This window comes from Ovis aries, unplaced genomic scaffold (genome assembly GCF_016772045.2).
Source record: "Ovis aries strain OAR_USU_Benz2616 breed Rambouillet unplaced genomic scaffold, ARS-UI_Ramb_v3.0 scaffold_83, whole genome shotgun sequence".
In the NCBI taxonomy this organism is placed as follows: domain Eukaryota; kingdom Metazoa; phylum Chordata; class Mammalia; order Artiodactyla; family Bovidae; genus Ovis; species Ovis aries.
Window position 1 is genome coordinate 1,502,832 of NW_024599826.1, and position 72,089 is coordinate 1,574,920.

Sequence of the window (72,089 nt, forward strand, 5' to 3'; positions counted from 1 at the left end):
GTGCCAATTTCAGTACTTATTATAAAGTTAGATTCAAAATGATTTTTGAATTGAATAAAATCCAATTCTATACAATATTTTAGGCTATCAATAAGGGAAATAGAATTTAATCAAGAAAATTAATGGACTTTTTAAATACAGGAGGTCAGAGCACACCACATTAATCAAAGGAAAGAACATTATCTATCAAGGTTCTTACTGTTGCTGACATTAATATTTTAAAAAACCAAGGAATTACTTGTACTTATACACAAGAGACATAATAAAAAGCTTTCTTTAAAACATAATAGAAGGTCATAATAGGCATTTATGTTACATTTATTGCTCCATGTTCAGAGTTCTTATCTTCTCTAAGCATTGTTAAACCAAAGTGTCAAAATCATATGCTACCTGAATTAAAGAGCTATTTTTTATGAAATAAACTTTTCTTTTCATTAAGAACTACTGTCTGCATTGCCTGGGAAAAGGATTTTGAGGGATACAGATATATGAAAAGGGTAAAATGAGTCATGCTCGTGAAAAAAATAGCATGGCTTTCCAACTTGATTTATAGACTCAATGTAACCCTAATTAAAATTTTAGCTAGTTATTTTGTGGATATTGACAATCTGCTTCTAAAGTTTACATGGAGAGGAAAAAAAAAAAAAAAAAACCTTCCAGAATTGCCCCAGGATAGCCAACACAATATTGAAGGAGAAGAACAAAGTTGGAGGACTGATACTACCCAATTTCAAGACCTACTGTGAAACCGCAGTAATCAAGACAGTATGATATTGGACAAAGCATAAACAAATAGATCAGTGGAAAAGAATAAGGAGCCCACGGATAGACCCCATAAATATAACCAACTGATACTAGACAAAGGAGCAAGAGCAATACAAGGGAGCAAAGGCAGTATTTTCAACAAATGGGGCTAGAACAACTGGACATGCACATGCAGAATAAATCAATAAATCTAGAGAGAGAATTTACAACCATCATCAAATTAACTGAAAATAGAGCACAGACCTAAATGTAAAATGTAAAGCAAGAAAACTAAACGATAAGCATAAGAGAAAACCTAAATAACTTTGGATATGACAATGCCTTTTTAGATACAACACAAAGACATGATCCATGAAAAAAATTAAAAATAAGCAGAACTTAAGTAAAACTTAACACTTCTGAAAAGGCAATATCAAGAGAGCAAGCCATATACTGGAAGAAAGTATTTACAAAAGACATATCTGATAAAGGACTATTATCCAAATTATATTATAAAGAACACTTAAAACTCAACACTAAGAAAAAAATTCAAATAAAATGGATCAAAAGCCCTAACACTAACCTCACCAAAGAAGATATATAAGTAGCAAACATATGAGAAGAGGTTCCACAGCATATATTATCTGTGAAATACAAATTAAAACAATGATGATATACCCCTGTGCACCTATTAGAATACCCCAAATCCATTACCACTAACAATATCAAACCTGACCCAACATTTAGGGAAAAGGGTATGGTCATTCTTCAATTCCTCCTTCATCTTTTCTCACTGCCCACAACGTCACAGCTGAAAAAGGGGGAAAGAATTTGTTTTGTTGGTTGTTTTGTGTTTTTTCTTTCTGTTAACTCACCTCCCTAGTTAACACTAACTGGCCATCAATGCTGGTGTGTGTAGGTATTCACGCTGGATCCTTTCACAGTCATTAGGTGGGTTCTTTGTGGGGTCTCTGTGGACCTCTGACCTAGATATCTATTTTACAGACTACTTCGTGTCTCATCTGAATTATTTGCAAGGGCATATTCAGGATGTCTCTGGCCTAACTAGTTTTCACGATGCTCACTTATCCTATGGAAAATGTCCTGCTGTTTACCATTCTAATCTGCAGTGGCACAGACAGACTCAACAGTGCTGACAATTAAGGCTACCTCCAGACGTCTCTACCTAAAGAATTCTCTAAATTGGATTCTCCGGGTACTTATATGTGTCCCCTAATCCAAAGAGCATACATTAACCTCTCTCTAGACAAATTTCCAATCATGTCCCAAAGAGAAGAACTACAGGGCTCTATTCATTAGCATCAAGCTATATAGTGAGAGGTCAGTCCTCCACTTTTTGTAGCTATTTACAAGTTCTCTGAGTGGAATTCTTGAAAGACTCCTTACTTAGCTTTGGAAGAATATAAATATAAAGGACATTCTCTATCCCATTAATATCTTCAAATTCCTAATTGCCTCATATAATCTAATGGGGAAACTGTGGATGAAATTCATAGAAGTCTTATATACTAGTAAATTATGTAAGGTGTTATCTGAAAAATATGTATTATCTTTTTAATGTGGTGGTACACTAATGAGGTGTACATTAGTGGAGGTACACTAATATTACTTTGAGTTTTAAACTTGAAATTTCACCTAAAATTCTGCATTCAAGAAAATCTGCATTCTACAGTTTATTTTTTGTTGTTTATGAATAAGAACATCAAGGATTAGATTTAATGATTGAAACCATAATGTAGACAAAAAATGGATACTTTATGATAAGGTTAACTTGATACAATTACAAAATATACATACTGCACTCCTGGTGTTAATTTCCAACTCTTTCACACTGAGAACAAACACAAATATATCCAAGTATAGTTAAGGGAACTGTCTCAATCCAGGTCTTTATCTTCTTTGGTAGCTACTATTTTGTACTCTAAATCATCACACAATGCACTCTATTTCCTCAAAAGAATTGCTTCTACTTAGTAACCAGAGAATGATAGTACTAATGAAAAATTATCACATCTAATTATTCTTGAATCAAGCTGTCTCTGTATCAAATATAAATTATGTTGTTTTTCTCTAGTGCACCTAATATATTCCATATTCAATCAAAAAAAGAAAAAAAGACAACCCACTGTCAATTTGTCTGGCTTTCTTATTACCCTGGTCTGAGAATGGTATTTCTTTCTTATTTGACTCTTTTCCTCCAAAACATTTACTACAGATCTTCTCAGCACTGTATCTTTCTGTATTGTCTGAGTTTGAGGCATGGTCCTAGTTAATTTGTGCTGCTATAAGAAAGATACCATGGACTGAGTGGCTCATAAACAACAGAAATTTAATTTTCAAAATTCTAGAGGCTGGCTGAGACTTTTAAGATCAAGGCACCAGCACATTCAGTGTCTGGTGAGAGGCTGCTTCCTGCCTCACAGATCGCTATCTTCTTGTTCCTGCACACATGGCAGAAAGGGAAGGGCGCGCTCCAGTGTCTCTTTTATAATGGCACTAATCCCATTCAGGAGAGCTCTACCCTCATGACCTAAAATCTTACTATAGGCCCTCCACATCCAAATACCATCAAAATGAGGGGTTAGGATTTCAATACATGAATTTTAGGATGACACAAACATTCAGTCTATGGAAGGTGTCTTTCACTCTGATTTTTGGTAGGAAAATAGTTTCCATCTGGGGGCTTCCCAGGTGGCACTAGTGGTAAAGAATCCTGCAGGAGACAAAGGAAACACAGGTTCAATCCCTGGGTTGGGAAGATCCCCTGGAGGAGGAAATGAAACTTCAGTATTCTTGCCAGGAGAATTCTGTGGACAGAGGAGTCTGGTGGGCTACAGTCCATGGAGTTGCAAAGAGCTGGCCACACCTGAGCATCCTAGCACACACAGATTCCATTTAGACCTTACTTGAAAACATCTCCCCATCTCTGGAGAAATTATTTCCTTTCTGTCACTCTTTAAGAATTTCTTTTCAATACCTCCTCCTTAAATGGATCATTTTTCTTCATCCATCTGAGTTTTCCTAACTCATAAAGCCATGCTTATTATTTTAACTACTCAAGAACTTTATAATATAATTCAGTTTATAAGATATAAAAGCATGTGGAGTTTGTGGTAGATTGCATAAATTGGAATAATTTGCCACCCTTTCCTACAGATACATTCTTTTGCAAAAGATTTTGAAGCTCTCTTCATTAAAAGGTGGTACCCATTTCTCTAATCCTTGCATCTGGCTAGGCTTGTCACTTGTTTTGGACATTAGAATTCTGCAAAAATGATGTTGTGCCAGCTCTGAGTCTAGGAACCATAAGGCTACGCATACAACCGCATTCTTTCTTAAAAAGCCTCTGTACAGGTTAATCTGTTTTGTGATGAGACATGATAGTACAGTCAGCTCCACAGGCCCAGATGACAGCAAGGCAATTAGAAGGTAAACGAGATCATCTTACACCCATGAGCCCAGCAGTAGTCTGGCAGTTGACTACTGAAAAATGATTAAAATTTGATGAGACCAGAAGACCCCAGATTAGGAAAAAGCTCAAGCTGCCAAATCATAGAATCTTGAGCAAAATAAACCATTGTTCATTTTAAGATACTAATTTTTGATTTGCGCCATGCTGTGTTTAGTTGCTCAGTTGTGTCCAGCTCTTAGCAACCCCATGGACTGCAGCCCACCAGGCTCTTCTGTCCATGGGGATTCTCCAGGCAAGAATACTGGAGTGGGTTGTCATGCCCTCCTCCAGGGGATTTTCCCAACCCAGCAATCAAACCCAGGTCTCCTGTATTGCAGGCAGATTCTTTACTGACTAAGCCACCAGGGAAACTCCAACAACATTCAAATAACCCATAGGAAGGCAGGAAAATTAAAACAAAGAAAGCAAAATGCTAACAACTAAAAAATATATAAAATAAAATAGAACAAATAGAGAAATCAGAAATAGGCCCACAGAAATATACATAACTGATTTTTTTTACAAAGGTACAAGAGCAATTCAATGGAAAAATGGTAGCCTTTTCAGTGAATGATGCTAGAACAATTAAATACCTACAGTAGGAAAAAAGATATCTACATGTTTCACTATAATTAATTTAAAATGAATCATGGGATTAAATGTAAAAGGTATAATTATACAACATTTTTTTAATCACAGAAAGTCCTTGGAATCTGAGGTAAGGAAAGGAATTCTTAGACTTGACACCAAAATTACAAATCATAAAAGAAAAAACTATCAACTGGATTCATCAAAATTATCATCTTTTGTTCCAAGAAATACTAAGCTTAGAGGATGAAAAGACAAATAACAATAGGAGAAATATTTGCAAAATGTTACCACTGAAAGAGATTGGGTAAAGGGCACACGAGGCCTCTCTGAATTATTTCTCACAGTTGAATGTCATCTACAATTAGCTCAAGAGAAAAGTTGCAATTTTTTAAAAGTTATGGAAGTATTAGAAATTGCAATATAGATATATAATCAGGAAAACTCTATATAACAGGAATATCCATTGTTATGGCAACCAGTTGATTTTGTGGCTCCTTTTAAGACCCCCATGCTTTCTATATCTGAACCTGCTTCTTTCATAGAAAGAGCTCGATCAACTAAAGCTGTCCTTCTCAAACTCCTGCAAACTATATGCTCTGCCACCTCTGTCCTCTTTGTCTGCATGAGTTGCTGAAGATAATTAGAAACTTCAGTGGCCTCTGTGAGAAAACTAATACCGCCTCAAACTAGTTCTCCAGGAACATTCCCTTCCTGTTGCTTCCGCTCCTCCTCCTTTTGTTGATCAACTTTTATCTTCCCTTCATCTCTGAATCTGTAGATTTGTCCCCCGGTCTGAGATGTGCTTCAGGAGCCCAGAGGGAAAAAGAGGGGTAAAGTTAAGGAAGCATTCAGAGAAGTAGGATTTGATCTGCCTTTTGAAGAAAGGAAACCTGCGAGGAGAACTGCCTGAACCAACATGGAGAGTCAATCTTATTGGAGAAGAGAATTTGTATAAGAAGGTAGATTAATTAATTTAATTTCTTCTTCCTGTCCCTGTATCTCTTTTATATATGAAGCCTCATCTTTCGTCATATCTTTTCTTTGTACCTCAAACTCCCTCATATATTTCTCTCATCTTCCCATCCCCATCCCCTCTGACAACCACCTGTTTGCTCTTCTCCTTTTTGTATATTCTTGCCTCTTTCGTTGTAGATTACTTGACCATATAAATGTAGGTTCATTCTTGGGCTTTCTATTCTGTTGCATTGATCTATGTTTCTGCTTTTGTGTCAGTACCATGCTATTTTTTTTGTTATTACTTTAGCTTTGCAGTAAAATTTGAAATCAGGGAGCAGGATAATTACATCTTTGTTCTTTCTGAAGACTGTTTTGGCTATTTGAGGTCTTTTGTGTTCCCATACAAATTTTAGAATTATTTGTTATAGTTCTATAGGAAATGTCATTAGTATTTTGATAGAGATTGTACTGAATCTGTAGATTGCCTTGGGTAAACTTAACAAGATAATTTTTCCAATCCATGAGCATGGTATTTATCTTTCCATTTGTTTGTGTCATCTTCAATTTCTTTCATCAGCGTCTTATAGTTTTCTGAGTACAAGTCTTTTACCTTCTGAGTCAGATATACTTCTAGGTACTTATTGTAAGAGCTTAGATATGTGATATATTACATTCTTTAATTTCTCTGCTTATGATATAATCAATTGTTCACTCTTATTGATAAGATCATCTGTGTAATTGTCCTCTCTTAAAACAAAAGTAAATACTGTATAGGCGCAGAGGGAACATATTTTTTCAATAATATATTCAGCAAGTGCAATGTAAATCAAGATTCACAGCAAGAGGAAAAATATCTGTAAACATCAGAGTAAAAATGATTATTTATGAAGAATTACCAAGTAATTCATGACATTTCCCTTTAAGTTTCCAAAAATTAGAGTATTTAAATTTCACTAAGAAAGTTAAATAAGACGCAAAATGTGAAATAAAAATATCCTGAACCCAACCAGTTAGGAGGCAGTTCAATTTAATGAAGAAGCGTGTGTTTTTAGAAAAAAATAATTAAACAAGTTTTCCCCTTTAAGTTCTTACACAAATTATTTAACTACTGACCTCAAGTTTTCTAATCTACAACATGGGGATAACTTCTTCCTGGGTTTAGGGAAGAATAAAAATATGTGCACAAAGCTGCTAGTACATAGTAATTGCCCAATAAATAAATTTCCTTTTCCCTAAAATGCCCTAAAGTTATGGTGAATATGTAACCTAATTTGACAAATATTTATTTGACCATGAATATATGTAAAGCAATGCATTCAATGTTTTTCATATTATAAGGATTAAACTGCTATAAATCATGCCTTTAAGATTTTTGCATTGAGATAAAGATGGCACATTTATAGTTCTGCGATTTCATATAAAAGTTCAAACAAGTTCTAGAAGTTGACTCATTCTGCCACTATCAGCCTTTTTATAGCTTCCGGGCTTGTATTATAGAGATGAGAAAAACAAACAACATTTCTCAGACTCAGCTTCAGCGACAGTTACAGTACAGCAGATGACTTAAGTTTCTACCAATAATTCACACACCACCATCATTTGGATGCAAAAATTACCAAGCTGAAGTAATTAGTATTTGCTGATAATCATGATTGGAGAAGGAAATGGCAACCCACTCCAGGACTCTTGCCTGGAAAATTCCATGGATGGAGGAACCTCGTAGGCTACAGTCCACGGGGTCGCAAACAGTCAGATCATGGTAAGGCTCTTTAGATACTGAAAGACATCTAGTATATCTGGGATGACTACAGTTGAGTCCTAGAATCTATTTATCCTATCATAGATGAGGTTGGAAGTGACTGCAGCCACAGTCGAGTATTGTTCTTGACTTCCCTATTTCCAGCTGCTTATTTTTCTTGGCCCATTTTAGGATTCTGTAAGCTATTTAACATCCTTTAATATGAGATCTAATGTTGTCTGTCATCCACAGGTAAGAAGCCTGACAAATACAAAAACAGTGTGTTTTATTGTTCCTTGCCTTTACTTAAAGCTGTTAGGTAATTACACATGTGCTATGGACATTCAGAGGAAGCCAGTATGAATTACTGTGCAATTTCACGTTCCCTTGTTTTCTAGATTCAGTATATTCTCCATGATATGGAATGTGGAGAGACTAAATTAGGTACAAAGGTACAATTGCCAAACAATATTCAGTGGTAAAAAGCAGAAAATGGTCCTATGGAACATTTTCAGAGTACGAGCGGGAAGAGAATATTATCACTGGAAGAGCTTTGAAGTACACTCCTCTTAATGCTGAGACTCAGAACCAGGGTTATGACTGAGAAATTCAAAGATAAACAGAAAAAGATGTAGAAGAAGTAGAAAAGCATATCCAAACCTGATTTCAAACATTAGCTGCACCACACTTACTATCTGGTCATCCTTAGGAAAGACAGCTTGCCTTTCTGGACCTCAGTTTCATCATCTTTAAAACTAAGATAATGATGATGGTAATAAGGCCTATATTTGATTAAATGTAATAATATATATAAAGTATTTTTTACAAAGGCTGCCAAGTTTTATCATCTCATTATTATTCTTATGACCACAAATTTTTAATAACTATTGCTATTCAAGGTACACAGATAGGTATAAAAACTGAAATTATTTTCCATCACAGGTACTTTTTTTTTAACTATAAATTGCTATTTATTTATTTATTTGTTATTTTTACATGCTTTATTTTTTAAATTTTTTTAAATTGGAAGCTAATTACTTTACAATTTTGTGGTTGTTTTTGCCATACATTGACATGAATCAGTCATGGGTGTACATGTGCCCCCCTGTCCCAAACCTCCCAACCACCGTCCTGCCCATCCTATCCCTCTGGGTTGTCCCAGTGCACAAACTTTGAATGCCCTGTTTCATGCAGGAAATGGAAGCTAATTACAATATTGTAGTGGTTTTGGCCATACATTCACATGAATCACCCATGGGTATACATGTATCCCCATCCTGAACCCCCCTCCTTCTTCCCTCCCCATCCCATCCCTCAGGGTCATCCGAATGCACCAGCCCAGAGCACCCTGTCTCATGCACTGAACCTGGATTGGTGCTCTATTTCACATATGATAATATACTTGTTTCAATGCTATTCTCTCAAATCATCCCACCCTCACCTTCTCCCACAGAGCCCAAAAGTCTGTTCTTTACATCTGTGTCTCTTTTGCTATCTCGAATATAGGGTCATCATTACCATCTTTCTAAATTCAATATATATGCATTAATATACTGTATTGGTGTTTTTCTTTCTGACTTACTTTACTCTGTATAATAGGCTCCAGTTTCATCCACCTCACTACAACTGATTCAAATGTATTATTTTTCAAGTTGAGTAATATTCCATTGTCTATATATACAGCAGCTTTCTTATCCATTCAGCTGCTGATGGACATCTAGGTTGCTTCCATGCCCTAGCAATTGCAAACAGTGCTGCAGTGAACACTGGGGTACATGTGTCTCTTTCAGTTCTGGTTTCCTCAGTGTATATGCCCAGCATGGGGATTGCTGAGTTGTATGACAATTCTATTTCCAGTTTTTTAAGGAATCTCCATGCTTAGTGGCTGTACTAGTTTGCATTCCCACCAACAGTGTAAGAGGGTTCCCTTTTCTCCACACCAGCATTTATTGTTTGTAGGCTTTTTGATGGCAGCCATTCTGACCAGTATGAGATGGTACCTTATTGTGGTTTTGATTTGCATTTCTCTGATAATGAGTGATGTTGGGCATCTTTTCATGTGTTTGTTAGCCATCTGGATGCCTTCTTTGGAGAAATGTCTATTTAGTTCTTTGGCATATTTTTTGATTGGGCCATTATTTTTCTGGTATTGCTCTGCATGAGCTGCTTGTATATTTTTGAGATTAATTCTTTGTCAGTTGCTTTGTTTGCTATTATTTTCTCCCATTCTGAAGGCTGTATTTTCATCTTGCTTATAGTTTCCTTTATTGTGCAAAAGCTTTTAAGTTTAAGTAGGTCCCATTTGTTTATTTTTGCTTTTATTTCTATTACTCTGGGAAGTGGGTCATAGAGGATCTTGCTGTGATTTATGACAGAGAGTGTTCTGCCTATGTTTTCCTCTAGGAGTTTTATAGTTTCTGGTCCTTTATTTAGATATTTACTCCACTTTGAGTTTATTTTTGTGTATGGTGTTAGGAAGTGTTCTAGTTTCTTTCTATTACAGCTGGTTGACCTTTCCCAGCACCACTTGTTAAACAGATTGCTTTTTCTCCATTGTATATTCTTGCCTCCTTTGTCAAAGGTAAGGTGTCCATATGTGCATGGATTTATCTCTGGGCTTTCTACTTTGTTTCACTCATCTGTATTTCTGTTTTTCCAGCGCCATATTGTCTTAGTGACTGTAGCTTTGTAGTATAGCCTGAAGTCAGACAGGTTGATTTCTCCAGTTCCATTCTTCTTTCTCAAGATTGCTTTGGCTATTTGAGGTATTTTTGTGTTTCCATACAAATTGTGAAATTATTTATTTTAGTTCTGTGCAAAATATTGTTGGTAGCTTGGCAAGGATTGCACTGAATCTATAGGTTGCTTTGAGAGGTATACTCATTTTCACTATATTGATTCTTCTGATCCATGAACCTGGTATATTTCTCCATCTATCTGCATCATCTTTGATTTCTTTCATCCGTGTTTTATAGTTTTCTATATATATGTTTTCTGTTTCTTTAGGTAAATTTATTCCTAAGTATTTTATTTTTTTCATTGCAATGGTGAATGGGATTGTTTCCTTAATTTCTCTGTTTTTTCATTATTAGTGTATAGGAATGCAAAGGATTTCTGTTTATTAATTTTATATCCTGAAACTTTACTATATTCATTAATTATATCTAGTAATTTTCTGGTGGTGTCTTTAGGGTTTTCTATGTAGAGGATCATGTCATTTTCAAACTTCAAGAAAAGTTTTACTTCTTCTTTTCCAAACTGGATTCCTTTTATTTTTTTCTTCTCTGATTGCTGTGGCTAAAACTTCCAAACCTATGTTGAATAGTATGGTAAGAGTAGGCGGCCTTGTCTTGTTCCTGACTTTAGAGGAAATGCTTTCAATTTTCTGCCATTGAGGATGATGTTTGCTGTGGACTTATCATATATGGCTTTTATTGTGTTGAGGTATGTTCCTTCTATGCCTGCTTTCTGGAAAGTCTTTGCTATAAATGGGTGTTGAATTTTATCAAAGGCTTTCTCTGTATCTATTGAGATAATCATAAACCAACTTTTCTATTTACTAGCTGTGTGCTTTGTGGCAAGTTAATTTCTGTGGTTCAATTGCCTATAAAGTGGGAATAATGATAATACCAATGTAAAGTCTATAGTGAGAAAACACAAATAAAAATACCAGCACACAGTTCCAACTCAACAGCATTAGCTATTAAGATCATTTCATGATCTTCCGTACAACAGACATATACATTATCTCCTCAGTTGTCTTAACTTGTGAAGTGGATATTATTGTCCTTGTTTACTAATTATCAGAAACAGACTTTCAGCAAGTATAAATTATTTGCACAGGGTCACTCATTCAGTAAGAGGGAATATATGATTTAAATCCAGTTCTCTAAATCCTCTTTGCACTCTAACCCAATGCAAATAATTATAATACTTTTAGATGGGATAAATACAGACCTGATTTTCTGCCTAGAAATCAAAGTTAATAGGCTCAACCTAAAATATTTTTAAAATCTAACTTTTTTGAATTATCCACTGCCCAAGAGTCTAATCACACCATCTTTACCTCACATTTTCCTTAGAAATCTCATTTAATCTTTATTACAGCTCTTTGAGTTAGGTGCAATTGGTATTATTTTACAGATAAGATAATGCAGTTTTATAAGGGATTATCTACAATCACATAGCAGGCAATGATGGAGTAAGAATATGCATGTTTGCAAAGCTAACATTCTTTCCAATCCACAGTGACACTTCAAGAGAGAAGCTGATAACTTATATACAGAGAATGGTGTAACAGAAGGCTATCAAGGTGGGATGGGCTTCTCAGGTGGCGCTAGTGGTAAAAAACCTGCCTGCCAATGCAGGAGACATAAGAGATGTGGTTTCGACCCCTGGGTTGGGAAGATACCCTGGAGGAGGCAATGGAAACCCACTGCAGTATTCTCGCCTGGAAAATCCCATGGACAGAGGAGCCTGGCAGGCTGCAGTCCATAGGGTCACAAGGAGTCAGACATGACTGAAGCAACAGACAGCACATCAAGGTGGGAAACCAACAAAGAGTCTACAGTGTGAAAACTCAGTTTGGCAATAAGCCAGAAACCCAGAGTTTTAAAAGATTAACTTCCTTGTACAACAGAACCCCAGACAACATGGTAAAGCAATTATGCTCCAATTAAAAAAACAAAGTAGCACTTGTACAGAAACAAGTTCTTAATAAGTCAGCAGGCTTTTCAATGTGATAGAGATTCCTGAGACTCCTCCTTGCCTAAAGCCAAAACTGTCCCTAGAAGCTTGGGAAAACTTTTAAAAGGGTTGTAGATAATGGTTCAAAATGTTGTGGGAGTGTAGAGAGGCACACAGTTGTATCAGATCATCGGCAGGTCATTTGTGGACTCACAGCTTCTTCCAATTCTGTTATTCCAATTGTTTTAGTATTCCTAATTCCCTAGGGATTGGGGAAGTGGCCTGCAATATACCCATTACTACATCAAGTGTTGCCAGGGAGACATACATAGAATAAAAACTGAGGACATTCATAGAATAAAATAGAGCCTCTGTTCCATGGAATGTTAAACCCAATGTGAGAAAAAGACTACACATATGAAATGATCAGACATGAAAAATATAGTTAAGGTACAAAAGTTTATAGAACAGATTATAAGCCTCTGGAGAACCAGATCAACAACCAACCAGATTGTTCTATAACTGCTAGGCATGTTGAAAGGTTTTAAACAAATGATTGAGAAAATCATATTAATATTTCAAATAATTAAAACCAACTTTAACTTAAAAGTTATGTAGTTTGTTTTAAAGTTGAGTTCAAATATTATGATGACATTTTTGGCTTTGATGTGACCGTCCATTTTAAAACAGAAAAAGAACATAAACCTTTGAAATAAAATTCAATATTTCTCATTATTATTACTATTAAGTTTTCACTTTTCACTTATTTTCTTTGCAGTCACGAGGGTATGCTAAGCTGCTTCAGTCCTGTCCAACTCTTTGTGACCCCATGGACTGAAGCCCACCAGGCTCCTCTGTCCGTGGGATTCTCGAGGCAAGAATACTGGAGTGGGTTGCCTTGCCCTTTTTCCAGGAGATCTTCCTGACCCAGGGATCAAACCCACATCTCATGTCTCTTGCATTGGCAGGCAGGTTTTAAAGATGATGCTATTAATTAGTTTTCAAAACACTTTCATACATTAACTTAATGCTTTTTTTTTTACTAAAACCTTGAACTTGGGTAAGATACCCAACCTTGAGAATCCCTTGGGCTGCAAGGAGATCCAACCAGTCCATCCTAAAGGAAATCAGTCTTGAATATTCATTGGAAGGACTGATGCTGAAGCTGAAACTTTAATACTTTGGCCACCTGATGAGAAGAACTGACTCATTGGAAAAGACCCTGATGCTGGGAAAGATTGAAGGCAGGAGGAGAAGGGGACAACAGAGGATGAGATTGTTGGATGGCATCATTGACTTAATGGACATGAGTGCTGGTGATGGACAGGGAAGCCTGGCATGCAGCAGTCCATGGGGTCGCAAAGAGTCAGACATGACTAAGCAACTAAACTGAGTGACCCAACCCCTCAGGATTAGGTTGCCTATCATACTCTGAACAAAAGGGGTTAACAATAAAAGGTAGACATTATTGTGGATATTAACTATGTCATACAGAATAAAGTTCTCATCTCTCACATGGTAAGTAAACAATAGCTGACTCTAAATCTGAATTCTCAGTACTCCATTGTTGGAGCTGAGGCTTTAATTGGCTCAGTCTCCTGACTTCTTTTCCAGAACCCCTTTCTCTACAGCACACTTGTCTGACAGTCATATACCAAGAAAGAACTGCTCCTCAAACAGCTGCTCAGCATAAGTCGGGATGCCCCAGTGCAAGTGTAAAGAAGGAACAGGCAAAAAATGCTTAAAACTCTTTTCTGACTTTCAGACTCAGGTGGGATATTAAACTATTTTACTTTGCATTTATTTGATTGCTAAGATAGTTGGTCATTTTTCAAAAAGTTACTAATCATTTGTACTTCCTATTTGGGGGATTATTGGGGTTAGCTTTTTAGTTGTGAAGGGAGCACCATAATTTAATAACAGTACTAAACAGAAGCGCTTCAAGGAACGTCATAAAAATAAATTCATGAAAGATGCTTGGGATTTGAACATGCACAGAAGACAGTGCAAAATATAGTTTTATTTTTCCTTTCCTATTCTTTGCTTTCATCATATCTGACTTGCATAGTTTCCTTATTTCCACTTCTCTTTTTTTCCACAGGTAACTAGCCTGTCTTCTATTTGTAGGCTAATATTTTTTGGACTTTATTAAGATGCATTGTAATTGCAGTCTCCTTAATTGCTGCCTAATTGGTTCCTTCCTCCCCTTGGTGTATTTTTCATGCATTATTAAATTCCAACTGGCTTTCCGGAACTCATTTCGCATTCCTTCCAGACAGCTCTTCCAAAGTGAAGCTGTGTGTCTCTTCATCTCTTGGTCACCCAGGAAAGAGCACTGGGGGAATTGAGAGCATCACTGGAAACTGCATGCTTCCTGCTATAACAATGACAGCAAGAGCATCTGATATCCCAGTCCTTCACTGCCAGTCACAAGTACCCTAACCAGTAGCAACTCATTCAGCCAGTTTCTTAAAGCAGGTGCAATTATTCCCATTCATCAAAAGAGGCATCTAAGGATCAAGGAGGTTAAATATCTTTCCCAGAGTCAAAAAGCTGTTTGGGGACTCACACCTATGTCTCCAAAGTCCTGTGCTCATCCCACCATCACCAGCTGTTTGTATACAAAACCAAGTGGCAGGCCTATACCCAATGAACCTCATCAGCTCCTCTACATATTGCTCAAGAACTATTTTTCTTTTCTATCTATGAAGTCTTTCAACAGGGAAAATGGATCATAGAAAGATGAAGTCATTTGAAGTCAGAAGGTCTGATTTTTAGTCTAACCAGCTGCAAAAGCTACTAAACACAGTTGCTCTTCAGTTCCCCCGTCTGTAAAGCTACTTCTTGGATTTATTATGTCTCCAATGTGTGTGAGTTGTATTTATAAAAACAGTACTGCTATATGACTTATAAGGGTCAGTGCTAATCTGGGTTTTATTAATCTCCAAGTATCTTAAAATAGAGTGCCAGCAGACTCTTTAAAGACGTAATGCCTGAAGTTTTTCAGCTGGAACCGCCATCTTCCAGTAATTCACCAAAATGACCAACACAAAGGGAAAGAGGAGGGGCACCCACTACATGTTCCCTAGGCCTTTTAGAAAACATGGAGCTGTTCCTTTGGCCACATACATGCAAACCTACAAGAAGGGTGATATTGTAGATATCAAGGGAATGGGTACTGTTCAAAAAGGAATGCCCCACAAATGTTATCATGGCAAACCTGGGAGAGTCGACAGTGTTACCCAGCATGCTGTTGGCATCATTGTAAACAAACAAGTTAAGGGCAAGATGCTTGCCAAAAGAATTAATGTGCCTATCAAGCATATTAAGCACTCTAAGAGCCAAGATAGCTTCCTGAAATGTGTGAAGGAAGATGATCAGAAATAGAAGAAAGCCAAAGAGAAAGGGACTTGGGTTCAGCTGAAGCGCCAGCCTGCTCCACCCAGAGAAGCACACTTCGTGAGGACCAATGGAAAGGAACCCGAACTGTTGGAGCCCATGCCCTGTGAATGCATAGCATGATGGGTGCAAAAATAAAGACCTGGACTATACAAATGTTTCTCTTAATTGAGCAGAGGTGTTCTGTCCAAGTTCAGTGGGTGATGTCTTTCCAAATTTAGTGTTTTTCTTCCTGAAAAATATAAGATAGTTTGTTGTTCAGTATGCTCCACTTTTTAATAAACTGCCAGATATTATTTATAAAAAAAAGACTTAATACCTGAAATACTTTCCCCCAAAAATGGTAGAATTAATAAACTAATAAGAATCTCAAACCAGCCAATATACAATCAAGATCCATTCTGGAACTCTGGGGAATTTCAAATTCTAAGGCCACTTATTGTTTACTGTACTCATATATATACAGGGGGTTGCTAGGTGGCCCAGTGGTAAGGAATCTGCATTCCAACGCAGGAGACCCGGTTCAATCCCGGTAGGGAAGATCCCCTGGAGAAAGAAATGGCAACCCACTCCAGTATTCTGCCTGAGAAATCCCAAGGACAGACGAGCCTGGCAGGCTACATTCCATGGAGTCACAAAAAAGTTTGACATGACTTAGTGACTAAACAACAACAATTCATATATACATTAGTATATATTACATGAATAAGTCCAAAATGTCACTAAACTTGTAGTTCATAATTAACAATGGAATTTTAAAACTGCTTCAAAACAAATCTGAATCTATTAGGAATTCTTAGTTTTGCCAAGTCATGAATTTGAATTGCACATCTGCTCACCCAACTGTCAGAACAAATTACTTAGGTGGTATGTCTAACCCCATCCTCATCTAAAATCAACTTTTTTGCATATGTAAATAAGAGCTTCTTTATAAAGAAAACCACATTCTAAACTGGTATTGAAAAATTTACAATTATCTAAGAATATATCTGGTGCAAATGTAGAGTTCCACTTATTGAGTAAATTTTACCACTGCCTTTTGCATGAAATGGAATAGAAAAGAAATAGGAAGCTATACCAAGACTAACAAATATGGAGGATCCATACAGATATGCTACAAAATTTCTTATTAGGAAGGTTAGTGGTAGTGATAGTAAGAATAACGATCCCCCTAGAAGAAAGAAAAATATATTAGAGGTTCGAATGTAAATATGCCTCTTAGTATTGAAATTCATTCAATTATCTACCACCTTCCATGCTTCTCCATGTCTCTTGTTGATAAGATTCTCTCTCTCTACATTCTCCATTTATTTCTCTAAATACCATTTTTTCACTGTTTAAAAAAATGTTCTGAATTCATCCTTCGTTACAGGCATTATACCTATTTCACCATTAACTTCCTAGTTAACCTTCTGGATCCAGCTAATCTGAGTACTTAAACTTTGTGTTCTCCAGAGAAAATGACTGAATCAATTCCTATCAAACCAACATGGGCTTAAGAGGGATTTGGTACACTCCTGATTACCCATGGCCATTTCCAGATCATTGTTATTCCACCTTTCAATCAAACTCATGGTCATTTGAAACTAATGACACCTCCCCTCATCCTACACTCACCATCAACTTACACTATCTTAAGAATTCCTTAATTCGATGAAGTCTCTAGATTATTTGGTGCAGTTTTTTCTTTCTACCCTAATTAGTGCTTTCATCCTTGGAGATAAAATTAAAGTAACTGGGTCAAAAAAGCTTCAGCTTTACCCTTAAGCCTCCTTCATCCCTATATATTCATCTCTTCTGAACTTCAGCTGCTAATGCAGAGGGACATGCAATAAATAATATCATCTGTAGATCTGTTCCATCTTAGAAGCCAAACTGTTTTGTTACTGTGAAGTAACTGTGAGAATGACTTCCTAGCCTCCCATCTCTCTCACCCTCATTTCCTTTCCCCTACACTTTCAAAGGATGAGATCTGATAGACAGCGTGCCTGAAAAACTATGTTTGGAGGTTCGTAACATGGCAGAAAGTGAAGAGGAACTAAAAAGCCTCTTGATGAAAGTGAAAGAGGAAAGCGAAAAAATTGGCTTAAAGCTCAACATTCAGAAAATGAAGATCATGCCATCCGGTGCCATCACTTCATGGGAAACAGATGGGGAAACAGTGGAAACAGTGTCAGACTTTATTTGGCAGGGGGGGGGGGCTCCAAAATCACTGCAGATGGTGACTGCAGCCATGAAATTAAAAGATGCTTACTCCTTGGAAGAAAAGTTATGAGCAACCTAGATAGCATATTCAAAAGCAGAGACATTATTTTGCTGACTAAGGTCCATCTAGTCAAGGCTATGGTTTTTCCAGTGGTCATGTATGGATGTGAGAGTTGGACTGTGAAGAAGGCTGAGCACCGAAGAATTGATGCTTTTGAACTGTGGTGTTGGAGAAGACTCTTGAGAGTCCCTTGGACTGCAAGGAGACCCAACCAGTCTATTCTGAAGGAGATCAGCCCTGGGATTTCTTTGGAATGATGCTAAAGCTGAAACTCCAGTACTTTGGCCAACTCATGCGAACAGTTGACTCATTGGAAAAGACTCTGATGCTGGGAGGGATTGGGGGCAGGAAGAGAAGGGGATGACAGAGGATGAGATGGCTGGATGGCATCACCGACTCGATGGACATTGAGTTTGAGTGAACTCCAGGAGTTGGTGATGGACAGGGAGGCCTGGCGTGCTGCGATTCATGGGGTCGCAAAGAGTCAGACACGACTGAGTGACTGAGATGAACTGAACTGAACACTGTACAGGAGGCAGTGATCAAAACCGTCTCCAAGAAAAAGAAATGCAAAAAAGCAAAATGGTTATCTGAGGAGGCTGACAAATAGCTGAAAAAAGAAAAGCCTTCCTTAGTAATCAATGCAAAGAAATAGAGGAAAACAATAAAATGGGAAAGACTAGAGATCTCCTCAAAAAAATTAGAGGTACCAAGGGAATATTTCATGCAAAGATGGGCACAATAAAGGACAGAAATGGTATGTACCTAACAGAAGCAGAAGATATTAAGAAGAGGTGGTAAGAACACACAGAAGAACTATATTAAAAAGATCTTAACCAGATAACCATGATCGTCTCATCACTCACCTTGGCCAGATAGCCTGGAGTTCAAAGTCAAGTGGGCCTTAGGAAGCATCACTATGAACAAACCTAGTGGAGGTGATGGAATTCCAGCTGAGCTACTTCAAATCCTAAAAGATGATGCTGTGAAAGTGCTGCACTCAATATGCCAGCAAATTTTTAAAACTCAGCAATGGCCATAGGACTGGTAAAAGTTAGTTTTCATTCCAATCCCAAAGAAAGGCAATGCCAAAAAAATATTCAAACTACCACACAATTGCACTCATTTTACATGCTAGGAAGGTCATGCTCAAAATCTTCCAAGCTAGGCTTCAACAGTATGTGAACTGAGAACTTCAGGTGTAAAAGCTGGATTTAGAAAAGGCACAGGCGCCAGAGATCAAACTGCCAACATCTGTTGGATCACAGAAAAAGCAAGGGGATTCCAGGAAAACATCAACTTCAGCTTCACTGACTATGCTAAAGCCTTTGACTGCATGGATCACAACAAACTGTGGAAAACTCTTAGAGAGACTGGAATACCAGACCACCTTACCTGCCTCCTGAGAAACTTGTATGCAGGTCAAGAAGCAACAGTTAGAACAGACATGGAACAACAGACTGGTTCCAAATTGGGAAAGGAGTACCTCAAGGCTGTATATTGTCACTCTGCTTATTAATTTTATGCAGTGTACATCATGCAAAATGCTGGACTGGATGAAGCACAAGCTGGAATCAAGACTGCCAGGAGAAATATCAATAACCTCAGATATGTAGATGACACCACCTTTATGGCAGGAAGTGAAGAACTAAAGTCTCTTGATGAAAGTGAAAGAGGACAGTGAAAAAGTTGGCTTAATGGGCAACATTCAGAAACCTAAGATCATGGCATCTGGTCCCATCACTTCATGACAAATCAATGGGGAAACAATGGAAACAGTGTCAGACTTTATTTGCGGGGGGGGGGGGGTGCTCCAAAATCACTGCAGATGGTGACTGCAGCCATGAAATTAAAAGACACTTACTCCTTGGAAGGAAAGTTATGACCAACCTAGATAGCATATTAAAAAGCAGAGACATTACTTTGCCAACAAAGGTTCATCTAGTCAAGGCTATGGTTTTCCAGTGGTCATGTATGGATGTGAGAGTTGGACTGTGAAGAAAGCTGAGTGCCGAAGAATTGATGCTTTTGAACTGTGGTGTTGGAGAAGACTCTTGAGAGTCCCTTGGACTGCAAGGATATCCAACTATTCCATCCTAAAGGAGATCAGTCCTGGGTGTTCATTGGAAGGACCGATGTTGAAGCTGAAACTCCAATTCTTTGGCCATCTGATGAGAAGAGCTGGCTCATTTGAAAAGACCCTGATGCTGAAAAAGACAGAAGGCAGGAGGAGAAGGGGACAACAGAGGATGAGATGGTTGGATGGCATCACCAACTCAATGGACATGAGTTTGGGTAAACTCTGGGAGTTGGTGATGGACAAGGAAGCCTGGCGTGCTTCAGTCCATGGGTTCACAAAGAGTCAGACACGACTGAGCGTTTGAACTGAACTGAAGACTAATTATTTGGCTCCAGCTTTGTGACTGTGATCTATGCATTATAACATTTCCTTTACATATTGGTTTTAATACTCATTGATAATCTTTGCATAAAATTGGTCTTTCCATTGGGGATTTCAAATGGCAATTTTCTCAATCATTTATTAGCAATAGTTCTACAAATTAGAATATTTTCTTTTCACTTTTCATTGCTCTATATTCCATTGGAAATAGTTTTTAATACAGTTAGTTAGGGACCTGCTAAATGTAGCTAGGGGTGATACAGAGGAATCACTTGTACCACTTACATAATGGTCTTTCCTAGTCTCCCAGTTCAAAGAGTAGTATTTATGCACAAAATCATAACTCCTAGTCCTTTCTCTGTGTCTTTACTCATGCTGGAACCCCTTCTATTGCTTTCTTTCTGTGCCCAGGTGTTATAAGATCTTATGAGAATGTGAATATGTTCCCTCAGAGTGGGGAGTAATGTAATCTGTTATGATTATCAGTGATTAGTATTTTATCATTCATTGGCAAGTAAACAGCAAGCCTTAGTTGATCAAAGTGTACAAAATGGTTAAGTTTTGACCAGAAGGAGAGAGACCATTCTGAATAACTAAAATTATAGTCAGGGTAATCACTGCAATAATAACCTTAAGATAACATTTACAAACTATGTCTATGTTCCAGATTCTGGTATAAGCACATTACAGACTTTAATTTATTGGGTTGGCCAAAAATGTGTTCAGTTAGCGAACACATTGTTCAATAAAGCTCTTGGTAAAAATGAATAATGTGTCTTTTATTTTTACTTAAAACCTAATGAACTTTCGGTCAACTCAATATTTAATCACAAAGACTCTGTGAAGTAAGTTTGATTATAATCCACAATGAAGGATGAAGACAGAGGTCCTATAACAAGCCGTAGAACTGGAAAGACGCAGACAATGGGGAGCTCTGAGCATTCAGCCACAGTCTAGGAACCCAATACCTAATCATCTAATAAAAGAAGGAACCTGAAGGCAGTAAAGATGAAAGTAACTTCTCTTTCAGCTAAATTTAACTTTTTGCCAATTTAACAAACCTGCCACTAAAGCCTAGACTGTTAGCTGAAAGAAGACTGGACAATTTGTCTCCTCAAGAGACCTCTAATAAACTGAGGTTCAGGGAGGGGACATTACTTGTCACTGAGAGCTGGATCAGTGCCAGGACCAGGACACAGCTGCAGTGAGTCCCCAGGCTTTGTACTCTGTACTTGCTACATTCTTGTACCCACTTTCCCAACTTTTGACATGTAATTTCACTGTCACGCTTCTGCAGTTCTTGTAATTAAGATTATAATTCCAATGACCAGTGTAGTATGGTAGGAAGAACAAGTCATTTAAGGCTAAGCAGACTCATATAAGTCTAAGCAGATTCATATCATAAAGCTAAGCAGACTCATGGAGAATGGCACGGCAGTCCACTCCAGTATTCTTGCCTGGAGAAACCCAAGGACAGAGGGGCCTTGTGGGCTATGGTCAATGGGGCTGCAAAGAGTCAGACATGACTGAAGCAACTTAGCACACAGACTCATATTTATCTGCCAGACACACAACCTTTTTGGATGTCCCTTTTCTCATCCAGACATAATGAGTTCCATCGGATTGTTATGAGATTTTAAGGTATCAATATGGCTAGCCCTATCCCTTCAAATCTCAAGTTTTTCAATGACATGAAAATTTTAACAACATATCCTCCAGATAATACCTAAAGTGAAGAAGAGACAGACCTGAAGCATGATACTTATTCTCTCCTGATCCCCACTTAATATCTGTTGCATCTGGGAAGACGTATGTTCCTGTCATTACCTGTATCTTATTATCCAGACTCATCTTTCGAAACGTCTTGGTGTTTATCTACCAGGAGAATTCCTTAATGCATGATACATTAATTGATGTCAAATCTGCCATCCTAGTTTTGATCTCTAAATTGCTCCTTTATTTTCTTTGGAAGAGTTTAAGAACAGTAACAAAAAGTATTCTTCCTCAATTCAATTTTGTCATGAAATAAAGTTCCACACAAAATTCTAATGTGCTGAGGAAGATGATTTGACTTAAGGAACCGAACTAGCTTCCTCTCTGCCCAGTGCTTAGATCTGAAGCAGCCCCCAACCCTGTGCCAGGCACTCATGACAGGTACCATATCACAAATCACTTGTGAACCAGTTCATCACTTTTGTTCCACTCACTTCAGCCTGTTCTCCTTCTCCAAGCTTTGGCTCTGTTTGTTCTCCTTACACTCAGCACAATCTCCCCAACTACATGTGGCCTTGCCTTCTTCTTGCCCACATTACACGTTCTGCCTTGAATGGTGGTATAGTGCCTTTGCCTGGACACTTCAACTGAAGCAGGAAAAATAATGCATTTATGTAAAATTCAACATAGATGAACTGAATTTCTTGGAGATCATTGTCCATGATACCTAGTTACAGACCCCAGTTATATTTCATTTATGCTCCTCTCTCAATTTGGAATGCCCTTCCTTTCTTTTTATTTACCTCACCAAAACTATTCATCACTGAAGATTAGGATGAATAATATCTTCTACAAAACCTTCCCCAAATTTCCCTACTCCTACAGACTGTATTAGGTAACCCACCTTTATACTTCATTAACATCATGTTCATAATTATATTATGGAATGTAACATAATTCATTGCAATTATGTTTTCATATAATTAACATAAGAGTCATCACATTTCTTACACTTGACTGTGAACTCATTCAGGATAGAGACTTATTCTTTTTCACACCCTTCCATTTCTACTACCTTACCCAGCACAAAGCAAATACTCAATTTATCAACTTGACTCAACTCTGATGAAAGGTTCATATGGAGAACTGGGACAGTAGAAAGGAGGTACATAAATACACCAAATGGAAACAGAGATTTCCAAACTACACAAAAATCTTACTTGATTGAAAAGTAAAACTTAAGAGAATCCTGGACATGTCTCATTTTCTTCATCTGTGAAACAGTTCTAGTGATGCATACCTTATACCCATGTTAATGACATTAAGTAAAACATAAGAAAACAGAGTATGTGGCACAGAGCAGGTGCTCTGTGGTAGGAAATAATTGTGAACTGTCATTCAAGCTAGAATTTCTCCTATAATTTGTATTAAAACAGAAAAAATAGAAAACAAAAGTCAATATCTTTAAAATATACAAAAGTGTTATGAGGCTATTGTATTTCCCTTTTACAGCTTTACTGGGGTATAACTGATATACAACATTATATAAGTTTAAGATATACATGATGATTTGATACATGGATATGTTGCAAAATGATTTACACACTACAGTTACTTAACACCTCCATTACTTTGCATAATTACCACGTGTGTGTGTGTGGGGGGGGGGTGTTGAAAACATTAAAGATCTACTCCCTTTTTATGGTTGAATAATATTCTGTTGTGTGTATGTATGTGTATATTACATTTTCTATATTCCTTCATCCATCAATGGACATTGAGGTTGTTTTTAACTTTTGACTATTGTGAATAATGCTGCAGTGAACATGGGTGTGCAGCTATCTTTTCAAGATCCTGATTTCACGTCCTTTGGATATTCACCCAGAAGTGGAATTGCTAGATTATATGATAGCTCTATTTTTAGCTTTTGAGAAACCCTCATACCGTTTGAAAGTTGATATTTCTTGATCACAAGTTTATTTAACATATTTTGATCACCTATTTTGTGATCAACCATTTCTATGGGTGAAACTACTACACAAATCACATGATCTAATCTGTATCCCCTCTATGAACTCCTATCCTGAGCTCCAGAATCATTCATTTATTTCCTTCCAGATATCTAAAGGCAACTTAAACCATGACTAAGAGGAAATATATCATTTTCTCTAAACTATTTCCTCCTCTAGTATTCATCTCAGTAGTAACATCAATAAATCACCGAGACCCAGACTCTTCTCATATATATCCTTTGTGTCCAATTATCTCTTAGATCTTACCTTTTTAATATTCATTAATTCCAACAAATAATTAAATTCTTGTGCAAAGAACTATATTAGGCATTAAGCCTACAGTCGTGGTCAAATAAATAAATCTTACTCTAACAGATTTTACCTTCTGGAATCTTGATAGGTGAATAAATGCATGCATATATATGCATATATACTGTCAGGGGATGAATGGTAATGAAGAAAAATAAATTAAGATTAAAGGATGGAGAAAATTGGAGAGAGTTGCTGTTTGAGCAAAGTGGCCGAAGAATGGCTCTGTGCTAAAATAACATTTGAGTGCTGTGCGCTATTAGCAGCTGGTGTCTGACTCTCTGTGACCCCATGGACTATAGCCAGCCAGGTTCCTCTGTTCCTGGGGATTCTCCAGGCAAGATTCTCCAGGGAAAGAATACTGGAGCGGGTTTCCATGCCCTCCTCCAGTGGATCTTTCCAACCCAGGGACCGAACCCAGGTCGCTCGCATTACAGGCAGATTCTTTACCATCCGACCCAACCAAGGAAGCCCAAGAATACCGGAGTTGGTAGCCTATTCCTTCTCCAGGAATCTTCTTGACCTAGGAATCGAACTGGGGTCTCCTGCATTGCAGGTGGATTCTTATCAGCTGAGCTCCCAGGGAAGACCTAACATTTGATAGGGACCTAAATGAATTGAGAAGGAAAGCCAGCATGGCTAGAACAAGTGGGTTAAAGGGAAATGGCACTCGATGAAATCAGAGGGGTGATGGTGACTAGATTATGGGAGCTTTATGAACCACGGTCAAGACTTAGAAACTTTTGTGACATTGCTGGCAGCAAGTATCCTGAGCTGACTTAAATTTTTAGAAGAATCTCTCCTGTTCTAACCTCTTTTTTGAGGCTAACTTCTATATCAAATATCCAACCTGAGAGTGAGCATCTTCACTTGAATATCTAAATAGTAATAACACACTTAACTCTTGATTTCCTATACTCCAAACTTTTTTCTTCTTCATTATTCTCTATTTCACACAAAAGCATATGGTTAATCAACACTCAACCCAGAAATCATCCTGAATCCCTATATTCTTCTCCCCCCCAACCCAGTATCAGCAAATCATGTTAATGCCACCTCCAAGATGAATCATAAATCTGAATATCTCTACTGCTTTCCTAGGTTTAAAGTCACCACAATTGCCAAAACTACCGCCTGTTACTACAGCCTCTTATCTCCCTGCTTTCTTGCCCACTTACCATCATTCTCCACACAAGAATTATTATCTTTATAAAATGTATATTGGATCACATCATGCCCTTGCTTAAAACTGTCTGGTAAGGTTTTTTGTTGAACTTAAAACCAAACTTCTCTTTGACTAACCAGGTCCTATATGACTCAATTTCAAAAAGCCCCTTTCAAATAAGGCGCTGCTATAACAAGTACTTAACAATTTGGTAGTGGTTTGGGGCTTCCTGGGTGGCTCAGATGGTAAAGAAGCCACCCACAGTGCAGAAGACCTGGGTTTGATCCCTGGGTTGGGAAGATCCCCTGAACAAGGGCATGAAAACCCACTCCAGTATTCTTGCCTGGAGAATCCCCATGGACAGAGGAGCCTGGCCTGTTATAGTCCATGGGGTAGCAAAGAGTCAGACACAACTGAGAGACTAAGTGCAGGGCATGTTTGGAATTGAGCAATGGGCAAATGGTGGGAAAATTTGGAGGAGTAAAACAGAATAAGTCTAGATTGCCCTGAATAGATTGTTGGTAGAAACACCGATTTAAAAGACTATGGCGATGAGGGCTCAGAAAAAATGAGGATAGACCATAAAGCCTGTTGAGTCTTAGGGAATAACAAAATAATCATAAATAGACTGTTCATAGATATATGAACTCTATTGCTAAGGACTTGCTAGGGACTCAGAAGGAAACTAGGGACACGTTATTAGAAATTGGAGGAAAAGGATCCTTGTTATCAACTGACAAAAAAAAAAAAACCCTCAGTATTTTCTACAGTTATGTGGAAAGCAGAACTTATAAGCTTATGGGCTGGTTCTGAGTTTCAGAGCACTGAGAGGAGAGCACTTCAAGGCTCTTCCAGTGATAATATTCACTTTCTGCTTGGACTCTGAATATGTCCCACAGGACCATTTTCTGCTTTTTACCACTGAATATTGTTTGGCAGCTGTACCTTGGTCCCTAATTCAGTCTCTCCACATTCCATATCAGGGAGAATATACTGAATCTAGAAAACAAGGGCAAGTGGAATTGCACAGTAATTTGTATTGGCTTCCTCTGAATGTCCACAGCACATGTATAATTACCTAAGAGCTTAAGTAAAGGCAAGAAATAGTAAAACACGCCTTTCTTGTATTTGTCAGACTTCTTACCTGTGGATAACAGACAACACTAGATCTCATATTAAAGGAGCTAAATAGCTTACAGAATCCTAAAATGGGTTGAACAAGGAATACACTTTGATATTTAGCTGATGAGGTTTCACAGCAAATTGGTGAAGATGCAGCGGCAAGTTGCAGCCTGGTTTCTTCTTGCCACCCAATGTAAAATGTGAAGTGAAAGGTATAAACTAAGAGAAAGAGTGCTGCGCAAAAATGAACCAGCTCCAGGTGACCTGAAAAATTCTCAGCCTATCCAGATTTCAAAAGATGCCAAAATTAGTAGACTCACTGTCAGGGAAACATGCTTTGGGGAGAAAATCAAGGATGTGTCTGGATATTTTGCTAGTTTGGTGGTTTGGAATCCTCAAAGGCCAGAGTATTCGATCACACAGAGGGCTCTTTAAAGAAATTAAGCATGTGACTCATGGATCTTCTCAGCATCTAATAAGCAGCTATGAAGAAACATAAGACTATTCAGGAAATACTTATGGAAGAGCCTCTTGTCTAATGAAATAAATCCCTGAGCCATACATGAGAGAACTACAAGGCTTTCAAGAGTATTCTACCAGCAGAAATAGTGCCATCTTAGACTAAAAGGACAGAGAAGAATGAATTGAAAAAAGGTTGTTAGATTCTCTACAAACATAAAACAAGCTGATGAAACTACTCAAGTGCAAACATTTTCTACCTTTTGTGAAAAAAGGATTACTTAGAGGGTAGAGCCAGCAGCCCAGAAGACAAAACTGCCAAGTCCAGAGAATAGACCTGTGGGGCAAGAGTTTGTGGTAAAATTTAGTACAGCAGCAACAGGAATCTAATACCGAATCAAATTGAACTTGAAATTATATGCATTCATTTGTCTTGCATCAGATTTCTTCTTCTCTTAGAAAGTAAGTTCCATGAGAATCAAAGACCTTGCATGTCTTATTCATTGTTATATCTCCAGGACCTAGAACAATGTTTACTATAGTATATAATGATAAATATCTGTCAAATAAATGAATTATATATTAACAAGTTGCATATTAATCATGTAGCTAAAGATCCATGCAATTCCCAGATCTCATACTAAGCATATTTCCTCATTTTTATAAAGTATAGCAAAGGGTACCACTAATATAGGCATACATATGAACCCAAATAATTTAAGAGAAATAAGTCATGTGAAGGTGTTAATATTTAATCATGAAAAAGGACAAGTGTACTTGTGATATACTTTACAATAATCTGGACACACTAGTGTGCCACAACACCAAATTTTAGTGAGATCTAAATTTCACATCTGAGATGATGTCAAAAGTCATGGGCTTTCTGTAGTCATTAACTATCCTTGAACCAACTATCTCAACAGAAAGAAAAAGGTTTTTGATACAACTCTGCTTTCACTCAAAAATCCCAATGGCATTTACTGTTGAGCTGTGGCCTTCCTTGAAGATTTTATCAGAGGAAGGTTTAAAGGTTGGTGTGTCGCGTTGTAAAAGAACCCAGAGATAATCTGGAAGTTAGATCATTTTAAAACTGTATAACTTCCACACAATGTAATTAAACTGGGTTCTCCTAAACCCAATTTTATTTTCCAAATCCAGTAGACCAGTTTCCTTCTGTAGACCATTTTTGAAATCTGCTGCTACAGTTTTATTCACTGAAATCATATCAGCTGAGACCAAAACCAAGCCGAAGAGTCATGTATATATTTTTTCTATAAACGCTGGTTTATATAAATGGGCTCAAAATACACCTGAGACAAAGGTTGAGTCTCAAATGTCATGTTCACCCCTGGAGAAAATCATTTGACTGTGAAAAATAATCTAACTGAATATTCCATTAATATATGGTGTACATGGGACAATTTACTAAGTAGGTTGAGAAAGGTGAATTTTAATAAGGAACTGGTTTTGATTTCTGATTGTATTTTAGATCACTCAGATTTCTTTACCAGGAACAGAAAAAAAAATGATCAGAAATAAGCATTAGTACGTATTTAGAAAGGTTTCTTACTAGCATTCTCAGGTACTTCCATACTAATTCTTATGGTTACTGTTCCTATTCTTTAAAAAGTGCTCATTGAGTACCTATCAAGTATCCTGGACTTAGAAATTCCAGATTAAAATCCAAGAAGACTAGGCTTTCTTCATCCTTTCTCTCTCAATGGCATTACTGTATTTAGCACTAAATCCTCACTAAAATTCCAGTGGAAAGAAAAAGGAGTTCATCTCAGACATAGATTTAAATTACAGACAATATAACAATGGTTCTTGTGTTGATTATCTATGGTTATGTGACAAACCGCTTCCACATTTAAAACAGTAAACATTTCTTTTCTGTGGTTCAGAGATCCAGATGTGGCTTAAATGAGCACTCTGACTCATGGTCTCTCATAAGACTGCAGTCAACTTGTTCATCACTTGTTCACAACTTGCTCACCTAAGTAGAGCAAGCCCAAGCCCCCTTGGCAGGTATAAGTCTGCAATAGCTATTGACTGGAGAAATCAGTTCCATACCACAAAAGCTTCTCTACAAGACAACTCACAACAGAAGCTGTTTCCCTCAAGAGTAAAGAGGCGAAAGAAAAACATGACATGTACAATGAAAATCATGGTCTTTTTGTACCTTGATGTCTGAGGTGACATCCTATCACTTTCACATTATTCTGTGTATTAGAATAGGTCCAGTCCACACTCAGAGTCATGAATAATAAGAGGCAGGAATCACTGGAGAGTGCTACGGAGGCTACCCACACATTCCTGCTCAGAGATTTGAGATTCTCATATTATGATGGTTCATTTTACGTGTCAACTTGATTCAATGATAGTGACTAGCTGTCAAACACTAGTCTAGAGGTTGCTGTAAAGGTGCTTTTAAAATGTCATTAACATTTACAATTTTTTACTTTAAGTAAAGCAGATTACCACCACCAACCACCCCACCCCACCCCTGCATAAGATATATAGGCCTCATCCAATCTGCTGATGGCCTCAAGAGCAAAGATCGAGAAAAAAGGACTTGTGCTACCAGCCTGCACCATAGAAACCCTGCCTAAATTTCCAGCTTTCAGACTCAAAATTGTAATATCAAGTCTCACCTGAATCATCAGGCTGTTGTTGCCTTGCCCTACAGATTTTTGACTTACGAGACTCCATGATTATGGTAACTAACTTACTAAAAATATCTTTCTTTATCATCTCCTCAATCCTTCTCTGTCTCTCCATCTTCCTCTCTATTTCCCGAGTATATAGACACAAAGGTCATACATATATTCATATAGATATGTACACATATATATACATCCCATTGGTTCTGTTTCTCTGTAGGGCCATGACTAATACATATGCAATATGAAAATACTAGCACCTCATCCAATTATTACTCAAGATTCTTGTGAAGTTGAAACATAGTAATATAGTATTAAAAGAATATTGACTTTGGATTCAGTGACACAGACCTGTGCTCAAAATCCAGCTCTCTACATAAACGTCTTTTGACCTTACACAAACTATGTATTCTTCCTGAATTTATATAATGCCCTGAAATAAAGATAATGTTATTTATACTGTAGAATCAAAATGAAATCATACAGGGAAAAGACAGCTTGAATATAAGTCACATGACCAAAATTAGTTATAAGCATTTTGTATTACCAAATGTAAACTCCATAACTAATATTTTAATATAACTACTGTTACTATTATCATCACAGTTTGCCATACTCAAATAGTAAAGACACCATGTGGATAAAAGAAGTTAACATCAGTTCTCTTTTCACTGTTTATGAGTTTCCTACAAACTGGAAACAAAGAAACAAAAACATAACAGCAAATAGGGCATTTACAGGTAGAAGGAATAAATCACAGTTTAAAACAGTCAATTAATCAGCTCATTTTCCTTGAAATCAATATGTTCTCACATTTGCCAGTGTGTTAATTATTGTGGCAGGGTTTTTCAACGTTGCTTAGTAAATTTAGCCACATTTCAGCCCAGATGTGTCTTTGCCATAATATGTTTTCTATGTAAATACTGACAATATTTCTTCGGGGACTTTTGGCTGTGTAATGTTTCTGTTCAGTTTAACAGAGTATTTGGTCATTTTCCAGAGTGGATGTAAGCATTAGCTTGTAATTTATGACATGGTGTTATAAAAATCATAGATTGGGCAGAGAAGTGAGATGAAAAGTTCTTCACTTAGCCTATTTAACAATGGTGAACATTCTACTTGGAGAATATATTCATGATCCTGCCCTAATGAGTATAGACTCCAAGTCTTCTATTTGGTATCTGTTGTCCATTAATACACATGATTCTTTATACTGTCCTCAGCATTTCTGGCAGTATACATGGATGGAAGATCAATGCAGTATTGCATGGTGCAAACTGCAGCGTGTTGAGGCTCAAACAAGGATTGCACTTGTTTTCTGCTTGTAACCATGTGACTTTGAAGAAGTCATTTAACCTCTCAGAGTTTTAGTTTTCTCATCTATATAGTGAACTAGTCGGAAGACAATTCTTCCATGAGCCTAACTAAGGATATTATAAAACTTCGAATTCTTCCCTTTGGGTAAAATGGTAATTTTGTTTACATTCCAAAACAAATGATATTACTCCTTGCTTCACTTATCTGTAAGTCAATAATCACTCTAAGCTGAACAACAAATGGTTAGTTGTTGTTTATTTTTTAAACCAAATTGGACTCTAGCAAAGCTCCAAGGAAATGAAAAACTAGACAGTTAAATGTAAATATAAAGGATGAATCAGGAAAATGCCAAATAAATTAACAGGTAATACAGTTCAACAATAAAGTATATATTTATCAATAATTATTTTATTATTATCATTAATAGTTGATTCATCTCAAGACTAAAATAATTTAACTAAGGTATCTTCATTTGCTCTTCATCTCCCCTTATGGCAGTGAGTTTTTTTTTATTTTTATTGAAGTATAGTTTATGTACAATATTATACATGTTTCAGGTGAACAACATAGTGATTCACAATTTTTAGAAGCCACATTCCATTTTTAGTTATTATAAAATGTTTGCTATATCCCCTATGCTGTACAATATGTCCTTGTAACTTATTTATTTTATACATAGTAGTTTGTGTCTCTCCGTCTCAGACCCCTATCTTGGCCCTGCCCTCTTTCCTCCTCCCACTGGATATATGAAATGACTGGATGAAAACAAATGAGAGAAGAGAATCTTCAGTCCCACACTCAAGAACTGGAACTAAACAGAACCCTGTTTGAGGATTGTCTTTCTTCTGCATCAGCTGTCCTAGAGACCAGAGCATGGCTAGAAGGCAGCTGCTACGACAACATCAGGTGTGCAGGAGACAAAGGACTTAGCTCAAGCATACAGTCTTGAAATACAATCTGACAATGTGAAGTGTGCAATAAAAATCCATATGAACACATTAAAAATGCTGTATTGGAATGATTTCCAAAACATGTTTCATAACCAACTACTCTAGTTTTAAGAACTAGAAAAAAAGACAAAAATGTATTAGAAAGTCTTAGTCCCATTGAGCTTCTCAGGGCATCAGTTGAACATAATCCACAGCAGCTTAAAAAATCTCCTGCAACACTGAGATTTTTTTCCTGCCTTCTCACATACTACCCCTAGACATAGTATGTGTCTTCTTTCCCTAGATGAAGAAATCATTTTCAATATTATGATGCAGAGTATCCATCATGAAAAAGGATTAAAGTTCATCACAGGTGTATCCAGGGATATCTCCAAAAACACTGGTAATATAACCAGGTAGAATCTAATCACTTGCTGGACCACTGAAAGGTTAATATACACCTTGAAGTTTGCAAAGAGGGAGAGGGGAAGGGAGGGAGGAAAAAGAGGAAGAACAATAGAGGAAGGGAAGGGAGGAAGAAACGGAGTGGGAAGGAAGAAAAGGAGGGGTGGAAGGGAGAAAAAGGAAGAAAATGCCAGTTGTATTTTCTGTATTTCTTGTCTTCCATGCAGTCAGCACAAATGGGCAGTAAGCCCATAGGACCTTGAATATTCATTCTGTTTTAGACACCAGACTGTGTCACCGAGTCAAGTCAGTTCTATTGTTGACATTCAACCTCATAAATCACGAATGGCCAAACAAGAGGAGAGAGCCTTGGATGTCTCCCGGCTTAGGTATGCTCTGTAATAGAGATCCCCAGAGAGTCCTGATTTGAGACTGTACTTTTCTTCTCAATTATAAAGTGAGACTGTTCTCTATTTGGCTCTGGTTTTTCTGGTGTATACTTGTTTGGCAGGAAACTAAAATGGGAGGCAGTAAGAGGCACAGAATTTTGGTACCAAACCTTCATCTGCTGCTGCTGCTAAGTCACTTCAGTCGTGTCTGACTCTGTGCAACCCCATAGACAGCAGCCCATCAGGTTACCCTGTCCCTGGGATTTTCCAGGCAAGAACACTGGAGTGGGTTGCCATTTCCTTCTCCAATGCATGAAAGTGAAAAGTGAAAGTCAAGTCGCTCAGTTGTGCCCCACTCTTAGTGACCCCATGGACAGTAGCCTACCAGGCTCCTCCGTCCGTGGGATTTTCCAGGCAAGAGTACCGGAGTAGGGTGCCAGTGCTTTCTCCAAATTGTCATCCTGTACCTTTAAAATATCACTTACTCATACTTCCATAGTACTGTCAAAAGACACTCATTATATATCTTTTTTAACCTTGTATTATAGATGTTTATAAAAGAGACTTTATCTAAATACTAAGGTTGTTTCTTGCCATTATACTGGGCTTCAGTGAGCCCTACAACTAGATGTTAACATTTAAAAATGAGTTAATTACAATTAACTATATTTCTTGAATATGCCCAATTCTCTGTACAACTCATTTACATTATTTACAGTAAACAGTGTTTCTAGGATGTTATTCAACCTTGTAGGCAGAATGGTGCTTCTGACTCAATCCTTTTGCTTACATTCTTCAAAATAATAGGTAAAGCAGTTGTCTCTTAATTTTAAATGCAAAATATAAACAACAACAATATTATACTAATTTGTTTCATGTTTTAGAGTAGTCATTCCCAATCACCAGGCAAAAGACAAATGACTATCTTTATCAAATTTTCAAATGGGGAACACGTGTATACCCATGGCAGATTCATGTCAATGCATGGCAAAAGCAATACAATATTGTAAAGTAATTAACCTCCAATTAAAATAAATAAATTTATATTTTAAAAATAAATTTATATTAAAAAACAAAATAAAAAAATACTGAAAACTGAATTTTCAAATATTCAACTTATTGAAGGAGAAAAAAATAAAACCGAGCAAGGTGGTTTCCATTTTGGGTTAGGATGCAGAAGATTGAGAGACCTTTTCTCATATCATAATAATAAGGAAACACTGAATAAGATGGAAAAAAATCAGTGTTTGTTTTTATTATTCCATTAGAGACAGGATGATGTTTAAAAGTATAAATGGGAACATGTGTATACCCATGGCAGATTCATGTTGATGTATGGCAAAACCAATACAATATTGTAAAGTAAAAATAATAATAATAATATAATAAAATTTTTTTAAAGTATAAATGAACTAAATTCCAGAAAGGTATAATCCCTTTCAAGGAAACTCTTTGCACTGTATACAGGGAACTTTGCTGATATAAGGAGAAACAAGCAAACTTTTAATGGCAATGCATGGGTCAGCATGTTATATATGAAATCTAAGGAGTTCCAGATTCAAAAACTCTATACATGATTACAAATTATTTCCCAAGGGGCCATGACCAAATGTATGGTGGCATATCACACACTAAGAAAGAGAAGAAGGGAGAAGGAGAAAGAGAGAAATCTCCCAAGGCTCAGATATCCATGAGCAAAGTTAAAGAGCAAAGCGCTCTTCAGCAGCCAACAGAGCAAGCAGGTGAACTGTACAGCAGACAGAACCACAATCCTCCTGCTGTTTCTATCCCCAGCCCTGCTAATATGGGAATCCTGAAAATGCCTCCAAAACAATTATAATCAGTAGTGAACTGAAGCGTATTAACACTGGAACTCATCCCAGACTCCACTCAGTATTAGATCAGATCAAAGAAATTAGCCCCTTAACCTAGCAGCCTCAGAGAGAAAAGAGAAATCCTTTTTATGGAAGTAAATATTAGATACTTCCATCTCTATCATTTATTTTTAAATGATGTCTGGCATACAATTAGAATAATGAGACATAAAAAGAAGGAAAATGTGACCCAAAATCAGTAAAATACTGAGTAGATGCATAATCCCAGATGAAACATATATTGAAATTAGCAGAAAAGGACTTAAAAATCAGTATTATAGATACATTAACAGATTTACCAAGAGGTGGACCAAAATATTTGAATACATAAGGAATTTCACCAGAGAAATACTAACTTTAAAATAAAACAAAAATTTTGATAAATGCAAGAAAACTAGAATTTGAAACACCTGGGACTTGCTATAAGAAAAATTAAAAACAGCCCATATCCTAGGCAGATTAACATGAAATCCCACTTTAAGAGCCTATTTACCTCAGTTTACATACACAGTACATAACATACGGTTATCAACAAAAAATTACAAAGCATCCATAAACACATGACACAAAGCAAACATCAGAACTAGAATCAAAAATAGGACACACATGTTGAGAAAATCAGGCAGGGAATTTTAACTATGATAAATATATTAGAAGGTCAAATGTAAAAGGGAGAAAACACACAAGTCTAGATAGGTGATGCAATTAGAGAAATTAGAACTATAAGAAAGAACCAACAAGATATTCAACAAATCAAAACCAGTGCAACAGACGTGAAGAATGCCTTTCATGATCTTATCAGTACACTGGATAAGACAGAAGAAAGAGTGAGTGAGCATGAAGACAGGCCAATGGAAACTTCTCCAACAGACGCACAGAGAGAATGGATTAAAGAAAAATAAAAAAAAAAGGATATTCAAAACTCATGAGACAGCTTCAAGTAGTTTATATATAATTGGAATACCAGAAGGGCAAGAGATAAAGCAGAATCCTTTTTGCAGAAAAAATTACTGATAATTTGGAAAGCATTGAGACATTCTATGACAGATTCAGGAAGCTCAGAAAACGCTAAGCATAAAAGAATGCCAGTGAAAACTATATTTAGTCATATCATATTCCAACTGCAGAAAACCAAAAATAATGAGAAAATATTGAAAGAAAGCAGGGAGAGGACCAGAAAAACTACTTATAGAGGAACAATAAAAAGGATTACAGTAGAATTCTCACAAGGAACCATTCAAGCAAGAGGAGATAAGTGAAACATTGAAGGTGGTATAAAAAAAAATTTCAATCTAGAATTCAATATCCAAAGCTTAATCTTCAAATTGAAAGAGAATGGCTTTCTCAGGCAAAAAAATTAGGAAATCCATCACCAGAATGCCTGTTGCATGAGAAGTGTTAAACAGAGTACTTCAGAGAAAAGGAAAATAAAATAGACCATAATTTAAGGTCCATATAAAGAAAGAAAAGAATCAAGGAATAAATGTAAAATAAAGTATTTTATTTTCCCTTTCTTAACTTACAGTTAACAGTTAAAACTAAAAACAATAACAATGAATTACTCAGTAATTCACAAATAAGTGAAATGAATGACAGTATTGTCATAAACCATGAGAAGGAGGAATTCAGAACTCATTGCACAAATTACTTTCACTACTATTCACATGATATGGTATGATGTTATTTAAAGCCAAGCCAGGCTTCAGCAGTACGTGAACCGTGAACTTCCAGATGTTCAAGCTGGTTTTAGAAAAGGCAGAGGAACCAGAGATCAAATTGCCAACATCTGCTGGATCATCAAAAAAGCAAGAGTTCCAGAAAAACATCTATTTTTGCTTTATTGACTATGCCAAAGCCTTTGACTGTTTGGATCACAATAAACTGTGGAAAATTCTGAAAGAGATGGGAATACCAGACCACCTGACCTGCCTCTTGAGAAACCTATATGCAGGTCAGGAAGCAACAGTTAGAACTGGACATGGAACAACAGACTGGTTCCAAATAGGAAAAGGAGTACGTCAAGGCTGTATATTGTCACCCTGCTTATTTAACTTACATGCAGAGTACATCATGAGAAACGCTGGGCTGGAGGAAGCATAAGCTGGAATCAAGATTGCTGGAGGAAATATCAATAACCTCAGATATGCAGATGACACCATCCTCATGGCAGAAAGTGAAGAGGAACTAAAAAGCCTCTTGATGAAAGTAAAAGAGAAGAGTGAAAAAGTTGGCTTAAAGCTCAACATTCAGAAAACAAAGATCATGGCATCTGGTCCCATCACTTCATGAGAAATAGATGGGGAAACAGGGGAAACAGTGTCAGACTTTATTTTTAGGGGCTCCAAAATCACTGCAGATGGTGAAATTAAAATCACTGCAGCCATGAAATTAAAAGATGCTTACTCCTTGGAAGGAAAGTTATGACCAACCTAGATAGTATATTCAAAAGCAGAGACATTACTTTGCCAACAAAGATCCATCTAGTCAAGGCTATGGATTTCCAGTGGTCATGTACGGGTGTGAGACTTGGACTGTGAAGAAAGCTGAGTGCCAAAGAATTGATGCTTTTGAACTGTGGTGTTGGAGAAGACTCTTGAGAGTCCCTTGCACTGCAAAGAGATCCAAAAAGTCCATTCTAAAAGAGATCAGCCCTGGGTGTTCTTTGGAAGGAATGATGCTAAAGCTGAAACTCCAGTACTTTGGCCACCTCATGCGAAGAGTTGACTCATTGGAAAAGACTCTGATGGCTGGGAGGGATTGGGGGCAGGAGGAGAAGGGGATGACAGAGGATGAGATGGCTGAATGGCATCACCAACTCGATGGACGTGAGTTTGAGTGACCTCCGGGAGTTGGTGATGGACAGGGAGGCCTGACGTGCTGTGATTCATGGGGTCGCAAAGAGTCAGACACGACTGAGCAACTGAACTGAACTGAACTGAACTGAAAGGTAAACTTACATTAGTTAAAAATGTATATTGCAAACTCTATAGCAAATACCAAGAAAAAGACTTTTAAAAAGAATAATTCATATACTAAGAGAAGAGAGAAAATGAAATTCTATAAAATGCTCAACTGCAACCAGAGAAGGTGGGAAAAGAAAGGCAAAGTAATTTTTTAGAAAGAATTAACATAATAAAAATAAAGCAGCCACACAGATGGTAGATATCAACTACATCAGTAATCTAATTAAATATGAATGGTCTAAATTAACCAATTAAAAGACAGAGATTATCAGAGTGGAAAAAATAAAGTAAGACCTACCTGGATTCTGTGTACTTTAAATGGTTAAGATTCAGATAGAGTAAGGAGACATACTATGCTAACGCTAATTAAAAGGTAGCTGAAACACCTATATTAATTTCAGATAACATAGGCCTGAAAATGAAGAAAAATATTAGGGATAGACACATTATGTAATGATAGAAAGATTAATCACCCAAAAGACATTGAAGTGCTAACCATGTAAGTACCTAACAACAGAGCATCAAAAATGCTATAGAACCAAAAGGAAAAATAGACAAATTTACTACTACAGTTGGATACTTCAACATCCTTCTCTCAGTAATTGATACATCAAGCAGGCAGAAAAGCAGTAATACTACAGCTGGCTTGAACAGAAACAATCAATTTGATCTAATTTATATTCATGAAATACTCATATAACTAGAACAAAATACACATTGTTCTCAAGCTCACATTGAACATTCACACCACAATAGACTACCCTCTGGACCATGAAACACACCTTGGAACACTTAAGGAAATAAAATCATATAAATTATTTTCTGAACAATAATGGAACTAAAACAGAAATCAATAAAATAAATTAGCTAGCAAATCTGAAATACACAGAAATATAGCAGCACATTTTTGATAAACTGCGGGTGAAATAAGTACGAAGTGAAATTATTAACATTTAAGTAAACTAAAATGAAAAGATAACATCAACATTTGTGCTTAGAGGGCAATTCATAGCTTTATGTATACGTATTAGCAAATGAGAAAGATCTAAACTCAGTTATCTGAACTTCAACCTGAAAATACAGAATAAAAAATTAAGCCTAAATAGTAAATAAATAAATAAATAGCTAAATGAAAATGAAAAGGGTTGGGGGGGGAATAGAAGCAAAATTAGTACTTTGAAAAGATGCAAATTAATAAACCTCTAGCCATGCTAACCAGAGAGAGAGGGAGAGAAAAGACAAATCATCAATATTAGAAATAAAAGAGGGATATTACTACTAATTCTATTGACATTTAAAGGATTCTGAAAGAAGGAATTCTATGAACAAACCTATCAACATAGATTTGGTAGCTTGGAACACTGAACAAATTATTTGAAAGACACAAACTACTGAAAATCATTCATGCAGAAATAATCTGAATAGTTTACAATTATTAAATAAATTAAATGAATTATAAAGTCTCCAAAAAAGAAAATGCCAATCACCATCACAGATAGTTCACTGATGAATTCTGCCACACATTTAAGGAAAAGGATGCTAGCAACTCCGCACAATATCTTTCAGAAAATAGAAGAAGAGAGAATATTTTCGAATTCATTCTTTGAAGCCAGCATTACTCTAATGCTAAACGAAGGAAAGACATTGAAAAATATCATAAAACTACAGACTAATATCTCTCATGAACATAGATGTTAAAACCCTCAACAAAGTATAAGCAAATAAATTACAATAAAATACAAAAAGGAATTATATGCTTTAATAAGTGGGATTCTTTTCTAAAAGTTTTTAAACAAAAAAAAGAAGGAAACTTCTTTGCTTGATAAAGAGTATCTACAACAACTCTACAGCTAAAATTATATTTAGCAGTGAGCTAAAGGATCTTTTCCCACTGTGAATGGCAAAAGGACAGGGTACTCTCTCACCATTCTCACTTGACACTGTATTGGAAGTCCTAACTAGTGCAATAAAATAAGAAGACAAAAAGGGAACTAAATATGTACACAACTGAGAAGGAAGACATGAAACAGTCCTTGCTCACAGGTGACACCATTACCTATATAGAAAATCCCAAAGAACTGACAAAATAAATTCTTAGAATTAAGCAAGTACAGCAAGTTTGCAGGATACAAGGGAAATATATTTAAGTCATTTGCCCATCTATATAACAGTTATGAAAAAATGGGACTTTAAATTTAAAAAAGAATACTACTTTAAAAAAAGAGAAATACTTAGCTATAAATCTAATAAAATAAATATCATCTAAGTGTTAAAACTAAACACTCATGAAAGAAATCAAAGATCTATATAAATGAAGAAATAGTCCATGTTCATGGATTGGAACTCAATATTGTTATATGTCAAATCTTCCCAAAATAATCTGTAGAGGCAATGAAATCACAATCAGACTCCCAGAAAGCTATTTTTATAGATATCTACAAACTAATTCTAAAGTTACTATATAAAAGCGAGCTATATAGAATTGCCAAAACACTGCTAAAGAACAAAAAATGTGGAGGACTCATACTCCCTGATTTTAAGACCATTATAAAATTACAGTAATCAGACAGTGTGATATTGGCCAAAGAATAGACAACGGTGCAGAATAGACATAGATCAATAGTGCAGAATCAAGACACCAGAAGCAGATGCCCATGGGATTCTCCAGCCAAGAATACTGAAGTGGGTATCCGTTCCCTTCTCCAGGACATCTTCCCGATCCAGGGATGGAACCCATGTCTCCTGCATCGGCAGATGGATTCTTTACCATCCAAGCCGCCAGGGAATCCCTAGCAGTAGACCCCACAGAACTATCTGTCAAGAATTATCTGATTCTTGACATAGGATCAAAGGTAATTCAATATAGGTAGTCTTCAAAAATTTGTTCTGAAGCAATTGGAAGTCCAACAAATAAACAAAATCTCACAAGAACAATAACAAAACTATACACATCTTGACATAAACCTTTCACTTTTCACAGTAACTAACTTAAAATGAATCTCAAGTCTGTACATAAAATTCAGAACTGTAAAATTTATAGATGAAAGCATAGGAGAAAGTCTAGATAAGTGGGTTTGGCAATGAGTCTTCAGATATTAACATTAAAATCACACTCCATTAAAAAATTATTAAGTTGCAATTTAAGAATTCTCTGAAAAATATACACAAAATCAAAAGATAAACCATTGATAAGAAGAAAATATTGGCAAAATGCATATCTGATAAAGAAGTGGCTTCCAAAATATACAAAGAACTTATAAAACCCAGCAATATGTGAGCAAACAACCCATGTAAAATGGACAAGTGACCTGAAAATTACCTCAACAAAGAAAATAAATCTATGAAAAATAAGCACATTTAAAAAATGCTCTACATCAGTCATCATTAAGGAAGTGCAAATTAAAATAACAATTTGATATCACTACACACCTATTAAAATGCCTGAAAATTTTCACAAACTGACAATTGCAATTGCTAGTAAGTATGCAGAGAAGTCAGAGCTCTCAGTCATTGTTAGTGAGAATGCAAAATTGTTCAGCCACTTTGGGAGACATTTTTCTAGCTTTTTAACAAAGTTAAACACAGTCTTACCTATGATCCAGCCACCATTCTCCTAGGCATCCACCTAACTGACTCAAAACCATGTTCACACAAAATACAGCATGTAAAAAATTACAGCTGTTTTATCTATAATAGCCAAAAAATGGATGCAATCAAGACATCCTTCAATAGGTAAATGGGTAAACAAACTATAGTATATCTATACAATTGAATTTTATTCAGTAACAAAAAGAAATGAACTACCAAGCCACCAGACATGGAGAGAGAATTATATTCTAGATGATAATGTGTTCTCACAGAGTATGGATCACTAATTCTAACACCACTATAGATGAATACTGAATTGAATGCAGGTGGTTTAATAACCAGGCTCCTTAGTGCCATGGAAATTTAGATAAGCAAAAGAAGAGGCTAGAATTATCCGTGTGGTAGTAAATTAGAACTGGAGACATGGGTATGAACTCATGCTTAGCTTCATATAGATACACATGACTCTGTGTATAAATATTCATAGATACATCTGTATAAATAGTTTTATACATACATGAGTCTGTTACTATACACATTTCCTTCCTGTGTCAGCTGTGTCTTTAGATATACATATATGACATTAAATATATATATATATATATATAATGTTTGTTACTATACATATATTTCCTTTCTATGTCAGCTAAAGAAGCTAGAAGCAACAACACTCTAAAAACAGAGACATATCTAGCTGTCAGCTCTTGGACTGTAATATCATTCTTGAGTAAAAGGAACCAGACAAACTGTTGATTCTAGAATGTGGGGAGAAAATACCCAAGATGAACTTGGAGCATCTTGTAGTGTCAATAAATGCTCAACAATGTACACACACACAAAGTCACCTGCACGAGCATGTGGATATGTCAAAGGAACACAAGAATCAAGTATAAGAGCTACTAGGTCTAGTTATGGGCTTCCCTAGTGGCTCAGATGGTGAAGAATTTGCCTGCAATGCAAGGTACCCAGGTTCGATCCATGGGTCGGGAAGATCCCCTGAAGAAGGAAATGGCAAGCCACTCCAGTGTTCTTACCTGGAGAATCCCATGGACACAGAAGCCTGGCAGGCTGCAGCTCATAAGGTCGCACAGAGTCAGACACGACTGAAGCAACTTAACACACACACACACACAAACACACATACACACAGATCTAATTATGAAAAAAAATCTGGCAAATTTCAGTTGATGGATATTCTGCAAAATACAAGTACATCTCAAAACTTCCAATGTCATCAAAAGCAAGGGAAATCTGAGAAACTGTCACAATCAAGAGGAGACTGGGAGAGCTGATGACAAAATGTATGGTATCCTGGGTAGGATCCAGGATCATATAAAGGACGTTTGGTAAAAACTGAACAACTGATGCTTTTGAACTGTGGTGTTGGAGAAAACTCTTGAGAGTCTTCTCCTTGGACTCTAAGGAGATCCACCCAGTCCATTCTAAAGGAGATTAGCCCTGGGTGTTCTTTGGAAGGAATGATGCTAAAGCTGAAACTCCAGTACTTTGGCCACCTCATGTGAAGAGCTGACTCATTGGAAAAGATTCTGATGCTGGGAGGGACTGGGGGCAGGAGGAAAAGGGGATGACAGAGGATGAGAGGGCTGGATGGCATCACCGACTTGATGGACGTGAGTTTGAGTGAACTCCGGGAGATGGAGATGGTGATGGACAGGGAGGCCTGGCGTGCTGCTATTCAAGGGGTCGCAGAGTCGGACATGACTGAGCGACTGAACTGAACTGAAGGAAATCTAAGTATAGATTAGTTACAACATATCAATATTGGTTCATCAATTGTAGCAAATGCAATAATAGAGAAAACTGGTTGTGGAGTATTATGGGAATTTTCTGTACAAATTCACAGGTTTTCCATAAATCCAAAACTGTTGTAAAATTGAAAGTATTTTAAAAGGTAAATAAACCATTAATACCGTGTAATTTCCTAAATTTTTGTCTCCTTATCTTTTTCTGACCTATGATATAAGCAAACCTGGGACTTCTATTTGAGACTTTTTTATATATAAATTTATTTATTTAAATTGGAGGTTACTATTTGAGACTATTAAGACCTCATACAAGCACTAACAATTCTGATGCTCATAATAGTTCTCTGATATAATTAAAATAGCTATTATTGTTATTCTAGCTTTATAGGTTAGGAAAATAAAATCAAGACATACATGCTTTTCTTACTGGTATTAGCAAGGAGTTATAAAGATAGATTTCTGGCTTTATCCATTCTCCCCTCAATTACACCATTCTGTTAAACACTTACCCTCACACCAAATTACTGATATGTTCCTATACTTATCATCACTACCTTACACAGGGTCTGATTAATAACAGACTCAGTAAAGAGTACGTACAATAATAAATGCTTCACATTTAGATTTAAAGAAATTTATAAGTGGAAGAAAATTCAGGGATAATCTTTCCAGCTCAAGCTCTTTCATGTTGAGATGAGGAAAATGAATGAAACTCAGAAAGGTGAATTAACATGCCCAAGTTCATTGTTCAGCTGGTTAGTATCTGTATGCAAACATGCTCAGTCACTCAGTTGTTTCAGACTCTTTGCAACCTCATGGATTGCGGCCCACCAGGCTCCTCTGTCCGTGGAATTTGCCAGGCAAAAATACTGGAGCTGGTTGTCATTTCCACCTTAAGGGGATCTTCCCCACCCAGGGATCGAACTCGCATACCCTATGTCCCCTTCATTGGCTGGTGAATTCTTTACCACTGAGCCACCTGGGAAGCCCCAGTTAATATCGGCACCAGAGTTGAAATCCAGTTCTACCTGACCCTAGATCACTGGTAATGACTTCAACAGTATGCTACTTAATAGGCTGTGGTACTAGAAAAAAAATTTTTTTTCCATCTATGCCAGAATCCTTAGCAAACTGCAAAAGAATTGTAATGTTCCTAAAAGTTCAAGAAAACTTCTAAGCAGATATTCCCTAAAGAGCAAGAAAGCAAAAATTAATATAAACCAAGAAAGAACAGCTGTAGACAAATACTCCAGGGCATTAGGTTGAGCCATATGAAGTTGCTGATTTTAAACCTTTTCATGTGCAAAAATATCAGTTTCATACAGTTTAATTGAAGGGTTCTTGACAAGTAGATTAATAGAATAATAAAGGCCAAAGGTAAATCTGCCTATCATATTGGTATGCAAGTTAAATGGCACCAAAAATGTATTAAAAATAACATTTATTCATCCCTTCATTTAGTAAATATTTACTGAACATTTTCTGGGTAAGGCATCGAGCTTCATGTTGATAGGATTTAAAAGGTATACAAGGTAAAACTGAGCTGGAAAAGAAAGTTAATCTAATCTTAGCACTAAAACATGAACATCATCATCATAAAACAATAGCTCCTCTTCATTAATCAAAATGTAAGAGGAACTATATTATCTCCTTATGCAGATATCTCATTTTAATTTTCCAATAATCTTCAGGTTAGACAAATATCATTTAATTTTCCAAGTAAGGAATCTGAAGCTTAGGAAAAGTAAAAAGACTCAAGTAAATCACAGAGCTCATAAATGCCAGAGCCAGTATCTGAACTCAGATCTACCTGCCTCCAAAGTGAAGTGAAAGTGAAGTGAAGTCGCTTAGTCGTGTTGGACTCTGCGACCCCATGGACTGTAACCTACCAGGCTCCTTCGTCCATGGGATTCTCCAGGCAAGAATACTGGAGTGGGTTGCCATTTCCTTCTCCAGGGGATCTTCCCAACCCAGGGATTGAACCAGGGTCTCCCGCCTTGCAGGCAGACACTCTAACCTCTGAGCCACCAGGGAAGCCCTCCTGCCTCCAAAACCTATGTTAATTCTAATAAATCGTGTTGATTTTGTCAATAAGATGTAGAAGGTGAGGCTGTTGACAAATGCTTTCACACTACTGAGAAGGATATAAATTAGAAAATTGTTGGTAATATTTACTCATTCTGCATGAATGTATATTCTATGACCCGAAAGTGTACATTTTTCATAACCAAATTTACCATAGGGTTGTGTAACTTTTTGTAAACCTTTTCAAAGAACCAATCTTTGGCTTTGCTTATCCTCTTTAAATTTCTTTGTTTTTTCATTACCTTAACTTCTATTTTTGTTTTTATTACTTTACTTTTGGGGGATTGATCTGTTATGCTTTTATAAATGTCTTCAATTGAATGCTTGATTAAATTTTTCAGTTTTTCTTCCTAGGTTAATATAAACATTTATGGATAAAAATTTTCCTCAAAGTAATATTTTGATTGTATCCACAAGTACTATTGTTACTGTTCAGTTCTAAGTATCTTCTAATTTTACTTAGGATTTCTTCTTTGACTTTGGATTAATATAGTAAGGTGTTTTTAAACCTCTACCTGTTTGGGGATTTTTACTTAAATTGTTACTGATTTTTAAGTTAATTTCATCATGGTCACAGAATACAGTCTAAATGGAAAAGTTGATACTGGAGCAACAAGAAATCCATGTCAGTGACCACATTTGCCTGACTAGTATCATGAGGAAAGAAAGGCCATCTCAAAAACAAAACAAAACAAAAAAAACAAAGAGGAGTTAAGTGACAGAGAAACAACCTAAGTGTCCACAGATAGATGAATGGATAAAGAAAATGTAGTATATAGACTGATGTAGCTATATAAGTGAATATTATTCATCCTTAAGAACTAAGCATATCCTGCCATTTGTGATAACATGAATGAACCTAGAGGACATTTTGCCAAGTGAAATAAGCCAATCACAAAAACAAATATTATATGATCTAATTTATACATGAAATCTCAAGGATGTCCAACTCATAGAGGCAGAGAGTAGAACAGTAGTTGCCACAGGCTGGGGATAGGGAAAATAGGGAAGAGGACTCACACTCAGAGAGTATAAGTTCTCAGTTATAAGATGAATAAGTTCTGGAGAGCCAATGTAGAGATTGGTGATTACTATTAAAAATATTGTATATTGAAATTTGCTAAGACAGTAGATCTTAAGTGTTCTCATATACATACACACACACAGACAAAGTTACTACGTGAGGTGATAGATATATTAATTAACTGGATTCTAGTAATCATTGTGACACACTGCATTACAATGTATACGCACAATAAATCATATTGTGCACCTTTTAAAATTACATTGTATAGCTGAAATTGACACAGGAATATAAAGCAACTATATTCTAATAAAAAATATTACATTTTTACAACCTAAATATACAGAATTCTTGTCAATCATACCTCAATAAACCTGAAGCAAAACAAATATATGAACAAACAAAAAAGAATCCTTCCCTGGAAAACTGTTACAGAACTGTGTGACTTGTCTGCCCCAGTAGACTAATGGGAAGCATTTATCTATTGCCCATACCCAGCATGGTCAAGGGTAGCCCCAATGGCAGTAGCTCCCCACAATTCCAATTCGCATGTGCAAATTGGATGCAAAAGAGACTCTAGGCTGTCACAGAAGCAAGTGAAAGACACAGGTTCAGGCCTGAGCTGACCCATTTCACCTGCAAAAGTCTGGTCAATAAAACCTCAAGGTACCAGGGTAAGAGGTGTGGCTGAGAGGATGCCGAAGTGCCACAACACAGATGCCCAATGTAGTCCAAATATTAACTAAATTTCACTTTACTTTCCTTGGTCTTCTTTGTGCTTATGATTTCCATGCTTCCTTAGGAGGAAAAAAGATTGATTAGGCCAAAGGGTCCAAGGATTCCTAGCTCCTCCAGCTAGTTACCTCTTAGAAATCCAGATGGAACTATGCCATCTCCCCACTTTAAACAACTTAGTGGCTTTCCATTAATCTTAGAATAAAGACCAGAATCATTTAGAGCCTTCCTGTCTCGGCCAGTCTTTCATTTTGTGCCAGTCTTCCCGTCTCTCTGTGTTAGTGACACTGGTCTTCCTTCTTATCCTCAAGAGCCACACTTCTTTCTCCTCCAGGCCTTGATACACAGTTTTGTCTTCCCCGTCTCCAGGTTAACCTCACTCATCTTTCAAATCTTATCTCAAACACCCAAGAATTCATTTCCATTTTTACAGATGCTCCTAGGCCCTCCTATTGTTACATGCATTCAACACAATTTAATACTGTGTTTAGGTGCATGCTTATATGTGACCCATGGCTATCTCATTCATCAAACTGTACACACCCTGAGGAAAGAAAGGGGGTTTATAATTCATCATAATATTCCAAGTGCCTGAAACTAACTTGTATGTACATCAAAGAAATAGAAATATTAATAGAATCAAAAATTTTTAAGAAAATCAAAGTCCTTCCCACCATTACTGGATATAATCTAAAGCTCTTGACCCTTATCATTCAGTAATCCTTTCTAGGAAATTTCATGTATTTAGACTGCTTTCATTTTGGATTCCTACAGCACACTTTGTTAATTATTTTCTACCTTTAAATCTTTCTGTGTTTCCTCCATAGTTGGAATGCCCTTCTAAGGTCTACCCATCTTGACTCTGGCATACTTTGTGACCAGGTCCATGTTGCTCCCAACAAGCTCACATTAGAAATCTTCCCAAAGAACTGCTGAAATCACTTGTCTCTCTTCTGTTTTTTCCTGGAACTCTGGATCATCAGTTCTTGTGTCTAATAAGCACATTTTAGTTTAGGACCTACACCAGAGGTCTACAGTCCTCAGTCTGCAGACTGGAGCAAGTCCATTTCATTTTTTCTGGAACCCAGAAAAACCAATCTATTGACAAATGCCAATAATGAATAAAAATTGGCAGAAATACCCAATATTGAAAAATAAAGGTTAAATCAAACATGATTTACTTATTTAAATTGTATAAAATAAAATCAGCATCGCAGAAAATTAGCCAGAGTCTCCAACACAAAATATACAGATCCCAAAGCCTCTCAGTTGCAGACAACATCTGTATGAGCAAGAATCACCTCAGAACCCTTGAAAGCATAGCAGTCACCTTTACACATCAACTAATCTGCATATGGACCCAAGGCAACCTCGTCTTGGTCTGCAGCACCCATCAGTCACAAAGCTCTGCAATTCACAGCATAAACTTGGGTTATACAATAAAGAGCCAAGCTCCCAAATATCAAGCTTAATCAAGACTGATCTGATAACATTCCAGAAGTCAGTGCTGCAGAACAAGAAAAGGAATCAGTTCGGCAGACATCTTCGTGGAATGAAAGCAATCTCTACTCATTCTGTGTGTGTGTGTGTGTGTGTGTGTGGATATATATATATAACTTTGGGGGCTTATTATTGTCCTTTTAGTTTCTAACACCTAGAAGTAAGAGACAACACACAAAAATTTAGATTTTCTGTTTCTCTTAACAATTCTGAAGGCGACAGTGAAGGACAAGCTTCCCTGAAGGATACAAAATAACAACAGTCCTTTTTAAAAGAAAAAAATGCATTCTCTGATTAATCTTATTTCCCACCATCTGCTGTGACTTGTCCATGAACAACTGCATTCATTTCTATTCCCTATAGGCAGATTTCTGATCTAGACTGTAAGCTCTCTGTAGGCAGGGTCCTTGCTTTACTGAGTTCAACTTTTTCCATGTCATTTAGCACATAGTATTACCTATAAGCACTGGAAAAAGTAGACTCGAGGTAAAAGTAGTGGACCTAGAGCTCAAATCCCAGTTCTTCCCCTTGGCAGTTTTAAGGTCAGGGGACAGTTTCTTTGTTTATCAGGTAGAAACATCTGTAACACCCATTTGATAGGGATACTGTGAATTAGACAACATTATGCAAAGAATCAGAAATCGAGATGCTCATTTATCATTTTTATTTTTACTTGACTGATCATGGAAAACACGCAAAGAAAAGTGAAAATTAGATCATCAGGCCAGCAAGAAACACATTAAACAGATGGCAAGGCAATAAGGAGATGAGGTGCAAGAGAGCAATTTGAAGAAGTGAGGAATGGTGAGGTTTAATCAATATGGAAATGCAAGCACAAAAGGGCTTGGACAATACTGAATACATTTTCTTCTCCAATAGTGAGGACACAGCCACCCCAGCAGGCTATGCAGATTTCCCAGTTTATTATACCAGGGTTGATCTTGTTCTGTGTTATCCTGTAATTTACACGGCAAATGAAAATGGAGCCTGAGATAGGGACACAGAGACTGCCAAGGCTGATGCACTTTCATAGGGAGGCTGACCCACCTGCAACATAAAGTATTAATAATAGACTCACACCTTTCATATCTGTTCTCATGAGAACAATTAGTACAAACACAATAATTACATTTCTTTAGTTGTTATTACTCTATGCACTGCTTATTCTAAATTATACTGAGCACTTGCTATGAGTTAGCCTTTATGCTAAATGCTTCACATATTTTGCTACAAATAATTCTCAATATGACTCTATAGAATAAGTTGGAATGTATACTATTGTTAGACTCCATTTATAAATAACAATCTCAGTTTCGTGGAAATTAACGAAAATTCTCCTATGGCTGGTAAGTGTTAGAGCCACGACTTGAACTAACATCGGTCTGATTTTAGATCCCTTGCTCTTAAATTATCAAAAAAAAAAAAAAAGGGAGGAAAGAAAAAATAAAATAAACCTTTCACTGCCTGGAAGAAAGATCCAGGGCACCCAAAGGCTAATTCTAGTTATTTATGTGTCATTTAACTTAAATATACTAATTTTCAAGACTAGATATTTATCATGTATGCATAATTTTTTCAGTTTTTTTATAAATGTATTTATTTTAATTGGAGGATAATTACTTTACAGTATTGTGATGGTTTTTGCCATACATCAACAAGAATCAGCCATAGGTAAAACATGTGTTCCCCCCCCCCAATCTGAACCCCCCCTTCCCTCCCCACCCTAGGTTGTCTCAGAGTACTGGCTTTGGGTCCTGTGCTTCATGCATCAAACTTACACAAAACCTTGAAATCACTGATAGCATTGATGTCATGCCATCACTACTGCTCACTTATTAAATTTAGTCACTAAATTGGTCTGTGATTTTCTAACAGAGAAAAAAGAATGACTATAAATAAATGGCCATATGACTGTACTGTCTTCCATCAGTGTTAATGGATATATTGTTTTTGGTATCTTTTCTGTACCCTTTCCCCTAAACAGGCTGGTAAAAAGTCAGTTAACCTAAGGCCATCTGAAATAAAACTCCAGTCCTTTTGTCCATCTCTGCAACACTCCCACCAATGTTCCTCCTACCGTAACATTAACACTAACAGACTATACCACCTTCTAGATAGCCCTAGGAAGCTCCAACTTCTACAAAACATTTTATAAATTTGACATGGAGGGAGAGCGTGGGATGATTTGGGAGAATGGCATTGAAAAAAAAAATTGACATGGAAATTTTTTCCCCATATACTGACCCTTATTCTCTTTTCTAGGGTCTCATAGATCAAATTTCACTGTACTGAGATAGAAGGAAGAGAAAATAAGTAAGCAGAATAAACAAAAAGGAAAAAGAAACACGTGGGTGCAGAAACTAGAACAATCCCTCCAAAATTACTATCTTTGGCAAATCAACCATAAGTATTGCATTAATGTATCAGTAGCCTTCTCCAGATATTCTGTAGGAACAAGCAAATAGTTATTTGGATAACCACTTTGAACTGTTCAATTTTGAAGATTTGTTTAGCCTATCAAAACCATGTTTACATGTATAATATCATATATGAAACGAGTCGCCAGTCCAGGTTCGATGCATGATACTGGATGCTTGGGGCTGGTGCACTGGGACGACCCAGAGGGATGGTACGGGGAGGGAGGAGGGAGGGGGGTTCAGGATAACACGTGTACACCTGTGGTGGATTCATGTTGATGTATGGCAAAACCAATACAATATTGTAAAGTAATTAACCTCCAATTTAAAAAAAAAAAAGAAAAAGAAAAACATGTTTACAATTCAACGGCATTCCTTTTTTTTTTTTGCAATTTGTCCCAAGTACTGGTACCAATGGCTTCAATATACCATTATTCCTTTCCTTTCCTGAGTCAATCTTATAGTAAGTTCAGCAGTAGACATTAATTCAGTTAGTAGCAAATATTTTTTGAGCACTGGTAAGCGCCAGGTACTATGATAAGGGTCAACAATGAAGCAGTTAAAAAAATAAAATTATTGCCGATATTGGAGTATACATTCTAGAGGTCAGACTAAAATTAATAATACATATTTAATTTGATAGGTGCAACAAAGAAAAATAAAATATGAAAAGAGATTGAGAATGAATGGAATGGAAATGCCATTTTATTGTGGTTTAATCAGGAATTTCCCTTTGATGAGACAATATTTGGGCAAAGACTTGCAGAAAGTAAGAGAGGAAAGTTCTGTGTATCTCCAGGCAGACATATGAAAGATAAAGTGAGTACTCAAGTAAGAGGAAGGAGGAGTCAGCCACAAAGAGAGTGGTGAAAGATACCTGAGTCAGGAGGGGAAGAAGTGGGGACAAATCACATTGTTGTTGTTCAGTTGCTCAGTCGTGTCTGATTGACTGCAACCCCATGAACCGCACCACACCAGGCCGCCTGGTCCTTCATCATCTCCCGGAATTTGCTCAAACTCACGTCCATTGAGTCAGTGATGCCATCCAACCATCTCATCCTCCGTCATCCCCTTCTCCTCCTGCCTTCAATCTTTCCCAGCATCAAGGTCATTTCCAATGAGTCAGTTCTTTCTCTCAGGTGGCCAAAGTATTGGAGCTTCAGCTTCAGCATTGCCCCTCCAATGAATATTCAGGGTTGACTTCCTTTAGGATTAACTGTTTGATCTCCTTGCTAATTCAGGGTAAGAATTTTTTATTTTATTCTAGGAAGCCATGAGAAGTTTTTGATGAACAACTCTGGCTGCTGGACAGAAATAATTTAGAAGGGGAAGAAAGTAGGGTTTCAGTTGAGATGGTATTCAAGTCATCCAAAAAAAGTTGTAGTGACATCAGAATGAGAGGAACATAGGAGGTGGTAGAAAATGATCAGATTTGGGTTATATGTTTTCAATTAAAATCAAGAGAATTTGCTGATGGATTAGATATCATATTAGTTTTGCAAGGCTGCCACAACAAAATACCACACATCAGGTGGTTTAAATAACAGACATTTATTTCTCATAGTTCTGGAGGCTGAAAGTCCAAGATTAAGGTGTCAGCAGGACTCATTTCTTCTGAAATCTCTCTTCTTGGCTTGTAGATGATGGTCATCTCTGTGTCTTCATACAGCCTTTCCTCTGTGAGTGACTGTGCCCTAATCTCCCATTCTTGTAGGGATCCCAATCATGTTAAATTAGAACCCATCCACATGGCCTCTTTTTACCTTAATTACCTCTTTAAAGAAGACTCTATCCCCAAATATAGTCACATTTCAAGGTACCAATGGATTAGGGCTTCAAAAGATGAATTTTGCAAGGACATGATTCAGCCTGTAACAGATATAGAACATCAGAGAAAAAGAGGATGCCAGAATGACCTTACATTTATTTTTCCACTCTGAGCACTAAGATTAAAGTTACCATTTACTAATAAAAGGACACATGGTGAAGAGCAGGTTTGAAGGTAAACTCCATCCAGGTGGCATGTCGAATAAGCAGTTGGATATGAAAGGAGAATCTAAGGAAAGGTCAAGGATAAAGATATGCTGGGATGCCCGTCAGTGAATACACAGTATTTAAAAGCATGGGTTGGTCAAAACTGCCTAGAGAATATATTTGGTTAGAGAATAAAATAAACATGCAGATGGAGACCTATGCCATTGCAATATAATGTTGATGTATGGCAAAACCAATACAATATTGTAAAGTAAGTAACCTCCAAATAAAATATTTTTTTAATCCAATAAAAACTGTTCTAAAACAATATAGGAGACAGAGGAGGAAAGACCACTGAGATAGAAGGAGGACCCTGAAAGTGTGCCAGAGAAGAACGGTGAACAAAATGTTTCAAGGAGGGAAGGATCATATGCATTTAGGTATGAAAATAAGACAGTAACACAAGGTCTGAGAGTAAATCACTGACTTCTTCCACCCAAAGGTTATGAATGAGTTTGGCAAAAGCAATACTGGTGACATGACAAAGATGAAATCTTAATTCCCCACATATAATAGGTGGTTTCTGCAACTACTTCTTCTCCTTCACTCGTGGTGTCCAGAGTATGCAAGGTGGGCAACAATCAGCTCCATGTCGGCCTGGACCAAGTTATCTCCTGACTTCATTGTGACTGGGCACTTCATTCGACCAAGGACCTGGTAGCTCACCTACCTCTTGCCGCTTTATTCTTGCCATGAAATGAAGTCAACTACTGCTTGGTGCCAGGTGGTGACAGTGGTAAAGAACTTGTCTGTCAATGCAAGAGATGTAAGAGACACGAGTTCGATCCCTGAGTCAGGAAGATCCCCTAGAGGAGGGGATCCACTTCAGTATTCTTACTTGGAGAATTCCATAGACAGAGCCTGGACAGCTACAATCCATGGGATCGCACAGACTCGGACATGACTGAGTGACTTAGAATGGAGGATGCTGCTTGGGGTTCTGCTCCAAATTACATGAGCCACAATTTATCCACCCACTTCGAGCAAGTATCCCAGCTGTTTACCTAGAACCACCTGTTCCCATTGTAAATACTCTCTACCAGCCAGTGTGTATCAGTGAGCTGATACTTCTGGACAATCAGCTCAAGGTCATGCATCCAGAAAACAACTCTAGATACAACAGAAGGTTACATATCTAGGAGGCTGAGACATTTCAAACTGCAAAGTCTCCTAAAAGAGATCTTATTTTCAAAACTGTCCATTTCATAAACTAAGTCTCTTTTAAAATTTAAATCATTATTTGCTGCACTGTGTGGTATATGAAAATAGGTGGATTTGGTGGGGTGGTGACATACACATACTACCCAGCGGCTCAGTGGTAAAGAAGCCACCTGTAATGCAGGAGCCGCAGGAGACTTGGGTTCAGTCCCTGGGTCAGGAAGATCCCCTGGAGGAGGAAACGGCAACCCACTCCCGTATTCTTGCCTGGAGAATCCCATGGACAGAGGAGCCTGGTGGGCTACAGCCCCTAGGATTGCAAAGAGTCACACACAACTGAAGCAACTTAGCGCGCGTGCGCACGCACACACACACACACATACACACACACACACACACATTTATGAAAACAGAACCACCAGCCTGTGAATAACCCACTGGTGATGGCATGGCGGTTAACAATTATGTGGGTATGGTGATGTGGGGACATGTACACACTACTGTATTAAAATCGATAACCAAGGAGGACCTACTGGGAACTCAACTCAATATTCTACAATAAACAGGAAAAGAATTGGAAAAGGAATGGATACTTACATGGGTATAACTGAATCAGTTTGTTGTACACCTGTAACTAATATGTTGTTGCTAATCAAATATACTCCAATATAAAACAAAAATTTTTTAAACAGATCATAACAATGATTTCACACTAGTAACACACAGGTGGCTGGCAATTGTTAGTCATTTTATGTTTTGTCCAGGAAGCTCTATTTTAGAAAATAAATTGCAAAGATTTGTTAGATACAATATAATTATATATAAATGATACAAATTTTGAACAAGTTAGGCCTACAGGAATGCAATCAGAGGGAAAAAAAGTGTTATCCTTTTCTTCCCCCTTTTTCTTTTCATACATACAGGCCTATGTCATAATTGCTCCATGGATGCTGTTTCTAAATCAGAAAGCAGTCACCACTTAGCAGTTCCTCATCCAAAGGTGTGAGAATAAAATAAACAAAATCTAGGCTTCATTTGGAGTTAAAATGTCTGCCCTTTTCCAGCCTAGACATGCTTTAAAGGTTTGTGTTTGGTTTATTTTCTACTTCTCTGCTTCTATGCATCTTCTTCTCCTATTTACCAGGTTGCTTCTGAAGACAGGGGCTGTGCAAGAGGTTTGGAGGCAGGTCTGGAGTCAAGACATTTGACTGGCATGCCATATGCTCATATCAGGGCTCTCTGGACTTAAGAGATTTTCAAGTTGATCTTTCTCTTGGGATGCTTTCATGGATTCTGTGGAGAAGCCCCCTTAATCAAGTGTTGCAATTTTCCTACATTCCCTAATATGAAAAATACACCTTCTTTCAACCTCTGGTTGTATGTAGAAATTTTCCCATATATTCTCCTTTATTGATTCTTGGTGTTCTAGCATCTTTCCAGGCACGCTGACTGGACAATATCCCTTTAATATGGTCTCAGATGCTCCCTCTCCCTCTGCCTTTCCCTCTCCTTCTTTCTCCCTTCTTCTCTCTGCCATCCTTTCTGTCTCTCTCTCTTTCTCTCCACCCTTCCCTCCATCCCTCCTCCCCGCACTGATAACACATACACACGTACTTTTGATCCTCAGAAACCTCATCATTGCTAAAAGCATAGCACAAGTACTTCTAAAATGCAGCTACCACCCTCTACTGTTTCAGGAAGGCCACTCCCTTCACTTTTAGACCTCCTGGTATAAGTCCAGTACCAGACTCTGCATCTTGACAGACTCCAGGAGCAAAAATTCAAGTTCTCCAAGTGGCCTCCTGGAAGCCCTTGAAGTTTCACTTGGCATAAAGAGAAGGGAGAATTTTCAACTCCACTGCCCCATGAGTCCCCAGGACTACCAAACACCACTCTTGAACAAGCAGCAGCTCGAATTCCCAACCACTCTCTTCATCTCTCCAACATCTTTCAGATAACTGAGGTCACAGTGAAATAAAATTGGAAAAAACAATTCTTGATCACCTAACTTTATAAGTTCCATTCAGGTAGATTTGCACCTCAGTTTGAAATGTGGGATTTTTTGCCATCTAGTTCATATATTTTCTGCAGGCTTTAGCTAATAATGACCAATGAACTTTAATATCTTGCTACACTAGCATTTGAATATACTGCATAAGCAAAGCATTCTATTGGGGAACTGATATTAATAATATTAGGGGCTGCCCTGGTGGCTCAGATGGTAAAGAGTCTGCCTGAAATGCTGGAAGCCTGGGTTCAATCCCTGGATCAGGGATTCTCCCCTGGAGAAGGAAATGGCAACCCACTACGGTATTCTTGCCTGGAAAATTTCATGGACGGATGAGCCTGGTGGACTGCAGTCCATGAGGTCGCAATAAAACTCTATTAAAAATGTTCAGTCCAAATGGATCAGGTCAATGACAGTTTATGTAAAGAAACTTCTCCTGGACTTTAAAATATGGCCTACTTATACAATGAAATACTAGACAGCAAATAGAAAATGAACAAACTGGTGATACACACAGCATGGATGAGTCTCCAAAGCTCTACACTGAGCAAAGACAGTCAGACACAAAACAGTCCATACTGATGGTTCTATTTACATGAAACTCTGGAAACCAACCTAAACCTTTAGAGATGGAAAGGACATCATCGGTGGTTTAGATGGTGTGAGGGAGACTCAGGACCCAAGAATTTGGGGGGAGACAGAAATGCTTGTGGTGAATACAAGCATATAGGAGTATACAAATTTGTCAAAACTCATCAAAAGGTGCACTTTAAATAACAAGCTAAATTTTTTTAATATATACATATACAGGTATGTATATATTTAAAAACTTTTAAATTGTCACTTAAAGTGAACCTAATCTACAGATATACATGGGCTTCCCTAATGACTCAGATGATAAAGAATCTACCTGCAATGAGGGCAACCTGGGTTAGATCCCTGGGTTGGGAAGAACCCCAGGAGGAAAGTGTGGCAACCCACTCCAGTCTCCTTGCCTAGAGAATCCCCGTGGACAGAGGAGCCTGGTGGGCTACAGTCTATGGGGTCGCAGAGTCAGACACGACTGAGAGACTAATAACACATATATACATACATGTATATAGACATGTGTATATATACATATGTGTGCATTTGTATATGTGTATACACACACACACACACAAAATATATATATATATATATTCCTAAATTACATATGGGAGCTAAACACCTGGACTGCATCATATTTGCCCTGGCAGAATTGCTTTCACTGAATTGTACTATATTTTACGCTTTGTCATAAAGCCCTTAAAGAGATAAAAATATAGTTTAAAAAAAGTAGCCTCAATACAGGATGTATTTTCTGGAGAAATGCTTTTTAGTGTGTTGTTTACCATGTTATATACAATATCTTTTCTATAAGGAAAAACAAGAGAAATTTCAGTAACATGTGAGCTACCTGCAAACCATGGTTTTACCCTGTGGACACTAAATTGAATACAAAATAATTTTTTCCTCTCAGGTTCAGATCAGTTCAGTTCAGTCACTCAGTCGTGTCTGACTCTTTGCGACCCCATGAATCGCAGCACGCCAGGCCTCCCTGTCCATCACCATCTCCCGGAGTTCACTCAGACTCACATTCATCGAGTCAGTGATGCCATCCAGCCATCTCATCCTCTGTCATCCCCTTCTCCTCCTGCCCTCAATCCCTCCCAGCATCAGAGTCTTTTCCAATGAGTCAACTCTTCGCATGAGGTGGCCAAAGTACTGGAGTTTCAGCTTTAGCATCATTCCTTCCAAAGAAATCCCAGGGCTGATCTCCTTCAGAATGGACTGGTTAGATCTCCTTGCAGTCCAAGGGACTCTCAAGAGTCTTCTCCAACACCACAGTTCAAAAGCATCAGTTCTTTGGTGCTCAGCTTACTCCTACCAAATTCAGAGCTTTGAAACTTCTGGGTTTTATAGCACCCATTCTGTATAGTAATGCAACATTTTAGTTCTCTAATTTTTTTCTCATTAAGATTCAGTCTCCTGAATTGGCATTGATTTATTATTGCAGAAAGGAATAAAGAAAGTAAGTAAAAAGCAAATTCTTGAAAACATCTGTCAACCAAAGAGAAAGACTATAACAGACTAAAAAGCAACCAGACTAATAATTAAATTCCATATGTTAAAGACCTACCCAATCCCTCTTGTATACATGTAAGAGACAAAAATTCATCATAGAATCCAGGTATATTTAAGGTAGAATCTGTTTTATGCCATGATCATTGCTGAGAAATCTAAGCTGTGGCTCAAGAGGAGACAATCTAAGGAAATAATGCTACTGGGAAGACTCCGAATCTCATCTCACAAATCAAAGGAAAGAATTTTAAGAAAGTACATTCAATTCCATTAACTGGGGAAAAGGAGAATTAAAATGTACTCATTTCACTGTGCTGTTTTAAGTATTAATTAAAATAATGTATGTAAGAGAGCCAGCTCGGAGAAGGCAATGGCAGCCCACTCCAGTGCTCTTGCCTGGAAAATCCCATGGATGGAGGAGCCTGCTAGGCTGCGGTCCATGGGGTCTCAAAGAGTCGGACACGACTGAGCGACTTCACTTTCACTTTTCATTTTTATGCATTAGAGAAGGCAATGGCAACCCACTCCAGTGTTCTTGCCTGGAGAATCCCAGGGACAGGGGAGCCTGGTGGTCTGCCGTCTATGGGGTCGCACAGAGTCAGACACGACTGAAGCAACTTAGCAGTAGCAGCAAGAGAGCCAGCTAGTGTAGGAGTTTTTCTTAAGTTAATAAAAGTTAAATTATACAAACAGAATCTAAGAAAAATAGTTGGTGGCCTGTCAGTGAGGAAGAGAAAGTAGAGTGTGTGCCATACACAGCTGCTTCTCAGACAATAGGGCTTGAGATGAAAAACACCCAACTAATTCAGTATTTTCTCCTCCTGGCAGTTTCTGATTGTTATTGTTCTGTGTTCATTCCTTTTGCAGCTGTTCTCAAGTTTGCTAGTCATCTCCTTGTGTTTTATCCTGTCAACATGTTTCTCACATCTTCTTCCATTTACCCTTCTCAAGCATTCCCAGTAGAATCCCAAATACACAAGAAACATTCTCTTCACATTTGCCTTTTATTTCTAGTTGGCTCCCAGCATGTCTTCACAGAAAGGAGGCCAGCATTGCCAAGACTCTCTCCAGCTTGAGGGAGCAAAACTGTGAAGCATGCTCCAATTTTTCTCTTCAGGCCACAGGAGGTAATCTGTTCATCTACTGGCTCATTTGACAAGGAATAATTCAACACCTTCTATGTGCTAACTGCTGTGTAACCAATGGCTGCAAAGTGAGTTCATAAACACTGCCTGGACAACACTCAGCTTCACATTGATACCTTGTTCGTGTCTTCCTCTCACAAAGAGAAAAATAACTGAGACTAGACATGGTAGGGGCGACCCTCCCAACCTACAGATAAGGCACATATCAGCCACTCTCTGCAATAGGGCAGTTTCAAAGAAACATTGCACCCCCCACCCCACCCCATGACAATATAGCTAATTCCTGAATACACTGAAAGAAAATTTATTTTAAAAATTGCAAATACAGCAGCAACAGGGAGCTAAAACAAGATTTGAGGAAGACTGGCTGAAAGAGAACACAGAAACCAGGTTATCTCAGGATAAATGCCTATTATCAGTGTCGTGCTCTTTTGAGCCCACGTGAACAGGTGGCGCTAGTGGTAAAGAACCTGCCTGCCAGTGCAGGAGACACAAGAGATGCCTGTTCGAATCCTGGGCTGGGAAGATCCCCTGAGAGACAGAAGGGCATGCAACCCACTCCAGTATTCTTGCCTGGAGAATCCCATGGATAGAGGAGCCTGGTGGGCTACAGTCCACAGGGTCACAAAGAGTCAAACCCAACTAAAGCGACTTAGCACAGCACAGAGGTTGGAGAGAAGTCCCCTACATTAACCCAGATCCTCAAAGAGGACTGATGTGGTACTACATCAGCAATGCCCATCAGTTCCCAACAGAAACAAATAAAACCTCTAAAGGAAAGTGTCATCAATTCATTCCACGAGGATACATTCAGATTAAACTGAACCAATAAAATATTAACCAAAAAAAGAAACAGTCTACCATACTATTCAGCACATATGGCAAAGAACACATTTCTTTAAATGACCCAAGATCTCAGATATCTATATCTCACTTTTATTTTACAAAAAATTTTCCTTTGATATAGAATTTGTCAACAGTTTTTTTCACCATTGTGATGAAGTCATTCCACTGCCTTTTGTGATTCCGTTTTTCTTACGACAATTCAATTTTGCTGCCCCCTTGTGGGTAAAGTTTCTTTTCCCTCACTCTGAATATCTTTGAGATATATTCTTTATCTTTGACTTTAAACTAGTTAATTATTATATGGTTTTATTTGCACTTATCCTGTTCTATTTGTGCTTCACTGATTTTTTTTATTTTTGATCAAATTTGAAAAATGTCTGGTGAATGATTTTTCAAGTAAACTGCCCTAGTAAATCTACTTTTAGGTAACAACCCAAGGGAAATAACATAGCTCCACAAAAAAAATCATATAAGAAGCATTATAATAACAAAGATCAGAAAATAATCCAGATGTTAGGTAAATAGATAAACACATTGTTGTTGCATACTCAAACAATTGAATGCTACTCAAAATAAAAATGAAGTACTAACAGACAGAATAATATACATTAATTTGAAAAATACAGTGCTGACAGTAAGTAGCCAGATATAAATAATATACTCAGTATGATACCATTTATATAAAATATTAGAGCAGAAGAGACAAAACTAAGCTTTGGTTGTCAATATTAGAACAGAGTGGCCTGGTGAAAGGATTAAAGACTTGAAAGAGACATGAAGGAATTCAGAATTTACTGAGGTATGGAAATGTTTTAGATTCTAATTCCAGTGGTGATTACACAAAAGTGTACATCTGTCCAAACTCATCCAATCATCCTTAACATCTTTGCTTTATACCCTAAGGTACTTATATGCATCCCACATCCAAATCAATGGGAAGGTTGAACAACTGTTTAAACATATATAAAGACAGAATTTGAAAAATGGAAATGACATCAGAAATTACACAAAGTGAAACACAGAGCAAGAAAAGGAAACTATAAAAGAACATGTATAATATCATATATGAAACGAATCGCCAGTCCAGGTCCGATGCATGATACTGGATGCTTGGGACTGGTGCACTGAGACGACCCAGAGGGATGGTATAGGGAGGGAGGAGGGAGGGGGGTTCAGGATGGGGAACACGTGTATACCTGTGGCGGATTCATGTTGATGTATGGCAAAACCAATACAATATTGTAAAGTAATTAACCTCCAATTAAAATAAATACATTTATATTTTTAAAAATTTTAAAAAAGAAACAGAAAATATTTTCTCTTTCTGTTAATTTTATAGGTCATGTATTTGTATCAACTTTCTGCTAACAAATAGTTAAAGACTCAGGTTAAAATATGTTATGAATCTTCCTAAATCGAATTGACAACAGACTTAGGAATTATTGCACCAAAATCTATGCAAAGGCAGGACTCCAAGGAGATGAATAATGAACAGACACCACTTTAGATCTGATGGCTTTTGATGAACCTGTGAAAGGCTTAGATTTTGAGTCTCCCAGGGTTTAAAGCAGAGTGATAAAAGCTCAGGAGCAATTAAATATGTGCCTCAAAGGGCAATTCTCCCAGGTAGGAATGACCTAAACAAACCCATCTAGGCAAATGCAAGGAAACTTGCCTTGACTCTGATGTTGATAAAGGTGGATGTCGTGTGGAAATGATTCTGCAAGAACTTTAGGCCAATAGGCAAACCTCAAGTTTTGTTGTTGCTGTTGTCTGATTCTTTGTAACCCCAGGGACTGCAGCATACCAGGCTCCTCTGCCCTCCACTATCTTCCAGAGTTGGCTCACATTCACTTCCAATGAGTTGGTGATGCTATCTAACCATCTTATCTTCTGCCCCCTTCTTTTGCCTTCAATCTTTCCCCACATCAGGATCTTTTCCAATGAGTTGACTCTTCACACCAGGTGACAAAAGTACTGGAGCTTCACCTTCAGCATCAGTCCTTCCCATGAGTATTTAGGGATGATTTTCTTTAGGATTGACTGGTCTGATCTCAAGCTTATTTACAGCTAAAATTCATATCATCTTTGTAAATCAAAATCTCAAGTAGAGGCAAGATAAAAGATAAGAAGGGCCCCTTGGTGCCTAGAATTAGCAAATTGAAAGGCTCTGGAGATAAAACCAACTCATCCTAAGCCTCAAAGAATGCCCACAAATATTCCAGATGTTACACAAAAACTCAAAAGAACCTTTTGGCCCACCGAATATTTTTCTATGGACATCAAGCATTTCACAGCCAAAAATGATCCCAGAAGAAAACAAAGCACTATAAGTAGAATTATCAAAAAAAGAAAAAAAAAGATAAAAATAAATCAGCAGAAACAAATTTATACAAACTTCAAGAACTTTTTATAATTTTGTAATTATCAAATGTAACTTATTTTAAACATATTTTGTAGTGTTTAAGAAAATAAAAGGAAAGCTTTATAATACCTACAGGGAAAAAGTAAACTGACTAGAAATTCTGGAAATTAAATTTACATATCCCAAAGAAAAAAAATCAATGTACAGGCTTTATAACATGTTGCTGCTGCTGCTGCTAAGTCACTTCAGTCATGTCCGACTCTGTGCAACCCCATAGACAGCAGCCCACCAGGCTGCCCCGTCCCTGGGATTCTCCAGGCAAGAACACTGGAGTGGGTTGCCATTTCCTTCTCCAGTGCATGAAAGTGAAAAGTGAAAGTGAAGTCACTCAGTTGTGTCAGACTGTTCGCAACCCCATGGACTGCAGCCCACCAGGCTCCTCCATCCATGGGATTTTCCAGGCAAGAGTACTGGAGCAGGGTGCCATCGCCTTCTCCATTATAACATGTTAGTCACAACTAAAAATATAAATAGTTCAAATGAATTTATTCAGAAAGATTAAAGAAGTGATGGAATATACAAGAGAGTGAATAAGAAACACAGAGGAGAAAAAGAGAAAGTCTAATCGGTGTCTATTTCCAAGTTACATGATGAATAGATACAATGGAACACAGGCAATATATGAAGAGACAGTATCTGAGAATTTCCAAAATAGGTAAAAATACAGTTTCTCAGATTCAAGAAGCCCATGGAGTATGGAAGAAGAGCTACAGAAACCCACTCCTGTATATATGACATTGACACATTAAAGATGAAGAAAAGATATTGACAACCTCTTGAGAAAGAGAGAAAATAAATTATCTGTAAAGAAGCATCTATTAGACTGACCACTGACTTACCAAGAGACACTTCAGAAGCCAGACTACAGTGTACTTATATCTATCTTCAATAGGGTGTAAGGCTACATTTGCAACCTAGGATTCTATACACCACAAAAATATCTTCCAAATGTTTAAAGGAATTAAAAATATTTAAAACAAACAAGTAAGTATATTTTTAAAGTCTGGCACCATAGACCCTCAAAAAGGAAGTTCTATGGCACATGATCCAAATGAAAGGTCTGAGTTACAAGAAAGAATGAGAAGCAAAATACGTTGTAAATATAGATAAGTCTAAAAGAAAACTGACTATATAACATAATTTTTAATGTTTCATAGAATAAATTAATTGAATTAAATATATAAATATACAAGCTAGAAGAAGAGAAATGAAGCTAAAGTGGTCTAAAACCCAATGTTGTACAGAAGACTGGTAAAGTTTTTGATTCACTTAAGATTTTTTAAGTGAAGGACATATGTAGTAACTCTCAGGATGACCACTGGAAAATAAGAACAGCTTGTATAAATTATAAGCTAGTATAGTTCTGAATAAATGGCCCTGAAAGATACATTCTGAACCCTCAAACATATGACTGTTATCTTATATGGCAAAGGGAATTTTGCATATATGGTTAAATTTAGGATCATGAAGTGGGAATATTATTACGAACTGGGCTTTTATTTATGTATTTGGGCTATAGATATAATCATCAATGTCTTTTTTAAAGGTAGGAATCACAGATTTGACTGCAGAAAAGGAGAATGTGGTGTGATGACATTAGAACAAATGTAATAATGTGGTCTGAAGATGGAGTAGAGGCCAAATGTAAAGAATACAGGTGAACATTAAAAAGTAAAAAAAGGCAAGAAAACAGATTATCCCCTCATTACCTCCAAAAGTAATTATTCCTACTGACATCTTGACTTTAGACCAATGAAAGTGATTCCAGACTTCTAGATTCCAGAAATGTAACAATAAATTAATTTTTTTCTTAAGCCACTAAATTTGTGGTAATTTCCTTTGGCAGCAAAGGGGAATAATACATATAGAAAACATGAAGTGATACAAGTTATTCAACCAAAAAAGAAACAAAATAACAGAGGAAAACAACCCATACAAATGGTGGAACAAAGATAAAGGACAAAAAATGTAGATAGAATCTCACATATATCTGTCATTATATTAAATATTAATGAACTATGCTCTTAAAAGGTGAAGAATGTCAGATAATTTGAAAATATATCTGCAACAAAATACAAGAATAAAAACAGCTGAAATGTAAAGTATTGAGGAAGGTAACAGCATGCAAATATAAATCAAAGCAAATATTTAGCTATAGACCAAATAGCAGAAAACTTTGCTAGAGATGAAGATGACCATTCCACTATGATAAAATACAGTTCATCAAAAAAGAAGCACATTAAAAACTACTCAACATTGTTTTTTAGGGATACCCAAACCAAAAACCACAATGAGATACCATTTCATACACAATACAAATAAGAAAATACAGGATAGGACCCTAAGATGGCGGAGGAATAGGACGGGGAGACGACTTTCTCCCTCACAAATTGATCAAAAGAGCATTTCAGAGCTGAGTAAATTCCACAAAACAATTTCTGAATGCTGGCAGAGGACATCAGGCACCCAGAAAAGCAGATCATTGTCTTCAAAAACAGGTAGGGAAAAAACATAAAAGATGAAAAAAGAGACAAAAGAGACAAAAGAGGTAGGGAGGGAGCTCTGTCCTGGGAAAGTGAAAGTGAAGTCGTGTCCAACTCTTTGCGACCTGTGGACTGTAGCCCACCAAGCTCCTCCATCCATGGGATTCTCCAGGCAAGAGTCCTGGAGTGCGTTGCCATTCCTGTCCCGGGAAGGGAGCCTTAAAAAGAGAGAAGTTTCCAAACACAGGAAACACTCACTGCCGCATCTGTGGCAAGCCTTGGAAGCACAGAGAGCAACATAACAAGGAGGAAAAATAAATAAATAATTAAAACCAACAGATTACGAGCCCGACGGTAACTCCCCCAGCGGAGAAGCAGCGCAGATGCCTGCATTCGCCACTAGCAAGCGGGGGATGGGCAGGGAGGCGTGGGCTGCAGTACTTTTTGAGAATCAGGCGGAATGCCCCGAGCGTAACCAAAGCGAACTAACTTGGGCTAGCAAACCAGACTGTGGGATAGCTACCACGTGAAAAGCTCTAACATAAGACACCGCCAGCACAGAACAAAGGACGGAACAGAATTAGCCAGCTGCAGACCATCCCCCTCCAGTGACCGGCAGCCAGAGCCAGAAGGGCTGGAAGAGGGCAATCACAGCCCCCGAAAGACATTAACTACCAAACTGCAAGCAAGCTTCTTTGCCAACCAAGACTTCTTGGGGTTCCGGGCAGTCACCATCTGCCTAAGAAGGGGCTCCAGTTGTACACCCAGAAAACTGAGCAGCAGGGACAGGAAAGGTGATAAGTCAAAGCGACGGCTCTCACCAAACACCTGAACTACTCAGACCTGGGAAGGGCACAAAACACAGGCCCAACCAAGTCTGCACCTCTGGGGACTACCTGAGTGCCTGAGCCTGAGCGGCTTAGACCTGGGAGGTGCGTGCAGCCCAGGGCCAGCCTCAGACGGTTCCCGGCGGAGCAACCGTGAGCCTGAGCGGTGTGCGCCGTAAGCGGGGCAGGCCCAGCGGGGCTGAGACACTGTGAGCACACACCAGTGTTATTTGTTTGCAGCATCCCTCCCTCCCCACACCGCGACTGAACAAGTGAGCCTAAAAGAAAAAAGTCCACCACCGCCCACCTTGTGTCAGGGCGGAAATCAGACACTGAAGAGACCAGCAAACAGAAGAAGCTAAAACAGAGGGAACCGCCTTGGAAGTGACAGGTGCAATAGATTAAAACCCTGTTGTTAGTACCAACTACATAGGAAGGTGCCTATAGATCTTGGGAAAGATAAACCCGACAAAGGAACTATCCAAAAATGAACTGATCCCACACTGCCCACAACACCACCAGAGAAAGTCCCAGATATATCTTTACTATTCTTACAATCATTCTTTGTTTGTTTGTTTGTTTCTTCTTTTCTTTTTCTTCTTTTTTAACATTTTTAAATTTTTAAGCCCTCTATTTCTCCTTTAATTTTTGTTTTTATAACCTACTATTATTTTTCAAAAAAAAAAAGACCCTATTTTTAAAGCAAACACCATATATATATTTTTTTGTGGTGGTTGTTGTTGTTTAAGAATTCTTGTGACTTTGGGTTTTTTTTCTGCTTTTCTTTAATATTGTATTTTTGAAAATCCAACCTCTTCTCTAGATTTTCAGTCTTTGCTTTTTGGTATTTGTTATCAATTTCGTACCTTTAAAAACCCATTCTTCAGTACCCATTATTACTTGAGAGCGAGATTATTGGCTTGACCACTCTCTCCTCCTTTGGACTCTCCTTTTTCTCCACCAGGTTGCCTCTGTCTCCTCCCTCCCCCTTCTCTTCTCTACCCAACTCTGTGAATCTCTGTGTGTTCCAGACAGTGGAGAACACTTAGGGAATTGATTACTGGCTGGATCTGTCTCTCTCCTTTTCATTTCCCTCTTTTATCCTCCTGGCCACCTCTGTCTACTTCCTCCCTCTCCTCTTCTCTGTATAACTCCGTGAATATCTCTGAGCAGTCCAGACTGTGGAGCACACATAAGGAAGTGGTTACTGTCTAGCTTGCTCCTCTTTTGATCTCACCGCATCTCATTCCAGTCACCTCCAACTCCCCCTCCCTCTTCTCCATGAAACTCTGTGAACCTCTCTGGGTATCCCTCAATGTGGAGAAACTTTTCATCTTTAACCTAGATGTTTTATCATCGGTGCTGCATAGATGGAGAAGTCTTGAGGCTACTGTAAAAATAAAACTGAAAACCAGAAGCAGGAGGCTTAAGTCCAAATCCTGAGAACATAAGAGAACTCCTGAATTCAGGGAACATTAATCGATAGGAGCTCATCAAATGCCTCCATACCTACACTGAAACCAAGCACCACCCGAGGACCAACAAGTTCCAGAGCAAGATATACAACGCAAATTCTCCAGCAACACAGGAACACAGCTCTGAGCTTCAATATACAGGCAGCCCAAAGTTACTCCAAAACCATTGACATCTCATAACCCATTACTGGTCACTTCATTGCACTCCAGAGAGAAGAAATCCAGCTCCACCCACCAGAACTCCAACACAAGCCTCCCTAACCAAGAAACCTTGACAAGCCACTGATACAACCCTACCTACAGTGAGGAAACTCCATAATAAAGAGAACTCCACAAATTCCCAGAATATAGAAAGGCCACACCAAACGCAGCAATATAACCAAGATAAAGAGACAGAGGAATACTCAGCAGGTAAAGGAACAGGAGAAATGCCCACCAAACCAAACAAAAGAGGAACAGATAGGGAATCTACCTGAGAAAGAATTCCAAATAATGATAGTGAAAATGATCCAAAATCTTGAAATCAAAATGGAATCAGATAAATAGCCTGGAGACAAAGACTGAGAAGATGCAAGAAAGGTTTAACAAGGACCTAGAAAAAATAAAAAAGAGTCAATATATAATGAACAATGCAATAAATGAGATCAGAAACACTCTGGAGGCAACAAATAGTAGAATAAAGGAGGCAGAAGATAGGATTAGTGAAATAGAAGATAGAATGGTAGAAATAAATGAATCAGAGAGGAAAAAAGAAAAACGAATTAAAAGAAATGAAGACAATCTCAGAGACCTCCAGGACAATATGAAACATCCAAACATTCGAATTATAGGAGTCCCAGAAGAAGAAGACAAAAAGAAAGACCATGAGAAAATACTTGAGGAGATAATAGTTGAAAACTTCCCTAACATGGGGAAGGAAATAATCACCCAAGTCCAAGAAACCCAGAGAGTCCCAAACAGGATAAACCCAAGGCAAAACACCCCAAGACACATATTAATCAAACTGACAAAGATCAAACACAAAGAACAAATATTAAAAGCAGCAAGGGAAAAACAACAAACAACACATAAGGGGATTCCCATAAGAATAACAGCTGATCTTTCAGGAGAAACTCTTCAGGCCAGGAGGGAATGGCGAGACATACTTAAAGTGATGAAAGGAAATAACCTACAGCCCAGATTACTGTACCCAGCAAGGATCACATCCAAATATGAAGGAGAAATCAAAAGCTTTCCAGACAAGCAAAAGCTGAGAGAATTAAGCACCACCAAACCAGCTCTCCAACAAACGCTAAAGGATATTCTCTAAACAGAAAACACAAAAAGGGTGTATAAACCCGAACCCAAAATAATAAAGTAAATGGCAATGGGATCATATTTATCAATAATTACCTTAAACATAAATGGGTTGAATGCCCCAACCAAAAAACAAAGACTGGCTGAAAGGATATAAAGACAAGACCCCTATATATGTTATCTACAAGAGACCCACCTCAAAACAAGGGACACATACAGACTGAAAGTGAAGGGCTGGAAAAAGATATTCCACGCAAATAGAGACCAAAAGAAAGCAGGAGTGGCAATACTCATATCCGATAAAATAGACTTTAAAACAAAGGCTGTGAAAAGAGACAAAGACGGCCACTACATAATGATCAAAGGATCAATCCAAGAAGAAGATGTAACAATTATAAATATATATGCACCCAACATAGGAGCACCGCAATATGTAAGACAAATACTAACAAGTATGAAAGGGGAAATTAACAATAACACAATAATACTGGGAGACTTTAATACCCCACTCACACCTATGGACAGATCAACTAAACAGAAAATTAACAAAGAAACACAAACTTTAAATGATACAATAGACCAGTTGGACCTAACTGATATCTATAGGACATGTCACCACAAAACAATGAATTTCACCTTTTCTCAAGTGCTCACGGAAACTTCTCCAGGATAGATCACATCATGGACCATAAATCTAGCCTTGATAAATTTAAAAAATTGAAATCATTCCAAGCATCTTTTCTGACCATAATGCATGAAGATTAGATCTCAATTACAGGAGAAAAACTATTAAAAGCTCCAACATATGGAGGCTGAACAACACACTGCTGAATAACCAACAAATCACAGAAGAAATCAAAAAGAAATCAAAATATGCATAGAAACGAATGAAAATGAAAACACAACAACCCAAAACCTGTGGGGCACTATAAAAGCAGTGCTAAGAGGAAAGTTCATAGCAATACAGGCATACCTCAAGAAACAAGAAAAAAGTCAAATAAATAACCTAACTCTACACCTAAAGCAACTAGAAAAGGAAGAAATGGAGAACCCCAGGGTTAGTAGAAGGAAAGAAATCTTAAAAATTAGGGCAGAAATAAATGCAAAAGAAACAAAAGAGACCATAGCAAAAATCAACAAAGCCAAAAGCTGGTTCTTTGAAAGGATAAATAAAATTGACAAACCATCAGCCAGACTCATCAAGAAACAAAGGGAGAAAAATCAAATCAATAAAATTAGAAATGAAACTGGAGAGATCACAACAGACAACACAGAAATACAAAGGATCATAAGAGACTACTATCAGCAACTATATGCCAATAAAATGGACAACGTGGAAGAAATGGACAAATTCTTAGAAAGTACAACTTTCCAAAACTGAACCAGGAAGAAATAGAAAATCTTAACAGACCCATCACAAGCACAGAAATTGAAACTGTAATCAGAAATCTTCCAGCAAACAAAAGCCCAGGTCCAGATGGCTTCACAGCTGAATTCTACCAAAAATTTAGAGAAGAGCTAACACCTATCCTACTCAAACTCTTCCAGGAAGTTGCAGAGGAAGGTAAACTTCCAAACTCATACTATGAGGCCACCATCACCCTAATACCAAAACCTGACAAAGATGTCACAATAAAAAATAAAATTACAGGCCAATATCACTGATGAACATAGATGCAAAAATCCTCAACAAAATTCTAGCAATCAGAATCCAACAACACATTAAAAAGATCATACACCATGACCAAGTGGGCTTTATCCCAGGGATGCAAGGATTCTTCAACATCCGCAAATCAATCAATGTAATTCACCACATTAACAAATTGAAAAATAAAAGCCATATGATTATCTCAATAGATGCAGAGAAGGCCTTTGACAAAATTCAACATCCATTTATGATAAAAACTCTCCAGAAAGCAGGAATAGAAGGAACATACCTCCACATAATAAAAGCTATAAATGACAAACCCACAGCAAACATTATCCTCAGTGGAGAAAAATTGAGAGCATTTCCCCTAAAGTCAGGAACAAGACAAGGATGCCCACTTTCACCGCTACTATTCAACATAGTTCTGGAAGTTTGGGCAACAGCAATCAGAGCAGAAAAAGAAATAAAAGGAATCCAAATTGGAAAACAAGAAGTAAAACTCTCACTGTTTGCAGAAGACATGATCCTCTACATAGAAAACCCTAAAGACTCCACCAGAAAATTACTAGAGCTAATCAATGAATATAGTAAAGTTGAAGGATATAAAATCAACACACAGAAATCCCTTGCATTCCTACACACTAATAATGAGAAAGTAGAAAAAGAAATTAAGAAAACAATTCCATTCACCATTGCAATGAAAAGAATAAAATAATTAGGAATATATCTACCTAAAGAAACTAAAGACCTATATATAGAAAACTATAAAACACTGGTGAAAGAAATCAAAGAGGACACTAATGGAGAAATATACCAATTTCATGGATTGGAAGAATCAATATAGTGAAAATGAGGATACTACCCAAAGCAATCTACAGATTCAATACAATCCCTATCAAGCTACCAGCGGTATTTTTCACAGAACTAGAACGAATAATTTCACAATTTGTATGGAAATACAAAAAGCCTTGAATAGCCAAAGCAATCTTGAGAAAGAAGAATGGAACTGGAGGAATCAACTTGCCTGACTTCAGGCTCTACTACAAAGCCACAGTCATTAAGACAGTATGGACCTGGCACAAAGACAGAAATATAGATCAATGGAACAAAATAGAAAGCCCAGAGATAAATCCATATACCTATGGACACCTTATCTTCGACAAAGGAGGCAAGAATATACAATAGAGAAAAGACAATCTCTTTAACATGTGGTGCTGGGAAAACTGGTCAACCACGTGTAAAAGAATGAAACTAGAACACTTTCTAACACCATACACAAAAATAAACTCAAAATGGATTAAAGATCTAAACATGAGACCAGAAACTATAAAACTCTTAGAGGAGAACACAGGCAAAACACTCTCCGACATAAATCTCAGCAGGATCCTCTATGATCCACCCCCCAGTATACTGGAAATAAAAGCAAAAATAAAGAAATGGGATCTAATTAAAATTAAAAGCTTCTGCACAACAAAGGAAACTATCAGCAAGGTGAAAAGACAGCCTTCAGAATGGGAAAAATAATAGCAAATGAAGCAACTGACAAACAACTAATCTCAAAAATATACAAGCAACTTATGCAGCTCAATTCCAGAAATAGAAACGACCCAATCAAAAACTGGGCCAAAGAACTAAATAGATATTTCTCCAAAGAAGACATACAGATGGCTAACAAACACATGAAAAGATGCTCATCACTCATTATCAGAGAAATGCAAATCAAAACCACAATGAGATACCATTTCACACCAGTCAGAATGGCTGCGATCCAAAAGTCTACAAGCAATAAATGCCTGAGAGGGTGTGGAGAAAAGGGAACCCTCTTACACTGTTGGTGGGATTGCAAACTAGTACAGACACTATGGAGAACAGTGTGGAGATTCCTTAAAAAACTGGAAATAGAACTGCATTATGACCCTGAAATCCCACTGCTGGGCATACACACTGAGGAA

The 72,089-nt window shown here is 37.4% G+C and overlaps 1 pseudogene; it reads left to right on the forward strand.

Annotated features, from left to right (window-relative positions):
- The first annotated feature begins 15,224 nt into the window (after positions 1 to 15,224).
- On the forward strand, positions 15,225 to 15,710 carry LOC114110126 (large ribosomal subunit protein eL21-like; annotated as a pseudogene).
- Positions 15,711 to 72,089: the final 56,379 nt, after the last annotated feature.